The 65,279-nt window shown below is 42.0% G+C and overlaps 11 protein-coding genes across 12 annotated transcripts; 7 read left to right on the top strand and 4 right to left on the bottom strand.

Annotated features, from left to right (window-relative positions):
- Positions 1-8,182: 8,182 nt before the first annotated feature.
- On the bottom strand, positions 8,183-10,555 carry LOC308327250 (claudin-3-like). Its single transcript, XM_080780523.1, has one exon. It carries the CDS (start codon positions 10,371-10,373, stop codon positions 9,714-9,716), a length of 660 nt encoding a protein of 219 aa, XP_080636649.1. The 5' UTR covers positions 10,374-10,555; the 3' UTR covers positions 8,183-9,713.
- Positions 10,556-15,432: 4,877 nt separating this feature from the next.
- Positions 15,433-16,101, bottom strand: LOC308327249 (claudin-4-like; the record flags this gene model as incomplete). The annotated part of the gene is made up of 1 exon (XM_080780522.1): positions 15,433-16,101. One exon carries the CDS (start codon positions 16,099-16,101, stop codon positions 15,433-15,435), a length of 669 nt encoding a protein of 222 aa, XP_080636648.1.
- Positions 16,102-26,028: 9,927 nt separating this feature from the next.
- On the top strand, positions 26,029-27,316 carry LOC308327252 (claudin-4-like). Its single transcript, XM_080780525.1, has one exon. The coding sequence runs from the start codon at positions 26,249-26,251 to the stop codon at positions 26,888-26,890; it is 642 nt and encodes a 213-aa protein (XP_080636651.1). The 5' UTR covers positions 26,029-26,248; the 3' UTR covers positions 26,891-27,316.
- Positions 27,317-28,753: 1,437 nt separating this feature from the next.
- On the top strand, positions 28,754-30,474 carry LOC308327254 (claudin-4-like). Its single transcript, XM_080780530.1, has one exon. The coding sequence runs from the start codon at positions 29,117-29,119 to the stop codon at positions 29,750-29,752; it is 636 nt and encodes a 211-aa protein (XP_080636656.1). The 5' UTR covers positions 28,754-29,116; the 3' UTR covers positions 29,753-30,474.
- Positions 30,475-31,308: 834 nt separating this feature from the next.
- On the bottom strand, positions 31,309-32,378 carry LOC308327255 (claudin-4-like). Its single transcript, XM_080780531.1, has one exon. The coding sequence runs from the start codon at positions 32,362-32,364 to the stop codon at positions 31,732-31,734; it is 633 nt and encodes a 210-aa protein (XP_080636657.1). The 5' UTR covers positions 32,365-32,378; the 3' UTR covers positions 31,309-31,731.
- Positions 32,379-33,735: 1,357 nt separating this feature from the next.
- LOC308327251 (claudin-like protein ZF-A89) lies at positions 33,736-34,380 on the top strand (the record flags this gene model as incomplete). Its single annotated transcript, XM_080780524.1, has 1 exon — positions 33,736-34,380. Exon 1 carries the CDS (start codon positions 33,739-33,741, stop codon positions 34,378-34,380), a length of 642 nt encoding a protein of 213 aa, XP_080636650.1. The 5' UTR covers positions 33,736-33,738.
- An 846-nt stretch (positions 34,381-35,226) lies between these two features.
- LOC308327256 (claudin-4-like) lies at positions 35,227-35,969 on the top strand. Its single transcript, XM_080780532.1, has one exon. The coding sequence runs from the start codon at positions 35,410-35,412 to the stop codon at positions 35,965-35,967; it is 558 nt and encodes a 185-aa protein (XP_080636658.1). The 5' UTR covers positions 35,227-35,409; the 3' UTR covers positions 35,968-35,969.
- Positions 35,970-36,837: 868 nt separating this feature from the next.
- On the top strand, positions 36,838-43,231 carry LOC308327518 (claudin-4-like; the record flags this gene model as incomplete). The annotated part of the gene is made up of 4 exons (XM_080781039.1): positions 36,838-36,986; positions 37,722-37,949; positions 39,287-39,601; positions 43,127-43,231. Exons 1-4 carry the CDS (start codon positions 36,852-36,854, stop codon positions 43,229-43,231), a joined length of 783 nt encoding a protein of 260 aa, XP_080637165.1. The 5' UTR covers positions 36,838-36,851.
- A 41-nt stretch (positions 43,232-43,272) lies between these two features.
- On the top strand, positions 43,273-45,289 carry LOC308327248 (claudin-4-like). The gene has a single exon (XM_080780521.1). It carries the CDS (start codon positions 43,677-43,679, stop codon positions 44,670-44,672), a length of 996 nt encoding a protein of 331 aa, XP_080636647.1. The 5' UTR covers positions 43,273-43,676; the 3' UTR covers positions 44,673-45,289.
- Positions 45,290-46,960: 1,671 nt separating this feature from the next.
- On the bottom strand, positions 46,961-50,007 carry mettl27 (methyltransferase like 27). 2 transcript variants are annotated; one of them, XM_080779412.1, is made up of 6 exons: positions 49,911-50,007; positions 49,160-49,291; positions 48,644-48,772; positions 47,985-48,120; positions 47,303-47,395; positions 46,961-47,207 (listed from the first exon to the last, which is right to left on the bottom strand). In XM_080779412.1, the coding sequence occupies exons 1-6, from the start codon at positions 49,950-49,952 to the stop codon at positions 46,999-47,001; spliced, it is 741 nt and encodes a 246-aa protein (XP_080635538.1). In that variant the 5' UTR covers positions 49,953-50,007; the 3' UTR covers positions 46,961-46,998. The 2 variants fall into 2 exon arrangements, with proteins under 2 accessions (XP_080635538.1, XP_080635539.1); XM_080779413.1 differs by lacking the exon at positions 49,911-50,007 and adding an exon at positions 49,638-49,707.
- Positions 50,008-50,200: 193 nt separating this feature from the next.
- On the top strand, positions 50,201-62,479 carry nf2b (NF2, moesin-ezrin-radixin like (MERLIN) tumor suppressor b). Its single transcript, XM_080779411.1, has 17 exons — positions 50,201-50,515; positions 50,949-51,049; positions 52,754-52,879; positions 53,389-53,511; positions 53,608-53,691; positions 53,859-53,927; positions 54,109-54,191; positions 55,195-55,270; positions 55,434-55,571; positions 55,727-55,801; positions 55,899-56,012; positions 56,954-57,076; positions 58,439-58,656; positions 59,316-59,418; positions 59,871-60,001; positions 60,356-60,527; positions 61,242-62,479. Exons 2-17 carry the CDS (start codon positions 50,960-50,962, stop codon positions 61,287-61,289), a joined length of 1,773 nt encoding a protein of 590 aa, XP_080635537.1. The 5' UTR covers positions 50,201-50,515; positions 50,949-50,959; the 3' UTR covers positions 61,290-62,479.
- The last annotated feature ends 2,800 nt before the right edge of the window (positions 62,480-65,279 follow it).

Genomic DNA, 65,279 nt, shown 5'->3' with positions numbered 1-65,279 from the left:
GCATGAGGAGTCCCAGCCGCTTCTTTTCACCTGACAGGGGGAGTTTCCCCGGTTGGACCTAGCACTTGGAACGTTATTCCAACCAGTTCCTTTTCCCTCCATCAGGCGTGTGCTACACAACCTCTGCCAACCTGGGGAGAGCAACGGACTGACCTCAGTTCCTTTCCCCTCCATCAGGTGCAGACCAGGATTACTGGTCTGCGCCAGTACCTACCCTAGGGTACCAAACCTAGGGGACACGGGAGAACCTGCAAACTCCACACAGAAAGGCCCTTTTGCCAACCCCACCCGGCCCCACCTAGGTTATGGCCCATGGGCACTGATGACACCTACCCTACCCTAGATAGCACTTCTGTAGACTTAGATAGCATTTGAAACAGACTTATAGCATGTTATGTAGACAGCACTAGAATTGCATTGTATATAGTCATAGCACGCCATAGTACATATGTATAGCATAGTAGTATATATGTAAAGTTTATACGTATAAATTTCATTATATAGATATTCCACTGTTACTTTCTTAGCTTACGCATGTTTCATGATGAATGTTTTTATGTGATGTATTCCCATGCTTTTGTTCTTGCTTAATGTAAGTCGCTCTGGATTAAGAGCGTCTGCTAAATGCCTAAATTGTAAATTGTGAGGAGAGAACACGCCCCCAACAGCGTCCCCAGTGAGAATCGAACCCAGGACCTATAGCTGTGAGGCGACAGCACTACCGACTGCAGCACTGTACCCCTGTCACATATTTATACAGTACGTAAATTGGTCTTTATTAATCCCCTATTCCAGCTGTCCTTTCTTTATTAAATTTGACATGTTGTGGAATTTGGAGACATATTCATCTAGATATAATAACATCACTGAGTTATGTGTTGAAAGTGATTATAGTTTCAAGTAGGTGATTCATACGACTCAACAAAATTCTCCTTTCCAATCTGGCATTTAAGCAGCAAGGTAGTTATAAAATCTATACCTTGTACGTAACTTTTTAGGACCAGTTTCAGCTGAGACCCAGGCCCCCGGGTTTTTATTTATGCATTATTCTGATTTATGCATTATTATTGGAAATCTTTTGAAAATAAATAAATAAAAATGTATAGGTAAAAAGGGGATATTTACTCTCGACCCACCAAAATGGGCCATCCAAGAATAGTTCCATTCTTGGATGGAAACTGATATTTACATATGCAGCCATTAATGAAAATCAAATCAAACCCGTACAACAGTGCAGTATAAAGCCTATAATTTATGTTGCTTGACACCATCTTACAACAAAATGTAAATGATAGGCTTAACTGTGTGTCTGTAAGTCACTGAGCCTGTTCTCTCCTAAATCTCTCAATCCTTTATTAACTCATGATCCAGGCATTTGATTCATAGGCTACTCATTGTTTGGTTATATCTGTGAGTCCACCTGCAGTGCTGAGCGACATTTATAATCTACGGAATAGGAAACAATGCTTCTTCCTCCTCTTTGTTTCTTTGTTTATTTTACCCTCTCACCCCCCTCTCTCTCTTCATTACCATGGGAGACATGTCTTCTGGGATGAGGCCCTACAAACACACTGTCACCATAGCGATGGCATGGCACAGAGGCCCATGGGGAAGCCAAGCACAGTGCCAACTGTATTAGAGGTTCAAAGAGTGAGCGGAAATAAGTGGGTTGGGCTGTTCTTTTAATTTGTACTTATTTTCTTAATACAATTATTATTGTTTTGTTTTGTTTTGTAAAGTGACTAAGTATATAGAAAAAATAGTCTTTATTTCTTTCCCTTAATAGCAGAAGAGTGTGCATGACACCCCAAACATGTAAAGAAGATATAGGAATCTGAATCTGAATTTTCAAGCATATCTTTCTGAGAAGCTGAGAAATAATATATTCTTCATTTGAAAGATGTTATTCACTCAGTCCCTCAGACATATGCTAAATCAAATTTCAAATGTCTGTGTTATGTACTGCAAGGTTTTATTGTAGATCATAAACACTTTACTGCATTCTGTTACATACTTTATACTTACCATAACATTAGTATGTCGTGCATTATTGAACATCATCACAACATTACCTTCAATATGTTTTTCTGCTGAGGCATTAAAACACTGTTAAACGATAAAGAATGTATATAATGTATGTGTATGCCAAGGAAACCCTTACCCTAGGATGGCACAGTGAACTTAATGGCACACTAACCAACTGTATGTATGCCTCCACTGATAAAAATCTGTGACAGTCTGTCACATGTGGGTTTATTACATGCATTTACAACATGATGCTTGTTTTCTTGTCATTCTAAATGAGCTGTCAGATCCCTATATGGTGATAATTCATTTGAATTGTGTGACTCAGTACAAGTTGCAGGTCAAATGTCTACATAATATAACACCACACGTGTATTTCATGATTTATGTGTGGCAGTTGGATACCTTGACTGGCTGGCTGGCCTGCCCCCATGCAGGGTTGAAAATGGCTCACTCTTTCAGTAAATTATGCTATAGGCCTATGCATTCCCCCCCCTATGCATTTTTGTTACAGTTGTTTGTTCAGTGCTGACTGTTTAATGCAGAGGTTCCCAATCATGGTACTACTACTAGTACCACCCTCATAAGGGAAAAAAAGACAAAAGTGGAATGAAATATAGCTACAGGTAGCTATCCAGCCGTGCTGAAATGAGCACATCTAGCCGTTAATAGAAGATTTGAGAATGGATTAATCACATTAGAAATATAATCAGTTGTGCTGATTAGTGATTAGAGAGAGTTTTGTCAGAGCAGCAGCATTAAATTGGCGTAGGAATGGAACAAAAAGGACAGGTACTGTATACGGTATACGCTCCTGTATTTTCCAGTACTTAGAGTTAACAGTCAGTATAAAAAGGTTGGGAACCAATGGTTTAATGCATGTTGTTAACCTTTTTATACCAAGTACCACAACAGAATATATCTGGCTCTCCAAGTACCACCATAATAACTGATGTTAAAATATAGGAGCGATGGAGCGTAGACCTGCCCCATCCTATTCAGCTATTAACACAGGAGTAAAATGTATTTTATTATTTGAATTGTTTTGTTTTTGTTCCATTCCTAAGCCAATTTTGCTGATGCTCTGATGAAACTCTGTCTAATCAGCACAACTGATACGGTACTCAAATCCTGTATTAATATCAATATTTAATTCCACTTTTGTCTTTTTTTCGTCATTTTTAGGCGACTCCTCTGAGTACCACCAGATGGGGGCTCAAGTACCAGTGGTTGGGAACCTCTGGTGTAAAGTCACAATAGTTTTGTGACCTTTGTTTCATCCATTTGCGGTTTTATTTTAAAACTCATTGCACTACTGTACTAGTAGTGTCAATAAGAAATTGAGCAGGATCGAGTGCTCTAATCACAACACTTTACAGCAGGTGCAGAACCCAGACCAAAAAAGTGATATTAGGAGCATTTAGTAGAATGTATTGTGTTTAACTTCTTCAATGCATATTGACTTGTCATGGTATCAGTCACATGATTCAGGTTTCTATACCTATAGAGAGCGGAGAGTCTAACTTCTGCTTTTTTCCACTGTGGACAGAGGCTTGTGTCAACTACTACCCATCTATAAACCTTTGACCGGGCTTTTTGTTGTGGTTTCATCTTCAGTTTTAAAGGCTGTTGGAAATGTTTTAAAACCATCTCAGGTTGTTTTACGGCATCCATTACCTAGAACGTATTTTGCAACATGTTATATAACAGGTGACAAATTAAACCAAAAACCTGAAAATACTGTGTAGAAATATAATGAATGCAGATACTGCACTACAGGCACTACATGTCATGATACAATTTAGCAATTAACATCATGCTCTGTGGTAAGAATACAAAAAAGTTTTCGAGATGTTTGCCATTCACATTATTATATAACTTTGTAATGGTAGGCCTACTGACGTTTGAGACTTGTGTTGTTGTTGAAATATGTTGTAATGTGTTTTCTTGATCTGTAACTTTCTTGCTGCTATCTTAGCCAATATCAACATGGTTAAATAAATACAAACGATACAATACAAACGCTTAAAAAATAGATAATAGATAAAACAAGACGCAGTGCAAACAAAGCTGTTTGAATAGAATAACTCCATCTGACACATCTGGGGAAATAAAACAAATCATACTTTTTTCTTTCTGAATTAAATGTATTGTCGCACTGACTCATCTATTTACAAAGGAAGTGGATTTAAACTTCACCATCCCAAACACCCAGAGTTCCAGACCCACCAACTGTTCGTTATAGGCAGGCACACCTCAAAATAACCAAAGAGAGCCATAGTGATGAATCGAAGTGAGTATTCTGTGAACACCATTTAAATGGCTTTCTGTATGACTATTGACTAGTATTGATAGGCTGACGCTTCATTCTCTAATTCAAACTTTTCCACAGCTTTAAATGCCCAGTGATATTTGGATGGGTTACATTTACTGTATGCGAACAATAGAGCGAATAGTGCATGCTTTTGTCCTTTTGGCCGCTCCACATAATAAGCACCTTTTTTTTCAGCCTTTCAATACTTTAAAGTAACCCTTACAGTAGTCCATTCCAGACACATTCTCCCCCAGGCAGAATATTATTTTAATTATCCTGATATGACACCAGACAGAAACGGACCAAAATGAACTTCTTCTGTCTTCCAGCATAAAGTAACATTCCAAAACATGTCCAACTAATTAAATCGCTTTTCGTAGTATTTCACAAGACAGAGCAATTATCTTTGTTTACAGATAAAAATAGTTTGATGACTCATCGAGCCATAAAACCATAGCTCAACATAGCTCAGGGTTGGGGGGGGGGGGTGAGGTATCCATGATAAGAACTGTTTTGCTGTGGAGTTATCAGAGATGCAACGTGGGAAAGGAAAAAGGAATGTTCACGTTTCCAGGGAGATAAATCTCGAGCAGATGAGAGCATGCACAACAGCAGCCTCCTAGCTGGCACAGCTCAACTCCTATACTGCTGATGGTGTTGTTGTCTACTGTCTGTGTTTCTGACCAGAGACATTTCTGATTTGGCTTTTTTAAGAGGGATGTGTGCTTTATAGCACAGAGGCAATGGATTCCAAAACCAGAAATTCGAAACGGGTTTACGCTTGATGGTAGCTGTTGTAGTATACAAAGTATACTACAACAGTAGCCACAAGGAAACAACAAAGACACAAGACTAGTATGATGCTATGGTTGCATCGATTAGCTCAAACAGGTGTATATGATCAGTTAATCACATGTTTTTGTACAAAAGCCTTCATATCACACAAGCAAAAGCCTTCACACTAGCCACAATCTTTGTTTATTTTTGTGGAGATAAAATGAGCTGATTGCTTTAGTTCATTGTCTGAGCCTCCTTGACCTCCCAGTCCCATGTGTCATTGACCACAGGTGCTCAAAAACCGGATATTGTCTGTCCTTCACTTGCAGCAGATTGTGAGCTCTTCCTCCACTCAACAGTGGCACTTGGTTGTGAAAACCAACCAAGCGCTATTTTCGTGCTCGGACAGACCCAGCCAGTAATGAAGTGGTTGCACCACTTAAAAAATAGTGCTCTATGTCAATGCTGGGCATTGGAGTGGCTGCACTCTATGGTTGCACCAAATAGCTACAATTTCAGATCAGATAAGATATCTACAGCTATTTTGGCCAATTGTCGTACAAAGAGTTAGCCTAAATAGGGCTTAATTATGTGGTTAACAATGTCCCCCCATTTGCTTAGTGATTTTCTTCTTCTTTTACTCTACTCTATGGACTGGCTTCAGATAAAGCTATCTGCATTATGACAAGGGTTAAAAAAATCAACGATAACCCAGGATTATTAGATGAGTGTCCCTATCGGTTTTCTGTTGGACTTTGCTGTCTGAACAAAAGCATGTTTGTAAGGAATCTGCTACTGGTGGAAGGAAGTTATTATTCAACTGCCAATCACTGACATTTACGGGCTTAAGAGAACAATAGCCTCTCGTTCTGTTCAGTTCGGGCAAACATATTTATTTTGTCATGCCATGATCTCTGTCTTTTAATTGCTCCACATTAGTGCTTTTTTATAATCATCCACCAATGTGGATTAGACACAAAAACGCCAAAGCTTGTTTCCATTGTGGTCCACACCGTATACAACAGACTACAATCAACCATAAAACACACAAATAAATTCTAATATACAGAATAATATACACAAGCGACTTAAAGGCACACGAGATAGTGACGAAGGAATGTTCCACACTGTTTCTTAGCTCCCGTCCTAATGTGAAGCCATGTTATTCTCTCTGTTTTTAAATAAAAGTAGCAATACCATAATATAAAAATAGTCTGTTACAAATAGAAAGCCTGTATTCAAAATGTTAAAATACAAAGATTATATCGCTTGAGGAGCCGAATAGAACAGGGTGCCAGTGGCAGTGCCACTTCTCCATTGAAATGAATGGACAGTGGACACATACGGCTGCCCTAGCTGTCCTTTTCTGTTGCTCTATTACTTTGAATGGTGTCCTCAAGCTCAATACATACAATACCAAAGTTAGTATTCACATTTTGCGAGTATGTTAAGTGCTTAATGTACAGTTTTGTTGTTATCTAAATCTGCAAAGTAAGTGGTACAGCTGTCAAATAACCTCAACATTTTACTTACCGTAAGTACAGTAGTTGAGCAAAAGCATTTAGTTAATTTCCGCCACTGGTTATTGGATGGTGCATGGTGGTCACATGCATGCACACTTGACATTCTTCTCCTACATTCTGGCCTTGGTACTCATCTGGCTGTATCTTTACTGCCAACTGCCAATGGTATAACAAGCAGCTTCAAAACTTTGTGAGCCATGTCTGTTCCCTGGCAAACATTCCATTAACGGCACTTTAACTCTGAAAATTGCTCAATCAAATTAGCATTTTAATTGTTTGCAAAAAGCTTAAGCCAGGTAATGTTCCAGATGTTTGCTCACCTATCTGAAAAACCTAGGTTCCATCCTGGAGGCAAATCTTTCCTGTGATAAAATGGCTAACAAAGTCAAAGTGTGTGTGTGTGTGTGTGTGTGTGTGTGTGTGTGTGTGTGTGTGTGTGTGTGTGTGTGTGTGTGTGTGTGTGTGTGTGTGTGCGTGCGTGCGTGCGTGCGTGTGTGCGTGTGTGTGTGTGTGTGTGTGTGTGTGTGTGTGTGTGTGTGTGTGTGTGCCATGCGTTGTGTGTAAAGTCACGAGATAAACCTGTGTACTGTGTGCTGTCTTGTTTGTTAACTGTTTGTCAGGTGTTGTGAGTCACGAGATAAACCTGTATACTATATGTGTACTGTTTACATGTGTTGTGTGTAGAGTCATGGGACAGACCTGTGTACTTTAATTGTGTGCTTCTTATTAGTCAACGTGGCTAGGCCTTCCATTGATAGACCTTAGGAGTTAGCCTGGATCCTGAACTGCATGACCTACTGTATATGACCTATATAACCGTTGTGTATCTTAGTATCAAACTATTTATGGCACTATTGGCATGGAGTATGTGAACAGTATTGCAATATGATGTGGGTGCGATGCGTGTGTTCTGCAATATGTGTATTTATGATTGGTTGTGAGCAGAAAACATCTTAGATACATTGTATTGAACTCATTGTATTGGCTCTTGGGCTACTGCTCACATAATTTGAACATCTATAATAAGTGGGGGACAATTTACTACACCCTCATAGAAGGTTTCTTCAACTATGCATGCGCCTCATGGTACCTCAAAGGCCAACAAGGCTCCAAACATCCCAAAACAAACTGGTCAAACGTGGCCTTACTCCCAGAACCCACCTCACCCCTGCTCATTTTGATAGGTTGGAATGGCTTAGGGTTGATGTCCCGAGTACAGCAACTTCGAATGGGCCTGGTCTAAAAGTTTCACTACACCACTAAGATAACCACCTGTCAAAGTACTTCCTTGATGTCAACTAAGTCCACATTCACTGTCACAACACCAGAGGGAGTTCCACAAACGATGTTCAACCCAGATTCAGCTCATTTATACCTACAGTATACTCCATTCGGGTCGAGTGGCCCCTAGGAAACAGAAGGTTGCCGGTTCGATCCCTGGCTCCACCTGAGTTAGTGTCCTTATATTAGCATGTGTTTCATGAAGTTTCCTTAACATTTTAGCGTTGTAAATAAATAACTTGCACAGTCATAATAGGGCAGATGAACACAAGGTCATGACTTTTAATGAACTCAACTACAGCACGGTTAAAATGTGAGCAAATACAAAATTATTATTCCGAACTGTTGTTATATCCATGTGAATATATGTAGCTCTTAAAATACAAACAATTTAAGGTAAAAGTGGAGTTACAATTTGACAGTTTAGTATCAGAATAGAGAGAAGTTGCATGGGGAATATCGCAGTTATATACAGTACATATTTGACCTTTTCGGTTAGAGGTAAATTCTGCTATCTGACCTTATTCTGTCTCTCACTGTCAATGCATCGCATTTTAACAGGGAGTGAAAATCATATCTGACCATATTCCACGCACGCACGCACGCATGCACGCACGTACGCACGCACACAGACACACACACAGCCTTCACTAAAACTACTTTGGCTTTATGTTCAACAAATAGAAAACTATACGCTAAAGTTTTACATTCTGAATTTTAACAAATATTTCCATTATATTATTCACACCACTGACCTGGCTGTGAGTCTATCACGATACAAAAACACAAAAATATACAAATCACAAGGCACATTTTACACAATTTACATTATGATCAGTTACGATAAACATGACACGCACGCACACACACACACACACACACACACACACACACACACGCACACACGCACACGCACACACATACCAACGGATTAATCCTACTTCCTGCTATCGACGTCAGAGAACAGTGAAGGTGCACATCATGACCTGTCCCGAGGCCATATCATGGATCCATCTTCGGTTTCAGTCTCAGCAGAAACTCTCTTAACCAAATACATGCAAAACACACACACACAGGCACACACACAATAGAATCGCCTAACCAAATCCATGTAAAATGAGAGCTGGCTCTCACTGTCAATGCATCACATTTTAACAGGCAGTTTCAGCAGTGAAACGCAACACCGCCAAGCTGAGAGCAAACAGTAGCTCTCTGCACACAAAGGAAGGTACCTGATAATCAAGTCTTAATGAGTGCATGTTTGACTGTACAGTACATAAAATATACATTTCAAACACAAAGCGTAGCATTTTGTACATGTCAGGTAAACAAAATGATGGGGATGATATGTCTGAAAGGCAATAATATCTGTTTTCTGCAAAAAACAAAAAAACTAAACTAAACAATCTAATTCTATCATACCAAGTCTAAATCAGCTGCATGAAAAATATACACAATACAATCCTCAGTTATCCATTTGAAACTCAGAGAGCGTACCAATGTAAATGTTGGTTGCATGTGTACTCTCAGACATGCTGCTTAATATTTCACTGAAATGAACACAGGATTTTACTGATACTTTTCAACAGTGTAAAAGCAACAGTAAGGAAAAGCATAGCAGTAAATGTACTGTAACATTACTAAACACAGCCCTTCATTGCGGAGTCTTCTCAGAGGATTCTCCTCCATTATTTCTTTGTTACAAGCAAAAATAACAACCCTGATCAAAAAACAATGTGCAAGACATAAAACATCCTTATTCGTCACATGCTCTTCCTGAAAAAGCCTCTTTTTCAGACATAGTCCTTCCTGTCATAGCCAGCTCCGCCGGCGGCGCTGGCGCTGCGCGGGGCAGAGTAGGCCATACGGGGGGGCTTGTACCTCTTCTCCTCGCTGGGGGGGCAGGAAGAGCACAGCATGGCTCCACCAATCAAGAGCAGGGCCGCGGCGGCCCAGCCGAGGTAGAGGGAGGCCCCCAGCTCTCGCCGCTGGGCATTGGTCAGGACGGGGTTGTAGAAGTCTCTGATGATGGTGCTGGCTGACCAGGAGACGGGGATGAGGACCAGGAGTCCGGCGAGGAGGAAGAAGATCCCAGCGATGATCATCACTTTAGTCTTGGACGCCTCGTCCTCGATGCAGTTGGTGCACTTGGCTCCGACGATGGAGATCATGACGCTCAGCACTCCGAGGATGATGGAGATGATGGTCATGGCCCTGGCAGCCTGCAGGTCCTGGGGCAAGGCCAGGAGGGAGTCGTACACCTTGCATTGCATCTGGCCAGTGCTCTGGACGACACAGTTCATCCACAAACCCTCCCAGATGGTCTGCGCGGTGATGATGTTGGCTCCTATGAAGGCGGTCACCTTCCACATCGGCATTGCACACACAATGATGGAGAGGAGGAAGCCAATGAATCCAAGGGCAATGCCCACGATCTCCATGCCCATAGACATCTGGCTTCTCCGGCGGCGTCTCCTTGGTGACGATGAAGATGAAGATGGATGTCGGTTTTTAGGATTGGCAAATCTTCTTCACCTCAGGAAATGCCAATAAGGCTAGTTCTTCTTTGCGGCCTCCTTTGTCGTGTACTGTGCCCTCTCTAGCACTGTGAGTTTAACTGATCGACACAGCGCTAGGTGATGCATAGAAAGATGCTGCCACGGAAACACAAAGTCCTTTATACCTCTGGGGAGACTAGGTGAGCAGGGGAGGAGTCCCCAAGGTGCATGATGTCACGGGCAGGATGTGCAAGGGCTCTTAGCAAAAAACAACATGCACCTGCACACGTTCAGGAGGCTGCCCAGGGGGAGGGGTTTTGGGCGGGAGAGGAGTAGTGAGGGGGAAGGGTATGGACCAGTAAGATGACTCCTGATTGTTATACTAGGAAGAGAAACCAAACCAATGTCCTGGTACTGTACCTTGGTTTAGCTTGATTTAAGGTGGGACATTTTTTTTCTCTGGTTGTTCATAATGTGTATCAGAAGTGTATTTGTTTGTACACTCCTCAACAGACTTTAAACTATAGACTATAGACATGATTGGATCTTACGAACAAGATAAGTCAATCGTTGGTTTGAAAACAAACACCATGAAGTCAATTACAGAATTGTTAACCCCCTCTCTTCAAACTACCCTCAGGTGAAATGGAGAGTTGGTCATAGTGGACAATAGATGACCATTGTGCTTCACTTTGTTGTGTCTTGTCACAGATTCGGCCTACGCTACTTAGAAACCTTGTTGTGAGTAAGCATGGAAACACACACACACACACAAACACGCACGCACTCACGCACGCACACGCACACGCACACGCACACGCACACACACACACACACGCACACGCACACGCACACGCACACGCACACGCACACACACACACACACACACACACACACACACACACACACACACACACACACACACACACACACACTCACACACACGGTCACAGTCACACACACACATACATTATACATAAACCCTCGGGCAGTGAGAAGAATGGTCCTCTCCTGGCCGTTATTTCCTGGTTCCAGCACTGGTGGGCTGCCAGAAGTCTGTGTAGGGAACACAATCCCAAAGCCATAGAAACCGGAATAACTGCACCCAGAGCAAATATGAGTGGAAAGCGTACATAATGGACTAGCCCTCAGACACCCTTAGTACACAGACAATGTGATCATCTCAGTATCGGTTATACAATTACGTCTACGGAGACCACAACATCCATCCAAGGGAGAAGCATCTTCATGACTGCACAATCAGGAGGAAATAAAAGTAATCCAATTATCCCAAAGCACTGCAGTGTATGTAGCCTATTAACCAATTAACGATTAGCAGGCTTGGTAAAGAAAACTAGAAAAGCTTTGTAAATCATCTGTAAATAATTACAGTACTGCAGTGCACTGTTTATTAATTTGAATTTCAATAAAACCAAAGGAACCCCAACCCTAACCCAGAACTAATGAATTACACTGGTAAAAACAACAGGACCATGATCAAAACAAAATGTCTAGTAAGTGTCTTTGTATCACACACACACACACACACACACACACACACACACACACACACACACACACACACACACACACACACACACACACACACACACACACACACACACACACACACACACACACACACACACACGAAACATAAACATAAACAAAGGACTTGGGTGGACAACTGTATAATTGATGTATCAGTCCTAAGGCAATGTGGGGGCATATGGTTAACATATCACTTCAACATGTAATCTCATCTCAGTTCACCTTGTGACAACATTTTTAGCACTGTGTCATCAACATATTTATTCACACTGTATTCACAAGTAGCGCAAACTATTTTTTGTCCCTATCTTACCTTGTAGTTAATTTTTGTCTCCTTGCCCTCTGGTTGGCATATAAGATTGAACTGGTGGCTCTATAAAGACCCCATTTAAAGGTTTACATGAAGGTTTATTTGAGCTTATCTTATCTATATGACTCCTGTAAAATAGCTGCATTCATCCAATCTCGTTGACTGTCAGGTACGTACGTGTCATCCGTGGTTGAACTACAGTATTTTATGAGGTCCAAATGTCTCATCAAGAACAGAAAACCTAGAAACGTATTTGACTTGACTGCTGATGATTTCTGTGTTTTAGCATGTATAACTTAGTATAATCCAGTCTGTCCCCTAAAACATAATAGAGCAATGCCAGCTCACACCACTACATACTGTAGCCACTGTAGGATATCATGAAACAGAATCCTGTCTGGCAATAAAAGCACACTACAGTATACTAGACTGTTTGAACAAGCAGGAAACGCCTTTTGAAGTGAAACTGAAACAATTTAGAAAATATCTAGAAAAACTGCAATTTCCAAAGAGACATATATGATCACCACACTGGTCCCCATGCCCACAAGCAGCCAGTTTGTCAATGTGCCCTCCTGATCTACGCACTTAACACCATATTGTGAGATGTGCAGCTTCATTCACAAACCACACACACAGAAAATTACTACAGTATAGCTAATTGAACAGATCTGGGAGGCCATGCCATATATTAGATTCTTGTTTGAAACAAATCGGACGATGGTTTTGTGAACAGCAACCTGGTGAGGTCACGTGCGGAAATGAACAGGTTTCCCTGTTGAGCCCTTTGCCACAGCACACCTGCCCAAACACAAGGGGAACAATTTGATTATTCAAAAGGGGAAGCTGTGAGTATCTCGGCCACAGCTCATTGAGCTATAGGTGCAGAGTTTCGATTGAAATGAGCCTGGTACTCTCCACGGACTTCCTCTCTTTGTTGTGTTATTGTATATGTCTATTATTATTGACAGAAAGTCAGCTGTCAGATAGTACTGTACGGACATGTGGAAATGCTGGGCAAGACTGATATTAGCGTATTAGTTCATTCAATTTAACAATCAAATAATTCACTTTTGGGGAGATGACAAAAAGAGTGTTGAGAACAGGACCCTATTTTCGCCGAAGCCTTAACCCTTATCCCTAAACTTCTTTGCCTTTTTAACTATTTTGAAAAATAGTTAAATAGTTCAAATAGCCGATCTACGGGTGAATATTTAGGGATAAGGGATTATCCCTAAATATTTATGGATAAAATATTCATAATATAAAATATTATAAGGCTTCGGCGAAAATAGAGCCCTGTGCCCAACACTCTTTTTGTCATCTCCCCAAAAGTGAATTATTTGATTGACTTGATTTGTCATCCTTAGGAGGTTTTAAACTCTGTGTATAGTACTTGCCCATGCCTTCAGTTCATGCTTTTTGCATTAACTGTACAGGAATTGTAAAACATATTTCATCACCCTTCGGTTACTTCCTTAAACTATAGGTCATTAACTACAGTACTTATGTTGCAATGGCTGTATTTACCTCAAATATCTCACCTTTATCCTATTTTCTATAGGGTGAAACTAAAACCTATTAATTGTGTGTGCTTTCAGTACAGTTCTATCTTCTATTACCAAGCATTCATGTCCAACATTTTTATGGCCCTTTCAATCACCCTTATCCCAAAGCATACAGTAGTCCATACGTTGGGTGAGTTGGTTACTGTAGGCTACACTCCACGAATCTTTATTGTACTGTACAGTATATGCTCATTTTGATCATCTATAAACATAGGTTTGCATGTTTATTAAACATTTGCACTGAAAATACAAGACCGACGTACAGTACACTGTTAACAACAAAAACAGTACTGTATGCCTAAACAGTGAAATATTCAGTCTTATATTAAAGGACCACTTTTCAACGTATCTTCATATAATAGGTCCTCACTAATAGGCATGATAAAATGGCACGATATTTTTCTACTCAGTCTGTGTCTCATAGGAGGGCTGTGGGCAGTTTAGAAACCATCTTCCAGTGACATCATCATTAGGCAGATTATTTTTTTTACAAAAATGTTTAGATTTTCATTATCGTGAGAACGATATGGCTTCCATTTTCACATTGCAACTTTTCAGGACTAGAAAGCCTTCATTTTTTATTAGCTTGTATTCCCCATCGATGATGCTGCCCACAGCCCTCCTATGAGACACAGACCGAGTAGAAAGAAATTGCGCCATTATTTCATTATTATTAGTGAGGACCTATTATATGAAGATAGGTTGAAAAGTGGTGAAGTGGTCCTTTAACTCTGAGACGGCAGGATACACAACAATTGACATATTGGATTTGGGTAATTTTTTACAGCACAACATGCTGTCACATTTCATATTGTACAAACAGTATAGGCCTACCACCATTTTGACCTTTCTATGATGGGCCATTGTAGCTCTGAACAATGTTATGTAGGCTAATGCTGTGCCTTTATCCTACAACATAAAGTACATTTGTAGCATGAAAGCGGTGTACTGGTTAACCTGAAAAATAAATGTTACAAGAGCTTTGACAATCACTACAGTGACTTCTACTTAAACAGTGGCAAGACAATAGCATAACATATATGAAAATGTTTGATATACACATACAGCAAAAATAAAGTTATAATTACAAAATAAAACAATAAATATATGAACTTTTACTTTGGCCTACACAAATCTCATGGATGAATATTTTTCTATTTCTCTTGCTGACATATTCCCCATTTGTAGTATTACTTACATTACTGTGACTGTAGACCAAAAATAAACTGTAAACAGTGTTAAAACCCCCAAAGACAAACAAATACGGTAATGGTAAAAGTGATTCAGTCCTTTCCTCTCAAAATGTGATGTTCATATTGTATTTGTTCATGTGTTGTACCCTACCATCATATTCATATTACTGGTATATACATTTCTGATTTAACAGACATACAGGACAACTCTTGGGTTCTCTTTCTTTTACTCTCCTCTAGTTAGAGGATGTAAATGTAAATTGTTTCTACTTTCTACACATTACAATCTCTCCAGAATCCAACCATATTTATAGACGAATGCATGCAGGAGCAATGGCATTTTCTAATCTATATCCTTCCTCAAATGGCAGCTGGCTTCCATTATCCTTTCCTCACACATAGTCTCTCCTGTTGTAGGAGCTCGGTGCTATTGACCTTGGAGCAGCAGAGTACGCCATGTGGCTCTGGACGGGCAAGGGGTACCTGGTTTTCTCCTCCTGGGGAGGACAGCTACAGCAAAGAATGGACCCCCCTACCAGGAGCAGGAATGCCGCGGCCCAGCCCAGGTAGAGTGCCGCCCCGATCTCCATCTTCTGTCCGGCGGGGACTATTGGGCTGTAGAACTCGATGACGATGGTGTGTGCCGACCAGGAAACAGGAACCAGCTGGGCCAAGGCGGCTGCAATGAACGCCCCGCCGGAGGAGGCCATCACCCTGGCTTTCACTCCTTCCTGCTCAATGCAGTTAGTGCACTTGGCGCCCACCACAGAGATGAGGAGTGCCACGACCCCTACCAAGATGGCCACCACTGAGAGAGCCCTGGCAGCCTGCAGGTCCTGGGGCAAGGCCAGCATGGAGTCGTAGACCTTGCACTGCATCTGGCCTGTACTCTGCACCACACAGCTCATCCACAGGCCCTCCCAGTACACCTGAGCCGTGACAATGTTGGCCCCGATGAAAGCGGAGACCCTCCACATTGGCAGGGCGCAGCTGACCACGCTCAGCACCCATCCCAGCACCGAAAGACACACACCGACCAATTCTAGTCCGAACGATGCCATTGCACGCCCAAACAGGCGTCTCCCTGTAGATTGACTCCTGTTTGAAGGCTGTCCTCACTGAATGTTTCTTTCAAGCTGTTGTTCTGTTTTCCTTGTTGTCCTCTCATGTATTGATATCTTGAGTGTTTCTCTTTATATACTGTACAGTAGCCTTTGTATGAAGTACAATTGTAGTAGAGTCACTCCCGTCCCGGCAGCCTGACCCTCTCAACCTTATCCACAAGCTTTCTTTACCTCCAATCTCTCCTCCTGTTGCTACATCCAAGAAAGGATTTGTCACAGCATGCTCTTTCTCTAGACATGCACTCTCTCTCTCCCTCTCTAGTGTGTTGGTGCTTCTGCAGTTGATGCCCAGTATAGAATGGCTTATGCTTATCTTGGTATCGTTTATTACCCAGTGGTCAGGCACACCCAATGACGTGGCTCACCAAATCAAGCCAATCAAGCGTGTTCTAGGCTGTGTTTAGACCCGAGGAGTGTGTGTGTGTGTGTGTGTGTGTGTGTGTGTGTGTGTGTGTGTGTGTGTGCTTAGCCAATAAAGAGTAGGTTTTATGGCATACACCTTTGACCATAGTACCACCGTGCAGGCGTGCGTCCTCTTTATTGCTGTTGATGTGTAATGAGTGGCCAAGGTAGCTATTTTAATGTGGTTGATAGGTAACCAGAAGGGGCAATCAGAGAGACCACCACTTTACTACACTTTAGGCAAGGACGTTTATTCATGTACACACATTTCAACAACAAGGCAATTGCTTTACACAAAACATAAAGAGCATTACTGTAAGCAACGGCCTAGCTGTGGGCCAGAACGGGCCTGCCAGTGATAATATCTGTCCCGACAAATTATTTTGTAAATCATTTACAATACAGTCCAGTAGGATTAAAATGATAAATGGTTTCTCTCCATTCTAAGAGACCTTGAACCATGAAAGAGCAAGAGCTCTTGCAGTATATGACTGATCTCCGATAAAATGTTCATTTGAAACTTAAATAATTGAATGCCACATTCAAGGATGAGGCATGCACAAAAATAATTACATAAGCATTTCTGTCAAATGCTGTGTGCACCTGTAACATTTGATTCCACATGCTGTCAGATTACTTTGGAGGCAGCGGTCCGGGCCGCTCAGGTATACTTCAACTGTTCAACACACATATTGGGCAGACTATAGTCCAGTTCCTGACAGCCTTCACTGCATGTCATTCCACATCTCCCTCCCCATTTCCTGTCAACCTACTATCCTATCAATATCAATAAAGGTATAAAAAGGCAAAAAGAAAATCAAAAGGAAGAAGACACTTAACTCCCAGGATTCATGACCACCTGAGCAACCATCAGCTGTCTGAAGCTGTCCCCTGCAGGATTAAAGGACCTATAACATAAAATTCAACTTTCTCAATTTTGTTTGTGGTTTTGGGGCTCCCATATGTGTTTTCTATCCCCACAAATAACCAATTTTGAACAATCAGGCTTTCATATTATATGGGTTCTTTAAAACTGCTTTCAAAGTCCAGAAAGAAATGACAAGGACTGGTCATATCAGAGTGGTGATTGAAGCTCAAACCATTAGAAATAAGTTTGAGGGACATAGACAATATGCATGATATTAAATATTAAACACAGTTTTAAAATGCATGTTATTTCTGCTTTACCTTACCTTATACGTGCATGTTCGTTTATTGATATTAACTCTATAAGGCTTATAGAGTTTATATCAATAAACGAACATGCACCTGACCTCATAAACAACCATTTGAGTTGTTCACTTCAAAGCCATGAACATGCTGTTGGGCAGTAATGCCAGCAATTCTGTAGTCCGTCAGTTAAATATGGTTACACAACTACTAGACCTAAGAGTATATGTAACATATAAAATCATAATTTCTGGTTAATGGCAAACTGGACACAGAATTATGGGTAGTAGCGAAAGGTTATTGAATACCAACAGTCCTAGTCTTATTAGCAAAATACTTTTGTCTCAATAAATGTGGGCCGAATTCAAACTTGTAGGCCTACTAGTAGGAGGCATTTTTCAGCAACACAATTGTGGCGAATGTCTTCAAAGTTCAAACATTGAATCCTATATGTACCACTATATGGTGAAGCCAAATAAAATGTGTTATCAACAGAGAACTATAGTTGCCCACAGGCACAGACACATTCAGGATGATCCTCTTTGATGAAGCTATACTTTATTATTCGGTTCAAACCATATTCCAAGGACAGCATGCCTGCATGTGCATCAGTGCATGCATGTGCGGAATACAAGAACGTTCATCCCAAACACGCTCGCCCAGGGTCAAATCCAGTGACCTCTGAGCGGTCACTAGGCCGGTATTCCTAAATATTCAAACTTAAGTAAAACTATATGCCTAAACCTAACTTTATTCCTAAAACGAATCGTAGTATAAACTATCTAACTATGCTTTAAATCCTAAACTTATTCCTAACCTAAACCTCAGTAAAACAATTGAGGTTGTTTTGGGGCAAGCGTTACAGTTACGCATGTCATGCGTAACTGTAACGCTTGCCCCATGTGTGTGTGTGTGTGTGTGTGTGTGTGTGTTTGTGTGTGTTTGTGTGTGTGTGTGTGTGTGTGTGTGTGTGTGTGTGTGTGTGTGTGTGTGTGTGTGTGTGTGTGTGTGTGAGAGTGAGTGTGCGTGCGTGCGTGTGTGTGTGTGTGAGAGAGTGAGTGTGCGTGCGTGCGTGCGTGTGTGTGTGTGAGAGTGAGTGTGCGTGCGTGCGTGCATGCGTGCGTGCGTGTGCATCTCCTATATTCTGTTCTGATTGTGACTGCAACAATGTTGCTGCGCCACTATCAAACATAAACAAAGACTTTTAATCTTGTGTACTGTGCACCCCTTATCAAACTTCAATATTAGTCTAGACTCTAACACATCTGCCCTATGGCTAACCTGCTTGAAAATGTAACCGCGATAAGATAACACATAATAAATAGTGATACATTTACATTAATTTGACTTTAGGGAAGTAAACACTCAAGCCAATAGCACAAACCATATCGGATGGCCAATATAATCAAATCCATGGCTGATGCAGTCCAATAACAAAGACATTTATATTTGAGAGAATGGTAACACTAAGATGGATTAGTTTGCAGGACAAACAATACCATGATGGTAGAAACATGTTGCTTGGCATTAGTTGAGAGATAGTTAAGCTGGGGTGGGTTTGGCTTGGTTAGGATTAGGGTAAAGACCTGGGAGGGGGGTTAGTTAAATGAGATTGTGCTTCATTCGTCTCCACTCAATGCATATAATTGTGGTTGGTCTGGTTGGTCAACTAAATTCACAGCATTCATAACTATAATCAGTCATGCCCGTACTCTGCAATATCACCAACACTGCCCTTTCGTGTCAGGACAACTAGGAAACTGCATAGATTGCGAGCGTGTTGTATCAACTGAACACAGTAAAATCCTCAATGTTCATTTAACCTTTGAGAGTGTACGAATGTAAATGAACACTGAGGATTTTACTGTGAAGGTTCACCTGACCCGGCTCTCTCACAGCGTTTGATTAACAAGTTTCAGTTAGCAAAAGGATTATCTCTACTCTCTTCTTGTTTGCCTTTGTGCTAGCAGGGGAAGAGATGACAGGTGACTGAACACCCTACCATTATAGGTGCATTGTGACACTGGGAAATGTGACACTGGACACTGTTAAAAAGGAGTCCACCCAAGGTTTTAAAGTATGTCTCCCTATCAATGCATTTTTGTTCCAGCTAGAAACAAACTATACTATCAAAATAAAAAATCTATTCTGTCTTGCCTAATAGGTAAGCAATGGTGTCACTCTTAATTCTTTTCCCTGGAATTTCAGCCACTCTGTTAGTGTACTGTATGTGCCTAATCATTGTAGCCAAAGGTACACAAAGGTTCCACAGTCTTTGAATGAGAAAACGTTTGTGTGGTAATATTATGGTGAGACAATTGCTCACTTGAACCAGATATTGCATTATAGTACAGTACTTGCTCCTACATCACTGCCAATCATACCACTTATCGATTTATCAACAACTCTGTGAAATTAGAAATGACTTTGCAGTTTGATGAATAGTTTTTAAGATAACTTCCGACTGCCAATTCCTTTTATTTTTTATTCCAATCAATCTAGTGATCTAGGGATTTATGCTAAATCATTTCCCAATAAACTACGCCTGATTAAAAGAAAATACTTGGGATAAAAACCCGTTACAGACTTCCATGTAGATATTGTGCCACATGAGAAGAGTGTTTATTCATATTGAACCAAACAAAAGAAAGTTATTTCACCTACATAACCCCAGATAACTTAAATGCTCTCCTTTATGTGCGCTTGCTCTTTGGTTTGAAATGGAAAATGCATACACAGTAATTACCTGTCAAAATGGCCACATAGAATAACCCGGATCACAGTGGACAGGATGTTTGACAAAAGCAGTCATGTTGAGTCAATGTTTCCAAATTTGTCACACAATTTATAGCATCTATCATCATGTCTTTGATTGAAAACATGTGTTTAGATATTGGCTGAACTCCTCAACTGATTAAATGCCATGCCGATGCCAGCTAACATACAGTACGTGCAGTGACTGGGTGCTGCCTCACAGCTGGTGTGTGTGTGTGTGTGTGTGTGTGTGTGTGTGTGTGTGTGTGTGTGTGTGTGTGTGTGTGTGTGTGTGTGTGTGTTTGTGTGTGTGTGTGTGTGTGTGTGTGTGTGTGCATTGACCTGTACTGTACATCGAGCTAAACACACGTACACCAGTGAACCAGACTTATACCCCGCCCAGCTTCCGTTAACATTTGTCATGGTCTCTCCCAGCCAGTCACACACCAAGTTTGTCTTGAGGTGCTCGTTTCAAGTAATACTCATGGTTACTAGGAGCAACCTCAGTAGGTCACAGGGTCCTGGCACTGTCCATGTTGTAAATAGATTCCTTAGATGCTTGGCTGTAGGCCTTTTCAGGGGCCCATGGATTTTGGCAGCCCCCAAAAAGATTTATGGACCATTAAAAGAGCATTTAAAATGTCTTTGAACACTGACAGATCAAACAATGTCAGAACAACCACTATCTGTTTCCCTTTGTGAAAAGGCTTCCTTGGAAGAACCAAATGCACCATGCTACTTTCCAAGTTGTGTGTTATGTAATGCGGCATTGACCGGCGTCCTGATAAACTCTATTGTGCTTGTGAGGTCAGTATGTGAACTGCACAAATCTGTGTAAGAGTTTAAAAATATTAAATTAAATTCAGATCAATACATCTTTATTGTCCTTGGAGAGTGATTCCGGTGCAGCATAAAACATTATAGACAAGAAGAACTGTAAAAGAAAAAATAATAATTTATACAAAGTGCAATTAATACATAACTGCAGTAGAATATACGACATTCAACAATAAAAGGTGGACTGTTACAGTTGATGGTTGATGAAAGGAATTAGGAGTCTGGTCCTCCACCCAGAGGGCATGCGTAACTCCTGGTGCAAGGGATTCCCATCCCCTGGGGCTAGGATTTGAGGTGGAGTTCCTGCCCGGGTGTCTGTAGTAGCTACAGAGCAGAGCAGAGAGCTCGAGACAGAGTATGTGTTGGGAATTAAAGTTGAGAAGTAGGCTATCATTTCCACTGAATCTGTAGCCTACTTCAAAAGAGTGAAAGAATGATCTATATGCACACAACATGTCTCTTCTCACGGAATATCACAAAACCATGGAGCGAGCGAAATAAATAATTTCACCCACTTTGCACAATGTGACAAGTAAAACTGAAACACACACACACACACACACACACACACACACACACACACACACACACACACACACACACACACACACACACACACACACACACACACACACACACAACACACACACACACACACACACACACACACACACACACACACACACACACAAGCAAGCCTTTTTTTTATAAGGAAACTCTGCTGCCTCCCTTGGGGCATACTGGAGAACTGCAGAGATGTTCGGGTATGTGAAAGAGTTTGATGTTTCTTTCATGTCTGTATGTGTGGGAGTGCAGGAGGTTAAGCTTTGTGACACACAGACCTGTCAGATATGCTATATATCATCCTTGCTTTTCCTTACACTGACCCCTATTTGTCTGCTCTCTCAGCTGCCATTACTGCTATATCAAAGCCTTCGGGTCAACTTTCCAGGACAACAACCAAGTGTGTTCTGCATCACAGTCAGTCTTCTGTCTGTCTGCAGCCTGAGAACACACACAGGCTTAACTATCGGGCAGAGAATTGATTCAATGGAACTGTTCATTAGGTTAGGTTGCCTACACAGGATAATCGTTAGGTTATATGACTCTTTATTACTCTCTTCTTATGGTGCCTTTACTCTTCTGTGACGTATCGTTCAAATGTGAAGGGCTTTTTCACACTCTAGGCTAGTTGGTAGGCAATAATACATTTATTTCCAGCATACAGGATGGAAACTGACTTTGGATTCCTTATTTCCTTCACATAACTTTTGGAAATAATACAGATATATTTACATATTATTTGTAAATTAAATGACTATAAATCATCATTGTGTTGTGAGCATGTAGATAAGATATTTTTGTAATATTTATACACATAATATATATATATATTATACACACACACACACACACACACACACACACGCACACACACACGCACGCATGAATGCACAGGATATTTTGCCTGGGAAACTGTTTCTAGGAAACACGAACCAACGTCCCTGGGTTCATGAATCATGGCTGAGAACATTTAGTTTGTATTTAGTTTTGACATTTGGCATTGTGTTCTCTGATAGCTAACATTCCTTTGGGAGCTGTGATAATGAAGATTTTCCAAATTATTTTATACCCTTTAGTACCTCTAGTGCTTCATTTTGAAGTATTTTAAATAATGTTTTCAGTATTTTTTTTTACAATCTCGTTCCCTCGAATTAGGTTAACTAGACCTGTACGTGCCCGTCGACCACCGGCCTACTTGAGAACGATGCAACTTTGGAACCTAATAATGTTGTCAACTTCTCATAGCGCCCATTTTAACTGTCTGTGTCCCTAATGGAGATGTATGTTGTATCTGCCTGTCTGCCTGTGTCTGAAGAGGGCAAACTGACTGACTGTGAAAAGTGGACTGGTTAAGTAATCAATTGTCAGGTGTGGGATTGCCATGGCAATCAATTGGGGCAGAGGCTGGAAATTGCACAGGTGAGGGGATTTAGGCTGATTAGGCCCACTGGCAGAGCCTGAGCAGAGCCTTTTGGAGAACCGTGGGTCCAACCGACTCGATACCGGGCACTGCACTCCCTGCGGGGGTGTGGAACGCGTGTGTCAAATTAGAAGTCGGTGGGGCAAACGGTTATCGAGTTATGTGCATTACAACCGTACACACGCACGCACGCATGCCACACACAGACACAGCAGATAGACAGCTCCACAAGATCTGTTCTGTTTCAAAGAAAAACACACCATATTCATATGCCACTGTAATGTGGAATGCCCTGACATCATCCATTAAAGCAGTGGTTCTCAAAGTTGGGTCCTTGGAGGGTTCCAGGGGGTCTCCAGCGAAAGTAGTTAACATAGCATCAAATATCGTTAACATTTTGAATGCCCCCAAATGCATAGCAATTTGGGGGACCTGTGCCTATGACAAGCCATTCCAATCAAAATGGGCAGGGGTGAAGTGGGTTCTGGGAGTAAGGCCAAGTAGCACAAGTTTGTTTTGGGATGTCTGGAGCCTTTGTTTTAAGCCGGGTCTTTGAGATGATGTGGTACCATGAGGTGCATAGTCGAAGAAACCTTGTATGAGGGCTCCTGGGTCTTCAAGGTATTTTTGTTGTCATGAGATCAGTGTACACTGTACAGGATTGTTCTTTGGTTGATTTTTTTTTTTACATTGGTGGCCATTTTATCACAGGAAAGATTTGCCTTCAGAATGGAACCTATAGGAAAGTACTATTGTCACCAACTTTAACTGAGAAGCTGTCGGCCTCGCTGAAATTACTATTTGATCCCAAAGAGAATGGATTCAGTTTTTCCCAGGTTTAATGAAAGTTTATTATCAGCGAGTCAGGTGCAGATTCTACCAAGTTCAGAGCTGAGGGCTTTTTCAAACTTTTTTGTTGAGACCAGCAGTGCTCAATCATCCGCGAACAGGAACAAATTGCAGTCACAAGCTGATGTAATGTAGGTTACATATATTAGGAATAATAACGGATAATGCTTCCTTGTGGAACGCCACGTACAGCGGGAGGGGGTGGGTCAGTGTTCCGTTCACCTCCACCACCATCAGTTTCCTCCCCTCCAGGTAGGATTGCATCCAGCTCACTGATGTGCTATCAAAACTAATCAGTATGGAGTGGTTTACAGTGTCGAAAGAGGTCCAGTATGACCATGCCACAGTTTTTGCCAGCATCCACCTCGTGTTTGATGTGATCTGTCAAATAGAGGAGGCATGTGTCAGTGGAATGGGATGTTCTGAAGCCAGATTGTAATTCATACTAATTATATTATATTAATTAATAATATATTATTATTATTATTATTATTATTTTCAAGATACTTTTCAACCTTTTCATAGACTATTTTTCGAGATGGATCTAAGAATAAAAATAGGGCGGTTCACATTCACTGGCAACTGGGGGCAAAGAACACATTAGAGCAGCACATTTCACTTGTGTGCGTGCGTGCGTGCGTGCGTGCGCGCGTGTGTGTGTGTGTGAGTGCAGTCTTGAATTTTAGATCTCAACTCTACATTCCTCACCATTGTCTGAGTTAATCTGTATGCGATGAAGTCAACACACTGTAGATACCTCCAACCCTCCCTGCTGTACCCTCTGGGCTTTGTTGTTGCCTGGTTTCACTTACTGAAAAACATCATCACGTTTCGCCGAATGAAAAGGACCATAAGTAAGCTCCCAAGAGCATCATTTCTTGCATAATAGAGTAAATCACCATTCCATCCATAGTTGGTGACACTGTCACAGCATGACATATAGCATATGACCATATTTGGTCACTCATACGTTTTTCGGTGGAAGGCATTTGCATGAGAATGAGTGAGTCATGTCTGTTTTGCCCTACCCCACAACCTGAGCTGAAACTCGAGAGGCGGCGGGGGTGGTTGATGTTTGAGGGGTGGATAGACAAGAGACATTGTCTATCCACCTGACCATATGATTTATGTTGTTGCATCCTTTATGACATGAATCATGGTCATACCAAGGTTATAGTTTTGCATTTTCCATTAGATTTTTTTCCCCCAATTTCAGTTTAGTTTTGATTCCCTTTTAAAGTGGGTTTGCTAGTTTAGTTTTTGAAAATGCGTAGTTTAACTTTTTTTTATTAGTAAAGGTGATTTTTTAAAATTCTAATATGGATTAGTCAAGGGCGAGATTCAACAAGGTCAGAACAAAATAGCTACTGTAAACTAGCAGTTTCAGTTGTTTCACTAGTTTTAGTTAACTATAATAATAACCTTGGCTCACATACACAGTACACCCATACACTGATGAATAAATTGTACTGTATATTTGTTGTGTTGTTCAACACTGTCTTACTGTATGTTACAAACTAGGAAACACACTTCCATGATTATGTTAAACAATGACAAACTGACAATGGGGTTGGGGGGAGGGAAACAATGTAACTGAGATCCACCATTCAACAGAACCTAGCAAGTTCACATGCGTGTGTGCGTGTGTGTGTGTGTGTGTGTGTGTGTGTGTGTGTGTGTGTGTGTGTGTGTGTGTGTGTGTGTGTGTGTGTGTGTGTGTGTGTGTGTGTGGTATGTGTGTGGGTGTGTGTGTGAGGTGGGTGGATCTGAAGAGCAGGTTGCTGGTGATGGTTAGGTGTTTTCCTCAATGGCTCCTCCCCATCTGCAGATAAGATCATTATGTACCTGCTCTCCTCCGAACCCTCCACCATTCTGCTGGCTGACTGTGACACACAACCTCTACCTCCCATTGTTACACAGAAAGAGACAAAGAAACATCTGTCCTACGTCACTCCGAGTGGACGACAACAAACATCCGAGATTCGGCCAGAACAACATACAGAGACCCTCTCAGGTCAAGCTTGACAGACAAGGAAGAACCAGTTTTTTAAAACAAAGCGAGGAAAGAGCAACAACAGATTTACCAAGATGGTGTCAGCTGGATTGCAAATGGTGGGCATGGCCCTGGGGTTCCTGGGCTGGATTGGGTCCATTGTGGTGTGCGCCATCCCCATGTGGAAGGTCTCTGCCTTCATAGGCAGCAACATTGTCACCGCGCAGACCACCTGGGAGGGCATCTGGATGAACTGTGTGCACCAGAGCACGGGCCAGATGCAGTGCAAGGTCTACGACTCTTTGCTGGCCCTCAGCTCTGATCTGCAGGCCGCCCGAGCCCTCACCATCATCTCCATCATCGTGGGCGTCTTTGCCATCCTGCTCGCCGTGGCCGGGGGGAAGTGCACCAACTGTGTTGGGGAGGAAAGGGCCAAGGCCAAGGTGGGCGTAGCAGCTGGCGTCGCGTTCATCGTGTGTGGTATCCTGGTCCTGATCCCTGTGTGCTGGACAGCTTCCACCATCGTCCGAAACTTCTACAGCGCGCTCACGATCGGTGCTCAGAAGAGAGAGTTGGGTGCCGCCCTCTACATTGGCTGGGGGGCTGCTGCACTTTTGCTGATCGGAGGGGGCCTGCTCTGCGCCAACTGCCCTAAAGGTGACGAGTCCCCTGCAGTCCGGTACAAGCAGGCTAGGTCTGATGCCTCAGCACCTGCATCTAGTAAAGACTACGTCTAAGACTGCATGGAGAATCAGGGAGTAAAAAGATTTATCTTTTTACATGGCTGAGATACAGCACTGTTTATTGGGACAGACTACTGGGTTTGAGTGTATATGATAAGATGATATGTGAAACATCTCAGGATGTCTCGATGCTGTTGCGCAAAGTATTCTACTGCTCATGCAGGGAGTGGGTTTTGAAAACAGAAGGGGCAAGATATGAACCACACCCAAAGAAGGAATTGAATTCCTAAATGTTTAAGCAGTTTAAGCTGTGTTATGTTTTTATTCTTGTACTATACCTATATATTCTCCAGCATTTATAATGAAAACCTTTTCACATTCATTTTGGAATTACGATACCTTTTTACAATGTCTGTTTAGGCTGTTTAATTAATCATGAGTGTCATCATGTCTATAAATAAATATTTTGTTTAAAAATCATCATCTCTGCATTTTTATTTAAACCTGAAAATGTTACTGTATTTTCTCACAGCTTTAAAAAAAATCTTCCAATCTAAAAACGCAGGATTATAATTTTGTATAACTATTTCCTATATATATATATATTTTTTTTAAACATCAGTTTACTTAAAACATTTACAGTTTACAGTGCATTATGTACGATATCAAAGCATCATGCACCTGTTACCCTGCAATGTGGACAAACGGCAGCGGTAGACATTTCGAGTAAAACAGCTTTTGATTGTGTGTATTTCTAGTAGAGCAGGTCTAGGTGTGGCAGAGCAAAGCAGCATCACTGGTGGTTTGAAACCTGCCCTTGTTCAAACGGGGACTGGGAGACCAATCTCATTTCATTTGTTTAGAGAGCAAATATTTCAATTCCATGCAAATGAGGCAATGTTCACATTGCTTTTCTTTGACCCTTTACTTGTACAGTAATAGTTATGTGGTGAGCACCACATTATTATGCCAAAAGGAAATAAATCACACCCGTGTGAACTGAGTGGTGCAACTCCCCTCTCCCCCCGCCCCTCCTCTCCTCTTTCTTTCTCTCTCTCATTAGCAGGCAACAGTGCAGCAATAATACTATCTCTCTCTCTCTCTCTCTCTGTTTCTGGCACAACAGCGCCCCTACTGGTAGTCATAGTCATACTGGTGCTCATGAACCAACACATAGGTATGTGAACCAACACATAGGTGAACACGGACATTGCTGTTCCTTGGAGTGGTTGCACCACTCAAAAATAAATGGCATTATGGCAATTCAACTTGTTCTTTTGGAATTTGCATGTGTAACACCATGTGAAATGGACAGGTGCAAAACAGAGTGCATTGTGGCGCCATCTGTTGTACTACTGTGGCACTGTTTTTTAAAAGTAGCTGAAATGAGTTCTATCACAACCAGGATAAGGTTTAATTTTCAAATGCATGTAATGTAAACTGAATTTGACCATTGCATGCTGCTTTAGACCTTTTTCTTTTTTTTACCTCTACAAGTAAACAAAAGGAAAATGAAAAACATCTAAAACAAATGTGTGAATTTAAAGCAAATTAATTAAGTATTTATGTATAGCTTTTTCTTTTCTTGTGTGCACAAATGTTCTTGTGTCTATGTGTGTATGTGATATGTCTTACTGACTCACATTCAGAAACGCCCATGCGCACGCACGCACGCACGCACGCACGCACGCACGCACGCACGCACGCACGCACGCACGCACGCACGCACGCACGCACACACACACACACACACACACACACACACACACACACACACACACACACACACACACACACACACAGGTGGAGGAGACAGGTGCTGGGCATATTGTTCCCAGGACCGAGAGTATAGCTTGTGGTACCAAGGCTTAAATGTGTGTGAACAATGAAGACATGGGGGATAGACTGGCCTTGGGATATCCAGTGTCAGCTTTCCCCTTTTGTTCGGCAGCATAGAAACCCCACCCTGAAAGTTTGAACTATAGCAGGATTCTGTTATCCTCTTATCCTCTTACAGCCAGAGCTCCACAGCATCACAACTTTGAGTATCACTGCTAAGCAAACAGTCCCTCTGTTAGGTCCGAAGGTGGAACTGGAGAAACGCTTCCATAATAACTGAGCACAAACTGCCAGCTTTGACCTGTCAGAGGTGCATTTGACTTATTCAAATCTCTATAGAGCTGGACCTGTGTGCACTGTGCAGGACCAATTATTTCCTCTCCTTCTAGCAGCAGCGACGTTCAAGCAACAGACGCAGCAGCAACCGCAGGTCAACGGACCATGGCTTCTCAGGGCCTCCAGATCATGGGCGTGCTCATGGCTTTTATCGGCTGGATGGGCACCATCATCACCTGCGCCATGCCCATGTGGAGGGTCACTGCCTTCGTCGGAGCCAACATCGTCACGGCCCAAGTCATCTGGGAGGGCCTGTGGATGAACTGTGTGGTCCAGAGCACAGGTCAGATGCAGTGCAAGGTCTATGACTCCATGTTGGCCTTACCGCAGGACCTGCAGGCCGCCAGGGCCATGGTCATCATCGCCGTGATCGTGGGGGTGTTCGGAGTCCTGATGGCCGTGGTCGGAGGGAAGTGCACCAACTGCATGGAGGACGAGACGGCCAAGGCCAAAGCCTGCATCGTGGCCGGGGTGATCTTCATCATCGCCGCCCTCCTCATCATGATCCCTGTGTCATGGTCGGCCCACGCCGTCATCAGGGATTTCTACAACCCCCTGGTGGTCGCAGCTCAGAGGAGGGAGCTCGGGGCTGCGCTGTACATCGGCTGGGGGTCCTCTGGACTGCTGCTGCTCGGAGGAGGGCTGCTCTGCAACAACTGTCCTCCCAAGGACAACAGGCCCTACGTCGCTGCTAAGTTTGCACCGGTCAGGTCGGTGTCTGCAGCTATGGACTATGTGTGAGTGTTTCCACCATAGGGCTTCTGACGAGCAGCAGCATATATATGAAGCCTTTAAATGTGACTTAAGAGTCTGCTTCAATCATGATTTTAAGATTCAAGGTGTTTGGTTTAACGACTTTAACCATGGTGTTCCTATTTTTGGGCATCTCAAATACGGAATGGAAATAGAAGAGCTACAATCTTACGACATGTCACGATGTGAGTTTGAAGATCTGCTAACTGTACTTTCTATATTTGTTGTATGACAAAGTATAGAGGGCTTAAGTGGTTACAATCTATTGTTGAAGAATGCTGATCATTCATATGCCATTTTCAGAATTAGAATGAATGAATCACATTACCAATACAAGCTTTACTGACACATTTGCAATTAAAAAAATACAGTAAAGCTGAATATTTACTTAACATGAAAAGCATATGGATACTTCTTCTGCTCATCTTACATTCGATTATTGACACTGGTTGTCAGTACACTCCACAGTTCAATGTGGAGAGAACTCAAAGTATTACTTTAAATATTCTCCCCTCTTAGACTGGCTCCCAGAGTGGAAAAGCCTTATGAAATATTGTGAAACACATTTTTATAGTTAAGGTAATAATAAAATGGACGATATTTTGAGTCATAATTTTCAGTAAATGGCCACTGGTGAACAAAGTTGAAACTAAAACGGTTTCATACATCTATAATTTCCAAGCTGCATAGGACAGTGTGTACAGACAACTATTCCACATTTCTTTGTCTAAGATCGTATGTTTTTTAATCATTTTCCAACATTGTTACTGTAGAAATATTAGCCTATGTGAAAAGCCAACTTCGGACTAAATCCAATACCTTTTTTTAAGTCCTCATTTTGCATTTGTTTATATATATATATTTTTTGTTCATATCCACAATGATATACTATGAACTTATTATTCACTTTGCTCTTATGCGAGTAAGCTCTTTATATTATCTTTTATGCAGTAAAATACAGTATAATTCTGTTGTTTGATTTGCATGTTGTAATAAAAGTGAAAACATATAAAGCTGTATTCCTTTAATGCACTCTGACTCCTCTCTGCCCCTCTGACCATCATGATAAGGCATTCTGGAATTCAGGGGAGTAACTTGAGTCTCAAGAGAAATTTTCAGGCCAAGTGAGGTTGGGATGTTTGCCATGGTGTAATCAACAGCCCCCGTGTAAAGACATTCATTTACAGTTTACTTTCTTGAGCGAGACAGAGACAATGGTATGATGTGCACTTTTGTGCAGGCATGGATACATGTTGCCGAGGAACGCGTGTACATGTCCAAAACCTCAGACTGCCCTGTGCACATCTGCCAAGTCTGTCAGGTTGATGTAAGCCTCCAATTGTGTCCATGGGCATCCCTTTGAGACCAGTTGGACAAGCAAATGAATAGGTTAAGCCTGATTTATACTCTGTAGGTTGCTGAGAAGATAAGTTCATGTGAATATATATAGGCTTCTTTCTCACTTTTAAGTCATCTTGCTTCTTGGCTCTTCAATTATTGTAACGAGAGAGCAGGCCTACTGAATAAAACAGGCCTTCTGACAAAAATACTGTTTATTTCCTGTGACAAATAGAACATTAAATCATACAACACTGTACTTAGACAGCTTCAAATTACTTTTGTGGTACAATGAACACGGAAACATTAGGCTAAATACTGACCATAGTACTTGAAACACATCAAAATTGTAACACAATGTCAAATAGACAAGTCAAAGATGAATTTGAGTATAATCCTGCATCCTCACATATCACAAACCTCAACTCACGTTGTTTATGTAAAACAACAATAGGCTACATAGCCTACCATACACTGTTAGTCAACTAAGTTATTTACTAAAATAACTCAAACACAGTTCAATAAACAACAGATTTCTACCTACAGAATTGTAAAAGATATTTCCTTAAAAACAGAAGGAAAGAAAGTCTTTGTTTATCACAGCAAATGTCAATGACCAAAACACAAAGTCAAACAAATTCCTTCCCTGGTGTGGTGGATTTTGGCGCAGAGTATTTTGCTCCATTGTAACGGTCCCCCCTTGATGGGCATTGACAGCAGAGCAGAGCACCACCCACCAGCAGCAGTCCAGACGCGCCCCATCCGATGTACAAGCAGGCGCCCAGCTCCCTTCTCTGTGCGTCATTAACCATGGGGTTGTAGAAGTCTTTTATGATAGTATTAGCGGGCAGAGACACCGTAACCAGACACAGTGCTCCACTCAGCAGAAAGAAAACACCTGCTGAAATGGCCACCCTGGCCTTCGCTGATCGGTCGTCGATGCACGTGGTGCATTTCCCTCCGACCACTGAAAGGAGAAGGCCGAACAGTGAGAACAGGATGGCGATGACGACCATGGCACGGCCGGCTTGGAGATCCGGGGGTAACGCCAGCAGAGAGTCGTAGACCTTACACTGCATCTGGCCTGTACTCTGCACCACACATGTCATCCAAAGTCCTTCCCAGATGGTCTGAGCAACCACGATGTTGTTGCCAATGAACGCAGACACTTTCCACATAGGCAGAATGCAGATGGTGATGTTCCCCACCCATCCCAGCACTGCCAGACCGACTCCCAGAATCTGAAGTCCCAAAGATGCCATGTCGCTATACTCGCTTGCCTTTTCTCCTCTCCCGCTGCGTGCGCTCTTCTGAAAGTCACCAACTAAACTCTCACAAAGTGGGGAACTTATAAACACAGATCCCCACCCCCCCTGGCCCCCTCCGTCATCTGGGTGGGCTTTGGCTCAGCTACACATCCATCAATTTGACCTTGAGATCACAGATGGTACGCCCTCCCTTTCACAGGGCCCTCAACCATTATAACTCTGTTTCATCTGTTTCATTCGCATATAAAAGTTTTGAACTTTGACAGAGTAAAAAAAGTTAGGAGAAAAAAAAAGTTCTGCCAGTCATGGGCTAAGCTTTCAGTCAGCAGACATTTATCAGGGTAAACAGCCTACACAATGAACAGGAATATTATAAAACTGGGAGAAAATATAAAGCTGAAATTTCTTTTTTTCCCCAGAACCTCCACCCCCCACAGTCTGAACCTATTCTGAATTAAAATAGCTCTTCAAAATATACAGAGGTGCAGCAAAATCCCGAGCGTTCATTTCACTAAAGTCAAATAATGATTATAGACCCATCTTACACCATCAGAGTTAAATGAACACAACACAGGATTTAGCTGTGTGGGTTATTATGGATTTTCACATTATATGACCTGTGTCTGATTGGCTCCCTGGCAGGCATATATAGTTTTACTGAGGTCAGGGTTAGGGTTAAGGTTAGGTTTAGGCATAGTTTTACTTTATTTTGTGGAAAACCTAGCTGATCTACGCATTATGACCTTTTGGATAAGCTATTTTCAGTTAAGATGATTTAATGCAGAGTGAAAATGCACTATAACCCTGAGGAACTCCGAACTAGTAACTATGGTCAACCAAGTTTAGGGTTTAAGTTAAAGTCAGATTTTAAATAATTGAATCTGTGATGTAAACGTCAACCACTTGACATAATGTACAGTAGTCACACCATTAACACATACACCCCTACCATATCTATGTTCCAGACAGCCACACATAACACCATGGAATTGTTATCATTACACTATATTAATATTATTATTTCTTAAACATATTTTCAAACTAAGGAGTGCCAATTCCTTTACTACAGAGAACCCCTTCCCAGTGTGTGTGCGTGCGTGTGTGTGTGCATTCGTGCATGTGTGTCTGCACGTGACTGTGCAGTGTGTTTGTGTGTGTGTTTGTGGGTGTGCTAAATGGAACTGGCCTGTTAAGTCACACACAGGTGCTGTCAATTAATCAATTTCAAAACAGCCAATCAGGATCAGCCACAGTTTCAGGAAGTGGGTATAAAGGCCCCAGGGAAGCTGTTTGGTGCATCAGTGTGTTCTTTGAGTTTTGTTCCTGCCACCAACTTTGCAGTCATTTTGATCCTGTCCAGTCAACATCATGCCGTCTGCTGGTCTTGAGATGTGCGGCACACTCCTGGCAATCATTGGGTTCCTTGGTGATATCATCGTGTGTGCACTGCCCATGTGGAAGGTCTCCGCTTTCATCGGGAGCAACATAGTGACTGCACAGACCTACTGGGAGGGCCTGTGGATGACGTGCGTCAAGCAGAGCACAGGCCAGATGCAGTGTAAGGTCTACGACTCCATGCTGGCCCTGAGCCGGGATCTCCAAGCATCCCGGGCTCTGATTGTCATCTCCATCCTCGTGGCGTTGATGGGACTCCTTCTGGCCGTCGCTGGGGGAAAGTGCACCAACTGCATTGAGGACGAGTCCGACAAGAGCAAGGTAGCCATCACTGCCGGGGTGTTTCTCATCGTCGCCGGTGTCCTGGTCCTGATCCCTGTGTCGTGGTCTGCCAACACCGTCATCAGGGACTTCTACAACCCCATCATGGTAAATGCACAGCGGCGAGAGCTGGGTGCTGCCCTCTTCATCGGCTGGGGATGTGCAGGTCTCCTCTTGATCGGTGGCGCACTGCTCTGTTGCCACTGCTCAAAGAAGAACAAGGAAGAGAGGGGATATGCTGTGAAATATTCTGCCCCACGTTCAGCAGCAGGTAGTGGAGGAGCCTATGTCTAAACTCTAGGTCTTGAGTCAGTCTGGAAAGCTGAAGACAAAGGGTGGCTCGATCAGCCAAAATGGACACTGACTTTCAAAAGGAACACTTGACTTTGTTTGTTCTCTCCATGATTTTGTTTTTCTCCATGAATTTTAAGCTGTGTTGCAATTATTGCATGTTTTAATTTCTTGTGATTTTGCCTATTTTTAAATTGCTTGTCATTGCTTTATTCAATAAAAGTCATTTAACTTTGATCATGTTTCCTTTCCCTTTGTGAATCATGGTGTCTATGACAATGACTGTTATGGGTTCACACGGTAGAATCTTTTCCCTGGTGTGAGCATACAATAGAGTAGGATTGGAACATTTTACTTCCTGGTTGGCAGAAAGTATATACACTCTTGGTCAAATTACTTGAAAATGTTAGTTTAAAAATACTATTTGCTTATGCCAAATTACTGCGCATGTCTCATCCAGTTTCTTCTTTTGACTGTTTCTCACTGATTTACTATGGCACATTAGGAGTCCACTAGTGGTTCTCAAACATTCATTTCATTCAGGGCTCTCTGTTTCTGGTAATGTCTAATTTTGTATCTGTGGAAAATTGAATTTTGACAAATATCCACAAGCCATCTGTCCATTCACTGCTGGTTAGCCATAGCATTTTCCCTCCAGAGAAGGCATGTGATCTTGGCACTGTCTGACGGTTTTGGTTTAACAAAGTGGCTCCTCAGTCCTCACACATCTCCTTGGTTACCAGTGTTCCCTCCCACTCCTGTCTACTCTACAATGTAGGAATCAGGCCCAGCAGGAAACATGATCAACAACCTTTTCAATCCCCTCCCTGTTCTCATTGTCATGCCTGCTACGCTAAACCCACCCAGTTTCAGACTGCATGTAATTGTTTTCACTTTGACCAGCGGCTTTTGGACTTCATGTACCTGTAGTTATTGGGAGGATAATGTTGTGCCACAGATCAGGCGAGGCTTTTCACACGGATAACTTTTGAACCAAGTGTTGGACTTGAGAACTTTCTACTTTGAGGAAATATGGGCAGGCAAATACTTGGTTTGTGTCTAGCACTCCTGGGCTTCCTCGGCACCATCACGATCTGTGGCCTGCCTGCATGGAAGGTAACAGCCTTTATAGGGGCAAACATAATCACTGCCCAGGTATTCTGGCAAGGCATATGGATGAACTGTGTGATTCAGAGCACTGGCCACTCGCAATGCAAGGCCTATGATTCTATGCTGGCCTTACCCCAGGACCTGCAGGCTGCCAGGGCCCTCGTCTGTGTCTCTATTGCGGTGAGTGTGGTGGCCATCGGGCTCACCGTGGTTGGGGCGCACTGCACAAACTTCCTTCGTCATGACGGGCTGAGGAAGAACAATGTTGGCATTGCGGGAGGTGTGGTGTTCTTACTGGCGGGTGTCTTGTGTATAATTCCTGTCAGCTGGTCAGCACACAGCACCATCACAGGCTTCTACAACCCCATGGCCTCTCAGGAGAGGAGGGGCGAGCTCGGGGCGTCCATCTACGTGGGTTGGGCGTCGGGAGCCCTGCTGATCATCGGAGGAGGGATACTGAGTGCTGCGTACAGATGCTGAGGCATAGAAGACATGGGACAGTTACAATGCTATATTATTTCTCATATGAGCGGCCAGTGCTCAGCTTTGAATTCAAAAATGTCTTTAAAAGATCCTATTCAATGATTTAGATAATATTGCATTGCACTAGAGATTTTATGTTTGATTTTATATTTTGTTTAAACTGGATGAAGTTGTACGAATGTACGTACAGTATATATACAATATGCCTGCATTTGATGCTAGTTTTAGTTTTTTAACTAGACAAACGCACACAATGGGCATTCATTGTATAGGGTTATTTGTAGTGAAGATAGACGTAATGAAGATTATATATATAGATCTATATTGATATTTTTTATATACTTAGAAACAAAATAATGTAAATGTAATAGACTTTGTAGATTCTTAATGGCATTTCTGTCCCTGGAAACATTGGAAACATATTGCTTCACCATTGTAAATGTGAGACATCACATTATTTTGAGTGGCCGTGGCCAAGATATTGTCCGGAGAATTAAAATGCATGTATAGAAGGGCTCTTAATTACTACTGCATGTGTTGTGGAGTTTAACAATCAGCATGAACCAGCTCTGTGTATAGCCTACCTGACAGCCAGAATAACTAGATTTGGATCTAGGCCAAATGAGGTCTGAATTACCCTGTGTAAATTTACAGAGTGCACAAGAGTACCTGCCTTGATCAGTTGATCAATACATCTTCTGAAGACTTTCAACAAACTGATGCTGTATAGCTTGCTCTCCTCTTGAAGAGAAAGGTTTTAAGAGTGTGACCAAGAGAGCATTTGGAGAAGGAAAAAAAAGTATATATATATTTTCTTTCTGGAGCCTGAGAGGATTGTTTTCATGGGACTGGACTGACATTCTGCATTACAGACGTTCCCTATGGAAGGACAGGGCAGGCAGATCGGGGGCCTGGCGCTGTGCTTCATTGGGATTATACTGGTGTGTGTGACATGTGGTCTGCCCATGTGGCGTGAGACAAATAATGTGGGAGCAAATATTGTGACCGCCCAATCGGTGAGTTGAAATAATGCAGATGCATCAATAAATTATTTCACTTCAAATACTGTGTATTTAATCTCCCATATGGACATGGGCCATATCACACTTCAGTCACTGTCACTGCGATGGCTTACAGTATTTATTATCTATTTTGACAACAAAGGTCGGTGTGAGTTAGACATACAGATAACTTAGCCTAGTATATAATGTAAAAGAAAGTGTTTTCTTTCCTTTTTAAACTGAAATGTTTTTATAAATGTTTGTATAAAATAAGCAAAAATAACCTCACAGTAAAGAAAATCTAAATAAACAAATATTAAATAATTTAAGCATTATGTATAGTACATTCAATTTCACCCTTTGCATGTTTATTGTCGATTATTTGGTAAGAGATGAGAGCTTGTATGAGTGAGATGAGTGTGATTTTACACCACCAACAATAATTTAACACAATACTGTATCTACGCTGTCCTACTTCATTTAGAGTTTAGTTCGGTATAGGATTAACAAAAGACTAAAATGTGATCCAAAGCCTTACTGCAACATTCGGCATTAAAAAGTAGATAATCATAAGACAGTAAGACACATCCTGTTGGCATTCATTGAAAACAGGAGATAGGTTCCGGTTCATCTTGAAATTCCCTCTTCTCTCATACCTTATTTGTTCGTGTCTCTATGTATACCTTCTCCAGAAAAATACATACACACTTACATATTTGCATAAAATGGATTTGATACCCCTATTTTCAGGTGTGGGATGGTCTGTGGTTGCACTGTGTGATCCAGGCCACTGGTCAGATGCAGTGCAAGAGGCAGCCATCGCTGACCTCTGACATCCAGGCCGGACGTGCCCTCACACTCCTGTCCATTATCCTTGGCCTACTGGGCTTCATTATCGCCCTCATGGGAGGAGGGGTGGCCAACTGCAGCGGAGCACCACGCGACCAATCTCAGTCTGCTTCAAACTCCAGGAAGAAGGTGATGAGTAGTAATTAATTCTCGACACACAACGTGCTCTTTGTAGCGAGTAGCTATACCACACAAATGTTTATAGATGCAAATGTCAGCTGTATTTGGGGTGTCCGTGGCTCAGTCACGAGTAGAAAGGCCATCTGGTAATGAGGTCAGCGGTTCACCCCCCAGGACTTCCACCATATGTGATACGGACTCCCTTGAAAACGAGATGATACATCTCAAAGGGTTATCCTTTCAATAAAGGTACTATATGTATACACGTCAAAGTGTCCCTGAGTAAGTTGCCCCTAACAGCCCCCTCAAGTGCTCATCATGAACATTTGAGCAGCCATTAGCTGGATGAAGCTGAAACTGAATCTTCCCCATGGGATAAATAAAGGTCTACATTTTTCTTTAGACTCCCTGAAGAAAGACTCATGCATGATTGAAAGCATAACATTTAACCACTTAACCCCCTATTCAAACATTTTCTATATATATTTTTTTAAATAACCCATCTGCAAGCACTACAAGCTTGATCTGCTCAGTCAGCGTTCACTAGTCGGAAGAAACACACCATTGAGAAAGTTTAAGAGATTTATTGACAATAAATGAATGAATGAATGAATGAATGAATGAATGAATGAAATGGGGTGTGTATTCCAGGGGGGGTCACCGACCCTGAAGTCTTTGGGGAGGAGGTCGTATGGCGTTCGTCTTACATGGACGGTCACGCCTGGCAGGAACCTGAGAAATGGGAGAAGGGGAGAAAGTGGGAGAGAAGAGAGTTTTGTTTTAATCGTTTATTCGTTTGTTCCACTTTAGCAATGTGAATGTAGGATTTCTAGTGCCGTGATAAAGCTCCTTTGAGGGGAGCAGGGGAAGGAACTACTATGGAGGTGAATGGGGTGGAGGTGGGATGCAAAAGCCCGTAGGAAAGTGGCTTGTGTGCGACGCAGCGAGGCGGGTGAAACATGGAGGTTTCTGGGTGGTATTAGGTGGGTATAAATAGGGACAGGTAGATTGGTGTGGATGGTGGAGACTAGTGGCGTGAAGGGCAGGGTCAATGTGTGTTTCTCCACCTCCTGAACATCTGTTGTTCCAACTCCATTTAAAGTGATTACTAAGTGTACTTAGTAACTTAATCCTGTGGTTAACAAAACGATACCATTAGCTATAGTGCATGCCCTATATTTTAGAGATATACCGGTATATTAACTTTTGGAGAGTTTATTTTTCTTTCACATTCAAATAGGATACAGGCATTTCGGAATACATTTTTCACACAGAGAGAGTGCCTTAAAAACGAAATACAGTCTACAAGTCTAATATATTTTTCTTCAATACCGTTTGCTCTCCAGGCATCTCTGCTGGGTGGAGTCCTGTGTGTGCTGTCGGGTATCATGTGCGTGGTGTCAGTCAGCTGGTCTGCAGGTTTCACCAGCTACTTCTACAACGACCCCCTGATAGTGCAGTCCTTGAGAAGGGAGGTGGGCTCCTCCATCTACGTGGGCTGGGTTGCCTCCGTTCTGCTCCTTCTCGGAGGAGCCCTCCTCTGCCTCGTCTGCGGGGGTAAGCGGGCCGCCAGCCCATCCTACCAAACCTACACGCCATACAGCTACTTCTCCGCCCACACCCCCCACCCCAGCCATCCGCCCACCTATGCTACAGGCACCGCGAGCACAGCTATTTTCAATAAGAGTTATCATGGTCAAGCATCGGCCAGGGGACCAGCCAGTAGAAGGGCGGAGCATGTGCATGACCATAACTCACTGGTCGGGCCATATGATCTGAACCCGGTGCCTAGACCTCAGTCTATTGACCGCAGCACGAGAGGGTCGATTGTGCGTGGTAGTCCCAGCAGGCCTTTTACAGTAGGCCCACCTGTACAAAATTACTACAACATGCCAGTTATGGACAATATGCCTGGGATACTTTTTTAATAATTGGTCTGACTGGGTTAAGCATTGGTGGATGACCACACGGCTATGACTTCCTGTAATAGGGTCTTGGGGGCCTAATGCCCACAGGTCAGTCCCATCTCATCACCCTCTCCTACAGTATATGTGTCTCTCTCCTCTGTACTATGTGAATAAAGCAGAGATGCCTTCAAACAGAATGACTACACTGTACACACATACAGTAAACGCCTCAATCCACTGCGAGAGCATACTTCTTTATTTACATTCGGTTAAATGAACACTGGGGATTTTACCGTGCAGGAATTATGTACTTGTTTTGATGAATGCCATTTCATGAGTCACATTGTATTACTGATATAGATGGAATAAAGATGAATCTATGTGTGCACATTTATCTACACATCAATACATCAACTACTCTCTCTCTATGGTTTAACTTTTGGAGTTAGAAACTACCATGAACTTGTTGCTATGGTACTGTTTTCCAGATGGTATTGCAGAGTAGTCCTTGCCCTGGGTTGGCTCCCATAGGGTCAATTTACTTGCCTCAAGTTCTAGGTGGCTGACGCAGTGCCCTGCCTGCAGTCTCATCCTTCTCTCTCTGACTTTGTCTGTGACCCGTGGTAGGTCCCCATTTCTGATGCGGTCTGTCCATGTGACACCTAGTGCCATTCGTAGCATTCTTGTGTAGACTCCATCCAGGGCTTTTTCCTGTTGTACTGTGAGGGTCCGTATGTCTCGGCCCCATACAGCAGTACTGACTCCACAATACATATGAACAGCCGCCTCTTAAGGTCTTCTCCCATATCTGATTTCCACACTCTCTTCCTCCCGTGCAAGGCTTTCCAGGCAAGTGCTCTCCGAACCTTCAGATCCTGTTCAGTTGAGGCAGTCCAGGCCCCAAGGTACACCGCCCAAGTTATTGGGTCAGGAGAAAGCAGATGGCAACAACCCTCATTTATGTTCTCTCACAACAAAACCTTTGATAAGGCTGGATAGCAGCAGATTCCACCCCTTGCTTCCCTTCGCTCTCTCTCTGTCTCTCTCTTTAAAGGGACCTACAGAGCTGGGGCATGGTGTCAACTGTCAAGAGGCACACATCTGCCCGGCTTCTTTGCGAGCATCATCATCTGTGCTATTCCCAGCTGGAAGGTGACAGCCTTCATTGGGGTCAACATAATTTTTCATGTCATTTCTTTCAGCATATTACTGCAGTTTTTCCGTCCTCAGACTTGGCTTAAACAAAATAAAATGCAAAACTTATAATATAAATATTTATAAGACCAAAAGTCTGGTCTAATTTATATTCTAAACTCAACACAACAGATTTTTCACAGGGTTTCTCGTGAACTACTGTGCCGAATAATGCTGCAGGCAGACAGGCTGTTCTTCTGGTCTTGCAAGTATTTTTTACACAAAATTATCTTTGTAAACATGTTGCGTTACAAGTCATGTAAAAATGTAGCTTTCCTCAACATAAATTATGCTACAGAAATAAAGCTAGGGCTTTTGGGCATTTTTGTATTTGTTTGTGTGTGTGTGTGTGTGTGTGTGTGTGTGTGTGTGTGTGCACACACATGTGTGCGTGTGGGTGCGTTCACATGCGTGTGTGTGCCATACTTAAACCCATTTTATCCCTCATCTACACACCAAATCGTCATGTGGTTAAGGGAACTATTACTTGCTTCCCCAAATCAGGCTGGAGGATTAAGCCTTTGCCACTTGTATTCAAAATGTTTAGGGAATTAAAAAAAGAAAACTAAATTGTTCTAGTTTTTTTTTTAATTTTTCTACCTACAACTTTTTCTACCTACTACCTTATTACTGAATGTTTGTTGGTTAAACAGAGGTGGAGTAACAATTAAACTCATGGAAGAAACTGGTTACTCTGTCAGTGCCCAGCAGAGGCGGTTTACAGTGTAAACAACAAAAAGGTTCTTATCAGATCATGTTTCTGTGTTTATGTATTTTGACACATCGCCCTCTGATGTTTAGAGGGATGTTGAGTGTGTGGGAGGGAGATTAGATAGGATGTTTTTTTTCCTGAACAATATCCTATTTCTAACCAAGCCTTACCTCCCAGGAGATCGTGTTACAATTCACTGTCTCTCACTGCAGCATATCAATATTCTTCTTTTGTCTTTGTTTTAATTCATGCCTAGATATTACATAAAATACAGACAATAGGGATTCCTTCAAACCCACTTTTATTTCTGTTGCATGAAGATAACAACACAAATCTGCTTGCCATGCAAATCAGTATAATTAATCCAATTGAATAAATCAGATTAAACATCCTGTCAGAGGCGTTCTCTTGAGTGTGTGTGGGGATGAATGATTTATCACGAAAGAATATTCCATGTGACGGACCCCTGAATTGTATTTGGCAACGGACGGATTTTTCAAACAATGTAGCCAATCAAACAATAGCCAATCTACAAGCTCACAATGCATCGTGACAGCATCAAAATCAGTTGAACCACAGGGGTCCCCAACTAAATTAGTTAGTATAACTAATTTAGTTGTGGACCCCCTGGAATCCTTTTGAGGACCCCTAGGTGTACCCAGACCCCACTTTGAGAACCACTGATCCACTGTTGTGTAGCTTACCTGTGTGCAAATCAGGTGTGTAGTCACACCCAGCTCAGTCTAATTAGTTTGATTCAGGTCAAGTGTGACTGCTCATATCACCCTGCACCAGGTAGGCTGCACACAAGAGAAGATATTTAAAAACATATTTCAGTTCACTCAGTTTTAATTGAGCAGCGCTCAATAAAACATGTTTATTTGCCTACTCCTTAATACATTACTTTCATTAGATTAGATTAGTTAGAATTAAACTGGAGAAGATGTGCCTAGTTGTTTAATATTGCCTTTTGAATTACATGCCATCAATATGCTATCCTAATGTTTTATTCTTATTGTCAATGAAATATCATTATGAGATGAAGTGACAAGTGACCATATTCTCAAGGTGATGGTGGCCATTTTGGTCTTATATCATACTCTAGAATGAATAAAGATCATACTCAGCCCAGCCCTGAGTAGGACGTAAATGTAAAATGGCCGCTGTGTGAATTATGGTCAATGTTGTGCTCTGAAAGTTTTATTTTATTAACCATGAACTGCTGCCCAGTGTTTGCTGTGTTTTAAGTTAGCACTTACTGTTTTTAAACTAAAGAGGCAACAAAGACACTGACAATATGATGTCATGTCACCGCTACCTTTCTCGCTCACTCCCCCCATTGTGTTAAACCGCCTCCTCCTCTCTGTCCCCAGAGCGTGGGTGTGGTCTTCACCTTACTGCATGCAGGTGGATACTCTCCAGGTGTCACAGAACAGGGGACGGTGTGCAGTATCAACAGAAAGGGGGAAGGGAATTAGATAGAAGAGAGAAATAACAGAGGGAAGGGTAGTAGAATAAAGAAGCAGGCTGTGGGGTTTAAAGGGGGAAGAGTGATACAGTAGGAGAGAAGTGTGAGCCGGAAAATAGAGGTGCTGTGGCAGAACTGGCAGACAGATACGCCTGGGAGTCAGGCACTACTAGGAGCTACTGGAGGCTGGACATAGAACTGGATTAGCCGGACAGGCAGAGGAAGTAGCTCGGCACGCCTACCATTCAGGACAACAACACCTGCTTTAGTGAGAAGAAATGCTGAGCATAAGCTTTCGTAAGTAACGGCAACAAATGCGAGAGGCCGCAGGGAGAAAGCAGTGACTTGTTGTTAGACACCCTGTGGGAGACGACGGAGCAGTGTGCTGGTCACAGAGGCCATTGAACTGTGAGGACTGCTAGAGGGGCAGCCGTGTCTCTCTTCTCCTCGTCGGCATGGCCTCTATGGGGATGCAGATGCTGGGCAGTGCCCTCTGTCTACTAGGCTGGGTAGGGGTCATCATCAGCTGCATTATGCCCCTGTGGCGGGTCACAGCCTTCGTGGGCAGCACCATCGTCACGTCACAGACCATGTGGGAGGGCATCTGGATGAGCTGCGTGGTTCAGAGCACGGGCCAGATCCAGTGCAAGCCGTACGACTCCCTCCTGGCGCTGTCCTCTGACCTGCAGGCTGCCAGGGCTCTCATGGTGATGAGTAGTGTCGTAGGCGGTATGGGGCTTCTACTGGCCTTCGTCGGGGGGAAGTGCACTCGCTTTCTGGACGAGGAAGGAGGAGGAAGTAAAGGCCGCGTTGCTGTGGCGGCGGGGGTGGTGCTGGTCGCCACAGGGGTGTTGTGTTTGATCCCCACGTCCTGGACGGCTGCGTCGGTGGTGCGCAAATTCTACAGTGCCGAAATCGATGCTCAGCGCAGGGAGATTGGTGCATGCCTGTACATCGGTTGGGGCTCGTCCATACTGCTCATCCTCGGCGGGGGTTTGTTCATCAATTCGGCTCGGTCCTTCAACGGCCATAATGCAGACAAGAGCCCCTCTGTGCGCTACCTGGTGGTGCGTTCCTCCAACGGCTCAGGCTCTCGGTACACCGGCCCGCCATCAATGAGGTCTCAGCCCAGCGGGCGAGTGTTGCTGAGGTCACAGAGCTACGACGGAGTGTCGACAAAGCCAAAAGAGCCACTGCACGTGAGGCCTCCCACCCAGGGCGAACCGGACGTGAGGTCGGGGTCAGAGTTGTCCGGCAGCATGGCACCATCCACAAAGTCTCAGATGAAGAGATTTAATCGAGATTTAATCGAGCTGGGCTCGATTAAATCGGAGCAAAGCCAAGCACCATCTACCAAGTCTCAGCTGAAACGACTCCAATCACAGGAGAGTTTAGTAGAGTCTGAGGCTACCGAGGACGATTCCTCTAACCCAGCCAGGACATATATATGAACATGCCACCTTCACATTTTGGGACACATTGTTTGCACACAGTATTCACACTGTATGCTACAAGTTTTATGTTATAAGTTTACACAGATGTACATCACATTGTATGCAGGAAAAGTCCACAAGGGTTCGAAACACATGATGCTCACTACCCACAACTGATATATGTGCACAACAGCAAAGCGTTACAAAACACATGTTTGAATGTTTTAGTCAAACATTGCAATTTGTGTTTAGATGATGGATATAATATTGCACTGCTGTTTCATTCCATAAAGCCTTACACAGGGAGGGAGATTTGTCATATTGACACACAATGCTATTTAAACCCTATTTTATACTTTGTTGTACGATTGTGTGCATGCCTACAATAGCAGATCTACAGCTTTAGCAATTTTTGTATTTTGTTTTAACTTTGTTTTTTTAATGATTCTTTTGTGCCTAAAATGCCAGCGTTTTAAAGTTGCTAATTCTAACATGTTTATGGGGATTCACCAGTAAAAGGTTTTGAAATCTACCTGTAATATATTATGTAAACCTTCAATACCTCTGAATTTGTATTTAGCACATTGTGCTGTTTTTTCCCTGTACCTTTTTAGTAAAAAATGATTTGAATCAAACCCAACTGAAGGACAATGCTTTTTCATTTCATGTAGAAGCATGTTCAAATTCCATGAAGTACTCAAATACATATTTAAAGGGGGTGTAATGTAAGTGTTAAATAACTCCATATTTCATTGCTATAGTTTGTTCAGAAACATTGATCTCCCCATTTCTTTAATAAAGAAATTAAGAGAACAAAAATGTTCAGGTTGGGATATAATTTCATCCAATCAGGAGAGAGAACTCATGTTTACAGGACACAGGAAAAGTGAAAATGAAGTGGTTGTCCCACATGAAAATGTTATTTAAATTATGTTGACTTGAGCTGGAGATATGGGAGACCCATACTGAACAAATGCTAAGGATATAAGCTTTATATATCATTTATTTTTAAGTAGAAGCATGGCCTTTCTCACTTCAGCAATCTAATGTGCTTTTTCCAAATAGCTTTAACACAGTGACTGAAAATAGCCTGTTCTTTGAATTCCTTTGAATAATTTCCCTGGGCATCCGGTCTCCATGCCCCAGCTATGGAAATCCACAGGACAAACTGGTTTGACAGAGACTGAGATGACATAGGTTTACCAGAGGACAAATGTGATGTGTTTGTCAGGGATTCAAATTTAGTTTCAATGATTGATGCATGCAATACACACATCGTAGCGCACTTGAGTCCAGGTCAAGCTTGAATTTGATAGTTTCTAATATTGCTTATTCATTCAAAAAGATGTTACACTCTGCATGATGCTGATACATGTAACAGGGTTTCTGCACTGCAGGCTTAGGCAAGTCAGATTAAACTTTAATACCTTTATATTTAATATTCTGAGCTTGTAGATCTGTTCAAGCTGTTACTTTGGGCTTGTTTATCTGTAAAGACAGACCGATTTGAACCGATGCCGATTCATCTAAAAACAACTAAAATATGTTTGCCGATTAATCTCCCATCACTACTGTATGCTGGATATATTTTCCTCATACAGTATCTTAATATAATAAACGTAAAAGGTTTGTTTAATCCATAGTGGAAAAGGAAAATACATGTTTCTGGTTTTGCTCTAATGTCCTTGACATACTTTCACTGCAATTGAATGTCATTTTCAACTCAAATGAAAGGATAATTTTACCTCAGAGGACTGTCACATGGAAGCCATCGGCTAGTTTTCATATCAAATATGGCATACAAAAGTTAATCAGATTCGTTTCCATTGCAACACAATTGCAACAATTCTCAGAATAAATGAATGAATAAGAATAGTTTACATTGGGAGTTATAAACTGCATTCTAAATTATAATACACAAACATTCATCTGGAATTTCCCATTGTCTCAGAATCCATTTTCATATCTTCGAACTCTGAGCGATACTTTGTGAGACACTAAATATCATTAACTAAATGGGCTTACTAGGCTGTAGGAGCTACAGTAACAAGCTTTATGAAAAGCCACTGGACTGGACTTTGTCAATATGCTCAAAGGGTTTAATTTTAACCTTCATGTTATGATACTCTCCATCCCGGGCGTACAATTACACCACTAGTTAATTTGTGTGCACATGAAGCCATTGATGAGAGTTGTTGTAATATTGCTTGAATTATTTAATAAAAAATACAAACAGACTAAATAACATCAGAGTGCAAATGGACAACTTGTATGACTCTAAAAAGAGAATAGTTATCCATGTGCACTGTACTGTAGCTGCCTACAAGAATTCTTATGTAGGCAGCTACAGAGGTGAGGTCTTGTACAGGTAGACATGACCAGGTATGTATCCCTCCTCGTGCTCCGACACTGCTCTTTCCCACTCCCGTTCCTCTGTGACCTCCACTGCGCTCCACAGCTCCTCTTTCTCCATCAGCCTCAGCTCACGCTCCAGTGCAGCTTTGTACTCCACATTGTCTGTGTTAGCCCTGGTCGTCATGCACACATAGCCACCTTGTGGGGGACAGGTGCCACTGCACTGAGTGCACAGACTTCAGGAAGTGAGGAACATAAACATTATAGACAGTGAAAAGAGAAGTAGAGCTCACCTGGTTTGGCTGCCCTACAAAGATCTCTGACCACACTAACGGGAACTTGGCCAAAACTCAGTGCTCCAACAATCACAACCACATCAAATGAACCTGCAGGAGGAAGACAGTGGACAGAGAGAGAGAGAGAGAGAGAGAGAGAGAGAATGGTACATTTATATAGCGCCTTTATCCAAGGTGCTTTACATAGATTGTGCATTACATTCACCCATTCACACACACATTCATACACCGATGGTGGCGGAAACCATGCAAGGCACCACCAGCACATCAGGAGCAATTAGGGGTTCAGTATCTTGCTCGAAGACACTACGACACTAGCCTGGGATCCACTCATAGCGCGCCAGCTTGTAGGTCTGCTATTTTTGAAAAATCGAAGAAAACTGTCAGGATGTAGAAGACATTTTGTGTGTGTGTGTGTGTGTGTGTGTGTGTGTACGTGTGTGTGTCAATTTAACAAATATGCAGACGATAAGAAATCAGCAGAGAGTGATCGACGTTTGCGCTACTCTATGCCGAATTGAAGTGGACTCGGCCACAGACTTTCTTTTTTCTCCCTGGAAATAAAAACGTCTGGGTTTCCGAGGCTTCTTCAGAGAGAGAGAGAGAGAGAGAGAGAGAGAGAGAGAGAGGAGAAGACATTGATATACAGTTAAATATCAGCAGTATAGCACTGAATTACCCCACTGAATAGGTAGTGGCTCTGTTCCCAGCATGCATTCTTTGAGGTCCTGGTAAAGGCCAGTGTGTTTGGCCATCTCCAGCATAGACCTGCTGCCATCAACGCCCACGAAATATCTGAACCCATGGCTTTTCATCTGGACAACAGAGACACAACAAGTTATGTGCAAGTTAAACCCTCCTAAATAGAGGATTAGGGACAGCCATAATAGGTAGATGGTCACCGTAGGCTGTAAGGTCACCGGTTTGCCCCTGGTCTGCAGGTTAATGCAGTTTTGTATTTAAATTGAAATCTGAGAAATGACAGGACAATAATAATGGAAATACTGATTTAAATTAAGATAAGCCTACATAAGCAGATCGAATCTGAAGACCATCACAGTAATACGGATGTGTCAGCATAATCATGCAGTAGAAAAACAACCAGCAGAAATATATGTCAACAAAAATAAGCATAGAATAATTGTGGATTTATTTTAATGCATACAGTATGAAGTGAGCCAGTGTTATGTCCTTAAAGGTATTCCATTCTCAGTCACCAGGCAAAGATATTTTGTGTATTTCTGCATTATAGAAATCATTCACTGCATCATTGCTATGGATGTGTGGTGGACTTCTTCTCATTCAAATTCTCTCTCTCTCTGTGTCTTGTGACTGTACCTGGATGGCCACCAGCCCAGTACCACAGGCCACATCCAATACCACTGCTGCCTCGCGGTCACCATGGAAATGGGAAGAGATGTTGTTGGCTGCTAGACTTGGTGCCCGGTATTCTATGAGACCAACGTCCTGTACAGAGCAGTCACAACAAAGCACAAGTGTTTAATATACTGTACGTCACTATGCAGCGGCAGCGTGTACGGAGGTCATGCAGCTGATGGTGCAGACGAAAACCATTGTACGAATACGTTTTTATTATGCTTAAGCCTGGCTTCTTACTTTAGCATGTTAATTAAAAAAAAGAAAACATGACATGACATGAATAATGTGGGTAGTTACACAGTTATGTCTACAGAGGGGGGATAGCACATTTTACAATACATCTTAGAAGTCAACAGAATGGCATGTCTGTTTTTATCAGCTCTGCATCTGTCCAATGTCCAACTGTGAAGCTATTAAATGCTGTGGTGAAGTGTGGTATTTCTTATCAGCAACCCCCTATTTCTACTGCATTACCTGATCATAGTTCTGGGCCCAACTGTTGTAGAAGCCCATCTTATCTTCCGTCCCCGTGTTCTTGTGAGCCGACAAAATCACATCCTTTACGATCTCAAATGTTCTGCTGCAATCTGACATTTTTAAATCCACCTGTATAATGACATAGAGTAGCAGTGAGTTACTCAGTAACTCACTGCTACTCTATGTCAAACACTGGTTTAGGTAATCAAAACGTATACAGTAACTGTTACTGTATACGTTTTGATTACCTAAACCAGTGTTTTCAATGAATCATTTTCTATGACACAAGACACTTTATATGACCTATTCACACACACACACACACACACACACACACACACACACACACACACTCACACACACACACACACACACACACACACACACAAACAAACATGTTCCACTTCCAGGCAGATAACCCCCATTCATGCACTATGAAATATATACAAATCTCTTTCAATACTCTCCCTCTCACCTGGCCAGACAATCATTGAGTGTAGGAAGCAAGTTCAAGGGAAACAACGTGGTTTTAGACGCCACTGCTCATTACATTTATATGCTGTTGGTAGTTTATTTCCTTGATTTACTGCCAGGTAGCTCATAAGCGAATAAATATGCGACTGTGAAATGTATTTCAAGTTCGAAACAATAGCTGCAAATGGCACATTCAAAGTGGCAAAGCCGTCGGATTCGTACATCCAGACAGACTCATAAAAGCTTTAAATAAAAATACAAGACCAATAACTACCTTATGCACAGGTCCTTGAAGTTGTTTTGGATTCCGTGACATGCGCAGTTGCGCACTCAGTAGTTTGACCTGTCTTGTTGGTCTGTTTTATGTTTTATTTTGAATGGCTAATTTCCATCAGGGTATTGTTGCAAAAGTACTGCTTTAAAACAGTGTCCGTAAATAACAATCCAAACAATAACATCACAATCAGTAGATGATGAACAAAAATAAATAATAAAAGTGTGCTGCTGCTGTTCATGTTGCCACCTGTAGAGTCAAAACAAAAGCTTCTGGAAAGTCCTGAAGGCTAACAGCTAGGCTAACTTTAACGCTGCCACATAGCCATTGATTATTCAGTGTTTCTGAAACCAGGGACAGACGTTTTACAAATCTACAAAGACGGGGGGAAACGCTATTTGGATCCGAAACGTAAACCATGGAGATGCATTCAAAGTGTCGCTCTTCCTACAAATGGTTTTGGTGTGTCTTCGTGGCATAATTGGGTAGTTAACGTTAGCTATAGCTTAGCATTGGTGTCCCAACAATAAGAAAACACCCCCAGCTCGGCACATTGACTCACGGGGACGAGGCCTTGTCTTCCCTATTGTTGGTGACTCGTCCAGGTAATGCTATTGTGGACTGGAGGTTGTTGTTGCTTTTGATAGGTATAGAGTTATAGTAGGAACAAGTCAAACACAGGCTTCTCACAGACAGAGACACTTAGTGTCAGACAACAACACATCAATTACAACATCCAAGCTAACATCACATCAAACAGTAACACCACAGCAACATCACATAATTACACCCAAGCTAATAAGCATCAACAATAACATTCTCAGCGAACACACATCAACAATAACATCTCAGCTAACGTTGGTGAGTGCTGCTGCTGATGTCCAAATCTGAATACAGTGAAACTACAGTGTGATGATTACAGAGGGATGGCCATATCCACCATAGCAACAGGAACATGTTGTTATATGACCCTTTCTCTGGCTGAAGTTTATTTTGACCGGTTAGAACACTTTCTTTCTTTCTTTCTTTCTTTCACAGATTCATTCAACATGTCCATATTAGGATTAAAGAAGAAACAGCCAAAGACTTTCAAAGTCAAAGTGATCACCATGGATGCTGAAATGGAATTCAGCTGTGAGGTAGGCTACACTTTGTGCATGCTATTGTACTGTAACTACTGGTTGGGTATGGTAAATGAAATTGACCAAATACCTCAATATAGATATTGTAAAGATGACTATTTTTAACTAATTGCAGCGGGTTTCCTTTCCCCCCAGGTTTACTGTTTTTTTTTGGGGGGGGGGGGGGGTGTTTACCTGAGCTGGCTGGATGCAGATGGGCTGCGTGTGATAGGATATATCATATTCACTACTTGGTTAACCTGTTAATTCTGCTTGCTTTGTGAAATATCACATCATAAGTGCCTTTAGGTAACCTCTAGCCTCTCTCGGGACCCCCTGTGAAATATCACATCATAAGTGCCTTTAGGTAACCTCTAGCCCCTCTCGGGACCCCCTGTGAAATATCACATCATAAGTGCCTTTAGGTAACCTCTAGCCTCTCTCGGGACCCCCTGTGAAATATCACATCATAAGTGCCTTTAGGTAACCTCTAGCCCCTCTCGGGACCCCCTGTGAAATATCACATCATAAGTGCCTTTAGGTAACCTCTAGCCTCTCTCGGGACCCCCTGTGAAATATCACATCATAAGTGCCTTTAGGTAACCTCTAGCCCCTCTCGGGACCCGGGACCCCCTGGGTCAGCTCATTCTATCGTGGCGACCCATGGAGTCCCTCGTCAGAAGTTTGTTTTCTTATGCAAATGATGGAACGCAGACATAAATATCGTCGGAAACGTCATCTCTGCGGCTTTTGAGTGATTCTGATCACAATTCAAATGAGTCAAACGACGCATATAAGAGCTATAGGATACAACGAAAACCGCTGAGAAGTTTCCTGTGCCGCAGAAGCCGTTAAGTATTTTTAATGTGTTTGACCGATTTGGTAGCTTTGATTCCTCTCTTCCTTCCTTGTTTATTGACATCCCATTGTACCGCCTATCTGGCTAGCTAGTGGCTAGCTATGACAGAGTAGATCAGAGGCAGGAACGTAGGGACGCACAGCTAGCCAACCGCAGCTGGAGGCGGTACAATGGGATGTCAATAAACAAGGAAGGAAGAGAGGAATCAAAGCTACCAAATCGGTCAAACACAGATTAAAAATAAAATTCGCAGCCGTTTCCGTTGTCTCTTATAGCTCTTATATGCTTATTTTGGACCATCGGACCCGCGTGACGAAACCGCAGCAAAGTCGTTTCCGAAGTTATTTATGTTTGTGTACCAGGTAGCAGGTTAGCGCTGGGACAGGACCCCATGGTTAAAGTCTTAAAAATGTCAGAAACTTTACTACCATTGGGTTCTGACTCGTGGGGCTAGGTAACCTCTAATGTGATTTGGTAGTTGGTACTGAATGAAAACTGTCTGGACGTGACTTTTGGGGGGAGGGAGTAAAGGCAAGTGGGTAAAGGCAAACAATAGAACAGCTAGTGAGTTCAGAAAATCACATCACTTTACTGTAATGCTGACTTTAAAACCAGGAAAGGACAACGCTTATGCCATGATATCACCATATTACATATCCTTAGATTTTATATAAATTTGTCCTTTCTTTATCGCAACTATATTAGATATCTAGGCTATTTCTGGATACATGATATACTTAAATATCTTTGTCTGATGTTGAAAACGTTTTAGATGTTTGCCTAGAACGGCTGAGGACTGGTACCAGCTACTAGCAAAAAACCATGACCTCACCAACTTACTGCTCATTCTCCATTCCTCTCAGGTGAAATGGAAAGGGAAAGATTTGTTTGATCTAGTGTGTCGCACCGTTGGTTTGAGGGAGACCTGGTTCTTTGGCCTGAGATACACAGTAAAAGACACTTATGCTTGGCTGAAGCCAGAGAAACGGGTGAGTGAAATGGATGGAATGTATTACCTTTTTCCCTGAAAAACATTATTACAGCTAATTATGGCAGACTTCACTGGAATGCCATTTCCATTGTTAGCACATTGTTATGTATTGGAACTGGGCATTGATTCACTGCACTGAGACATATTGTCTTCCAAAACATTTGGCTAGACAGTGAAAATTGAGTTAAAGCAATCGTAGTTTTAAAACAAAATTGAGCCTTTTGTTCTCCGTCCGTGAAGTGAATGGAAATTACTCAAATGAGTGATGACGAGGAATTAAAGGTTAAACCTGTCGTGTAGTCTCCCACATTAAAAAAGAAAAAAAAGAGAAAAACTTAGAAAATCCTCTGTTGTGCATCCAGCATAACAAGCTCTGTGGCTGTCTGCAGTGCTCTGACCTCCACATTAGAGCATGGTCTGTGAAGAGAAACTCCCCACAGGGAATTAATTGAAAAGAAAATCAATGTGCTCTCGTCTGATGTTGTTTTCTTCTATTTGTTCATTAAGGTCTTGGATCAAGAGGTTCCAAAGGACTCACCCATAACATTTCATTTCCTCGCAAAGTTCTTCCCCGAGAAAGTCGAAGAGGAATTGGTCCAGGAAATAACTCAGCACCTCTTTTTCCTTCAGGTGAATTAGCTTCGGTATCCCACCACCAGTCTGAATTCCATATGGGACCATACATTAGTCGAACACCTATTCATGTGTCCTTTCAACACTTTTTAGGTGAAGAAGCAGATACTAGATGAAGAGATATTCTGTTCACCTGAAGCCTCTGTTCTACTTGCATCGTATGCTGTTCAAGCGAAGGTAATAAAGTTCGATATCAATTTCAGCTTGATTCAGACTTTGTCAGTACAGCATATCAATAATGCATGTGTCTACTTGGTGCCATATGATATTTTATGCATAGCATATATTGAATTTAGAAGTTTGATGATTTTTGCTTTCAATTCTCATCTGGCATTCTGACATAGTATGGGGACTATGACCCGAACTTCCACAAGCGAGGCTTTTTGGCTCAAGATGAGCTACTACCAAAAAGCGTAAGTATAACCAACCTTTTTCTTTTTTTCCAATCCTTTCTATATTAAAATATACATTTGTGCTGTCGTATACTAATTATTTGACTTTATAATTATGATAAAAACACCACACACACGGTCCTCTGTACAACACAAATTTGTGTCTTCTGTTACATTCTGTTCTTCTGCGTTTGTACTTCAGGTTCTGATGCAGTATCAAATGACAGCCGACATGTGGGAGGAGAAGATCACAGCATGGTATGCTGAGCACAGAGGCATCGCCAGGTAAGACAGGTGCAGACAGTACAGTAACCACTTAAAACCTATGTACTTACTACTTAGTTGGCCGAGGTATCTGTTGTAAACTCCAAGTACTGGACCCTCGTCAGGTTTGTCAGACAGGTAGTGTCACTGTGTGATAATCCGGTTGAAGTATTAATTTGGTACGGCGACTACGGCGGCGGGCCCGGGAGAACAATAACGCGACACGAGACAGTATCACGCTAAAGGTTCACAAAGTTTATTACACAAACAGGAACATATATAGTGCTGGATCATAATGACGTGACAACAAGATATCAGACATAATAAAGTGCCTACTGCAGCAAGGCTGACCTTGCTGTCACCGAGATGTCTCTCGTAGCCTAACTATAAAGTATGCTACAGTTCAGGCAGTACACAATACATATCAAGTACACTGTGTCTCACGTTCAAGTACACAGACATGGGCGATCATGATTATAACAGTATCCCACAGGTCTTCTTTTCCCTCTACACACCAAATCTCTTCACCGAAAACAAGGCATCTGCTATTTTTCTGCTATTTTTTACTGAATGCTCGCCTATTATAACACGCCCAGCATAGGGATGCTAGGGTTCAAGTGGTCAAATCAGGATGAGGGATGGCGGCTGTAACTGAGTTAGGAAGATAGAGAGGCCATCAGCGAATCAAGAGGTTGCCAGTTGGACACTCATCTCATTCAGTGTACAGTACGTGTCAAAGTGTACTTGAGCAAGACCCACAACTACTGCTCCTAATTGTTAGGCCAGGTAAATACAAATACGCCAACAACAACAACTAAGGGGACACCATTTTCCTTTATTTCAATCAGCAAGGACCGAGAGTGCTTATGATTCTGGGAACATAAAATGATAAAAAAAGGCATAACAATCAGTGGGTTGAACTCTTTTTGGCTGATGTGCTATTATGTCTGATTGGTGTTGTGAGTGTCTGAGTGTGTGCACTGTGCAATATATCTTTGATCACTGCCCCTCCCCCCCAATAAAGGGACGAGGCAGAGATGGATTACCTGAAGATTGCCCAGGACCTGGAGATGTATGGGGTCAGCTACTTTGCCATCACTGTGAGTGAACTGAAGAAGTGGCATGACCACTTAAGCCCTATATAATTTACCCTAAAATGTACCTTTGCCAATAATGACATGCCCAAAACGGGGTCACCTGACCAGGGTGAAAGTGACTATGCTTCTGATGGTCATTCTGTGTTTGTTTGATTCATTACATCAGCAAAACAAGAGGGATACAGACTTATTACTGGGAGTGGATGCCCAGGGTCTCCACATCTACAGCCCCAACAACAAACTCAGCTCAACAAAGTCATTTCCGTGGAGCGGCATTCGCAATATCTCGTACAGCGAGAAGGAGGTAAGTGCAGGCCAGGCTATAGGTAACCCACAGTGGTTGCATGATTGCTTGAAGGACGCAAAAAAACCAAGTATACTCAAAAAGGGTACCTGGGGTCTCAGCCTGGTGCACAGACTATATTTGCTACTGTTAACAGAATTATTCCCACCTTGCAGTTCACAATAAAACCTCTGGACAAGAAGAAAGATGTCTTCAAATTCTACTCATCCCAACTACGGGTCAACAAACTGGTAAGTCCTTCACGCATCCTGCGTAACGTTGAGTTATATGCGGCTACCAAAGAAACGAATTTATCTCAAAATGCACTCATGTGCTCATGTCTACTAGATTCTGCAGCTGTGCATCGGCAACCATGACCTGTTCATGAGGAGGAGGAAGGTGGACTCCATTGAGGTGCAACAAATGAAGGCTCAGGCCAAGGAAGAGAAAGCCCGTAAAAAGGTCAGATTGTTTTAAAACATTTGTGCTCTTATCTTTCATTTTTTTCCCAAAGTAAAATGCTATAGTTAGATAACATCCACCAGTAGATGAATGGATCAACCACATACAGTGCACGTGCAGAAATGGCAATGTCCCATGTTCAATTCTGACTAGAAAGATGTCTTTCCATCTCTCCACTCAACTGAAATGTATTTGTATATGGACCTTTATCACTGTTGCAGTCTTAAATGGCTTTACAGGCACACATTTAACAAACGCAACAAACAATATCCCCTGTCATAACACCCTCTGTCAGACAAGGATAATTTAAAATCTTAAATCTAATATTATGTGGATATGTGTTTGTATAATCTGTCTATTATATTGTTTTGAAAAATGTTGAAAATCTTTGAATAAGGGGCACCTGCTGGCCTAGCGGTCCAGGTGCATCCACGTATGGGCTCTGGCCTGGCGTCGCGTGTTCGAGACCTGTTCATGACGTCGGGGTTAATGTTGTTTAATTCAGTTCTGTATCAAGTTTTGGGAGCTTTCCCTACTTTTCCATTCTTTTGAGAGTGTATATACTGTAGGTGGGCAGCGGGCGCCCGCTGGCCAAGTGGTCCAGGCGCATGCCACATATAGGCTCTGGCCTGACAGTGCGTCACGTGTTCGAGTCCCATTCATGACCTTTGCTGCATGATGTCTCTCCCCAACTCTCTCTCTCCCCTTTTCCTATCTATCTTGATACTATCAATAAAGGCAGAAAAGCCAAAAGAACTGGTCTTTAACCCATTTTGGGCGGGAACCCCTTTTGGTGTTAGCATCATCAAGAACGACTGACATAGAAACATAGCTTTTTCAGAAAACTGTCATTTTCAAACAGACATTTTTAGAATCTGATCACAGGTCAGAATGGGTTAGGTAAATACCGCCGTTGATGAGTGTGTTGATGCCCCGTCTAGGTGGAGCGGCAGATCCTGGCGAGGGAGAAGCAGATGAGGGAAGAAGCAGAACGAGCCAAGGAGGAGATGGAGAGAAGGCTCTTCCAGTTGCAGGACGAGGCACGACTGTCCAACGAGGCGCTGGTGAGGACGACGAGTACCCCTTTCACACCACGCAGCGAACAGACGATGTCATACAAATAAATTACCAAACTAAATGCAAGTCGAAATTGGGATAATCTGTATTATTTACACCACTAGTGTGTAGTAGTGATTCTCAATCTTTAGTTCAAGGACCCTCTGTTTGATATGCATTAGACCAGTAACCACAAGTTCCTACTTATAAAAACATGTACAGATCAGGGTTGTTTTCTTTCAGCTCAAAGGGCTACTCTTATAATGGTCCTGAACATTAAGCAAAAACAGTAAACCACACATCACAATACATGAAAATCACACTTGCCAAAACATTCCAGCCTTTTGCAGCTGGCTGATTTGAACGCTATCCTGCATCTATATCCTCAACTGCCACAATATAGTGTCTCTAGTTATGTCTGTTTAACTCCCAACACGTTTCACTCAATTAAATTAACTTGTGTCTGCTCTTATAGAAGAATGTGTAATTACTAGTGCATCTGTGGTCAGCGCATTGCTTGATTGAAAATGTTATTTCACAGTATGTAGACTGGGTACATTTCAAGAGAAAGCACAAGTCAATACAACAATACCAGAACCATGATATAGCATTTACACTTGTTTACAACAGGGTCCACCATTTTCAATTCATCAGAACATTTAGAGACGTACAAATATACAGTACACAAATCAGGAAATCATCATATAAAGAAAGTAAAAAAGGGTAAAAAACATACAGCATGGGGAAAAGGGGGGGGGGGACGGGACGGGACACTCAGACTTTATTCATGGGGGCTAGTTTCGAATTGTAGCCGTCCGTAGGCGGTTTTGAAGGAGCCAAGGGATTCACATGTCTTAATGGCTGTTCGTAGGGCGTTCCACATTTTGGTGGGATATGAGTGAAATGAATACTCAAAGGGCAGTCTATGATGTCATTTATGTATGTAAAATGTACATCACATGTAAATGTGAGACACATACAGATGTGTAAATTTATAGCTGGACAGTAGAAAATAGATACACCTATGGGGATAAAATGCCAGGAGTGTGGCTGGCACATACTACGTGTACCGGTAGATTATATTTCATTTACTGACATTTATGGGTGTGGTTTTTGCTGATGTGAATTCTAACTCCTAATCTTGACATTCACAAAGGTTAGCTCCTGCAGTTGGTTTTTATTAGGCATGGTATGTCAAGATAACATAACATGTATTGCCCTGTACTTTCCTTGAACTGTACCCATTCTACAAACTGTTAATATAATTTTCAATCAATCAATCTTATCTCGGGGGGGGGGGGGGGGGGGGGAGAAGTAAGAGAACTATAGTGTGGAATTATAATTGAACGTTCCGATGTCTCCTGTGTTAGCTGCGGTCGGAGGAGACGGCTGACCTCCTGGCGGAGAAGGCCCAGATTGCAGAGGAGGAGGCTAAGCTGCTGGCCCACAAAGCCGCCGATGCCGAACAGGAAAGACAGAGGCTGGAGGTCACGGCCATGAAAACCAAGGAGGAGAAGAGGCTGATGGAGCAGAAGATGAGGGAGGCAGAGCAGCTGGCCGTCAAGCTGGTGGAGCAGTCTGAGAGGAGGTGGGCTCGGCTCCAGAGAACAAATAGATCTGTTTGCACAGTGACTGTATGCGAAGCACTTTGAGCTGCATCTCACGTTATGAAAGCTGAATCTTTTGCCTATAGCTTACAGATGTAAGGTATAGGAAAAAAGATGTATGATGGGAGCGAGACGGGAGATCTTCTACATCATGCTGTCTTGTGTTTAATATTCCCTTTCCCATGTCCCTTGGGGTTGTTTGAATCATTACATTACAATAGTGTGGTTAATCATTAGAACCCTAACCCGAAACTTCAAAAGGACATTAGCCAATCAAAATGCCTTTGCATAACGCCTGTGTATAACCCCTTATTGCTGGTCTTATTACTGAAGACCATAGTACGGCTTGGTGTTTGTATAGAACATGTTGTGCCTGTTAATAATAATACATTTTATTTATATTATAATGTACTTTACATTTGAAACAAACTGTTGTAGAAACTGGGCCAAAATACAAATCTTGTAGCCAGGGCCGTCACACAAAGGGCTACTGTATTTGCACATGTATCTTTACAACGTGATGATAAAAACAAAATGGAGAAAAAAAAACTATACTTTTATAGGGAAAGGAACAAAAATTGTGCCGGAATTTGTGCCTGTAGTTAACCATTCAATGGCTGTTCTCTCTTTATGGCTCCAGGACCAAGGAGGCAGACCACCTGAAGCAGGACCTCACCGAGGCCAAGGATGCAGAGCGTAGAGCCAAACAGAAGCTACTGGAGATCACCAAGACCACATATCCGGTACTCTTGACTGCTGGATGCTCCCATTTCACGAAAACCAAATCTTGCGCTGTCGTAGATGTTGTAGATATATTTGTGTGTGATCAGACTAGCATTATTGTGTTGATGATTCTCACAGCACTTCCTTTTTGTGGTTATAAGCCAGTGTTGGAGTATTTTAAAGCTCCTCCTACTCTTTTATTTGTCTAACACATTTCATACCAGATAAACTAAATATGCTTCACATAAATAAAAAAAATGCAAATATTGTACAAAGTGTAGCCACCCACACACGCCTTATATAACACACACCTATTCACAATGCAAATGATCAAACATTTAGGTCTCCTATCCCTCATTTCTCTTGTCTCCCCCTGCAAGGATCATCGTGACTAAATACACCATCATAGCTGGATGTAATGACACATGTAACCCACCAGCTGACTTATACTTCTACTTGGGCTGTGTTACAGCTCATAGCGGCCTACTCCTCGCCTCCTCCTCCCCCCGATGCGGGAGACTTTGCCTATGAGTCTGCGTCCATGCGCATGGACTTCAAGGACTCTGACATGAAGAGACTGTCCATGGAGATAGAGAGAGAGAGGTTAGACCAGACCTCATTCTCTATGTCTTTACTTCTGTATCACATCACATTGCATTACCCATTGTCATCACGCATATATCTCCTTTCATACGTCTCTCTTTTCTCTCTGCTCAAAAATGTCTATGTTCATCGTTGTTTCCCTCACCTCCCCTTCTCCAAATCCCTCATTGCTTTTAATTCAAATATTTCTCTCTTTTCGCTTTCACCTTAAAATTCCATTCCTCCCCTGTCGCTGCATTTGCTCCCATTTTCTTTCTTTTGCTTTCCTATGTTCCTTCCCACCTTTCTTCCTTACATCCTTCTTTCCGTCATTGCTTCCCTCCCTCCCTCCCTTCCTTGCCTTGGCTGTCCTAGACTGGAGTACATGGAGAAGAGTAAACATCTGCAGGACCAGTTGAAGGAGCTGAAAACCGAGATAGAGTCTCTGAAGTTGGAGGAGCAGCAGCAGCAGCAGGCCTCGCTCTACAGTCTCCGGGGAGAGGCCAGGGGATATGTCCCTGAGCCCCTCTATGTGCCTCACAGCAATGTAAGTACACCCCACACTCATGTCTGGAGACTGTTAACGGTTTTATATTTATTCTTATTTTATTCTTATTTATTTTTAAATGTGTTGAGCCCCAAAGTCAGCAGGAGCTTTTCACAGTTTTTACCTTGTCCACACAATCCTTTTAAAGTGGAAATATTGGCTGTTTGACCTGTTTGTTTACTTCTATAACTTATAAGTGGAAATCCTTTTAAAGTGGAAATATTGGCAGTTTGACCTGTTTGTTTACTTCTATAACTTAGGCCTAATCTTTGAGGATTTTACACAATATCGTTCATGTACACAATGGAATGTGCTGACATTTAGCTTTATGACAAACCATATGATGCTATAGCGTACAGTATGTTTTGTAATGATTTTATATTTCATTCTGCACAGCAGTTATTTGTTTTCAGATCGTCTAGTGTGGTAAAGAAATATAATGGATATTAATATAAACAATATTTTGTATTTATTATACTGATTTTCTAAATCTAACACAACATGGTAGTACAGATTGAATGCACTGCACTGCCTTTGTAATCTCTGTTGGTTTTGTGCTCGCCTATGCTTTCATCCCCGTCGGTTAGCTATGTTGGGATTTCTCAGACCAGTGATCTTCCATTCAGTTTAGCTTCAGTCTCTGCAGCTCTTTCCACTGTGTTGTCCTCATTCATATAGATAATCCACTGATACTGTCTTCTGTTTTGTTTACAGCGGAACTCTGCATACATGTCTCAGATGGCCTTCTTTGAAGAAGTTTGAGCCAGCCCCCACTCCACAGAGTGAAACGGAGAGACTCTGGCTGTTGTGACTTATTGCTTTTTGCCATCAAGACAGGCATCCACATATGCTTGACACTTTAATTATTATTTTTTATATCTGCTGAAAAGAAACGCATGATACACACGAATACATATGTTTATGGTGTGCTGTGGAAAGACTTCTCATCCATCCTTAATGACACCATGCCTCAAACAACCATAAAGTTAGGTTGTTCAGTTCACAACGGCTAATACACCAGGTTGCACTTCCTGCTACACGACAGGTTTTCTCCTCAAGACTTTTTATTTTATTTTGTATTATGTGTTATGAACACAATGTATATGTGCCAGGCATCTAACACTAATTCAGGACTTAGTGCTGAAAATGGGCGTGTGAATGAATTTTGAATTTTATGCCAGTGTTTTTGTAGTTTTGTTTTTAAGGGATATTGAGTCATTAGTTGAGTACAATTACTTCTCACTGGTGCCTTGGGAGATGCATTCATTCTCTTGGGTACAGGCGTCATGTCTTATATCTGTCACAATCTGCCCTAGACACAGTTTCTGCAAGTATATAGGGCTTAAGTGGTATTGCAGATCTGCACAACGTATTATTTAAAGTCACATATCCATAGTACAGAAACTGACAGTGTTGTTGAATTTCCATGATTTTCTTTATGCTTACCTTGAAAAGTAAATCCCCAAATTTAACCTAATCAGATTACCGGAGTAATTTACTGATGTTCTGCTTTTCAAGATTGTCACTTGTCAAAACAAAACCCTCAAGATTTAAATCATCCATTCATTGGCAAAGTTATTCAAACAGATGTGCAGAAATCCTATAGGTCATACATGTGTGAAAATCAGTATTCCATTTTATTTTTGATCTTTAGTTTAAATTAACTTGTCTTTGTGAATGCTTGGTAGCCTACACAGGACTACTTTTACTGAGAGACAAGCATGTTCCGCCACCATTTCCTATGCTTCATAATGCATGACAGATGCAGTAAGTTACTCCAAGGCCATATCAAGTGTTCTCTGTTTTCTTTTGTTCTGTATTATAGACTGATGACGTGCCTTAAATGTACATTTGTGTTCTTTTTTGTATCAATACGTTTCATGTTACTGATATTGAATATGATATTTGTGCTCCTGTGCCTTATAAAAAAATCTCTGGAGTTTGTGAATGTGGGTAGATGTACCAGCTGTTTGTCATTTGCCGAAGCAATGGTTGCAAACAAATATGAGACGATCAGAATAGCTGTTTTGTAGTATCAAACCGTCTATACTATAGTCTCTTTTTTACTCACCCTCATGGCCTTCTCAGGGTTAGTATTGGAAGTTATGAGATCAGGTAGATTCTACTAAATAGTCACACAATATTCTTCATATTGCCTCCAGCATACTATAACAGTGTGTGGGAACCCCATGCAATTATTAACAAACTAGCTCATGTGTGCATTGCTGCTTTATTTCAGTTGAAGGCATGGTTACCTGCAGTGTGAATGCAGTGGTCGGGTCACACACAAATATTTAAATGAACCATAAATGTTCCTTTTATTGGAACTGTCCAAAACTTTAACTTACTATGTGTCAGCATGGACACACCTACCTACTGTAGATGAAACACACCCACGTTTTAACATTACTACCTTCAGCTGTTCACCTATCAAAACTCAAAAAGGTCTTGAATTGATCAAAAGGTGGCTTATTGATTTGTACCCTGCACCATATTCCTCATATCTTTGACAAAGGGATGAGTTTGAGGCAAAGTTTTCGTATTACAGTAGAAAGTTGCCAAGACTATGGTAAAGTGTTAAGTTACTTTGCAGTGACCTAGACATGTGATTGAACTAATGAAGAGCTGACAATGACAAGTAATTGGGGTCAACAATTCAATTTCATGTCTGTCATTGTAACTCCATCGTGGTCTGGTTCTGTGATTGATGAGACCTGCTGTATGAAAGAGATTGTGGGCTAGATACTGTCTGATGAAGTACAATTCAGGCTAGTCATGTTGGCACTTCAATTCATGGCTTCAGTGGGTATGTATAGCCATGCAAACACGATCTCGTGCAGTAATTCGTCTGACAAATATAAATAATCTCTACTCAACATGAATACAGAGAAGGATCTCTCCAAGAATATATTTTTATTTTTTACAAAGTGCATGGTGTTGTCGTCGTCCCCCCCCGCCAGTTTTCTTTGTCCAATAACCCTAATTTATTCCACCGTAATATTTCAGGCGTGATTTGAAATAATCAGAAATGCACAAACTATCAATGCTGTTGTAACACAAAGGTAATTTTGTGTCTACACTAGGTTCAGTAGAACACTGACTGTGTAATGTCAGTGGGGTCTTTGATCTGTACTGAGATGAAACAGGGAGTTGCATCTTCCCTCGTTTATGGAAAAGAATATAGTTGTCTTAATAAACAAATAACAGTATTTTAAAAGGAACCAAAGCTTGTGATATTTTAATGAATGACTCCAAAAGTTCAGATCCCCGACTTGACCTGGCACACTACAGAACCACCGGACATGATGAGGTGGGAGCCTACTACTATTTCATCTTCATGTGCCTCCGTCTTCACTCAAGTATGAACAATGAATGAAATGGCGGTGGTGGGAGGAGGTGGGAGTAACACTATTCAAGTAACCGAGGGATCATATAAGAGTTCCATCAAAGGGTCCTGTACGTTCATGCACATGTTTATGTTTCTCTGTGTGAATGTGTGCATGTCTCAAGTCATTTTTGGCTGAGTCTCTGCTTGTGCTACTGTACGTACAGTATGTACACAGTATCTACTCGGATCATGAGTGATATAGGAAATGGGAATGCTAAAAGCTGGTGTCGTGGCAAAAGTGATTTATTGCCCAGTTTACAAAGCCTGTCTACAGGCAGGTTAGATACAATCTGGATCAAACATAACGGGCAAATATGTGTCCATGGGGATAGCACAGATTTTTGGAAACCTTTATGTATCTTGTAAATGATTAATGATTGTGGGTGCAATGAAGCGTTTTCCATTTTATTTCAGTTTCCAAATATAAAGCCAAAACAAGGATAGATATGCGGTTTACCAGACATTTACAGCATCAAATGTCATGCCTGCATAATTATAAACTAAAGTTCAAGCAGGCATGATGTGATTTTAGGAATTAATAGTATTGTTTCTGATGTGTTTGCTATTTCATATCCAATCCAATTTATTTATAGAGCACATTTAAAACAAGTGTTGAACCAAATACAGTAACAGTACACTGTACAGTACAGGTACAGTAATAGTGTACACTGTACAGTACAGTACAGTAACAGAACAGTAATAGTGTACAGTACTGTACAGTACAGTACAGTAACAGAACAGTAATAGTGTACAGTATAGTACAGTAATAGTATACAGTACGGTACAGTTTACTACAGTACAGTAAATACTGTACAGTACGGTACATATACAGTTACTACAGTACAGAACAGTACATGTACTGTACAGTACAGTACAGTACAGTTATGTGGCTGTAACTCATTATGGGGGTGAGTTCTAAAGCAGAAATCCCCATGATAGTGACTCCATTGACTTCGATGTGTTTTGGGTCACCAAGGGCCTATTTTATAAATTACTTTGCCCATGATATTTACATGGTATCATCTAAATCTGTATTTTATGTCCTACTTAAGGATGCCAAAAATAGAGGGTAGAAAATATATATTTTTACCCACCCTTCTATGTTTAAATTAATTGCATTACTAAAATCTGAAAAACTAAAAGTAATCTATAAATTGGGTGCTTTTCTGAAAAGAAAATAGGGAAAGCCTTCCGATATATGTCTATGTATATTGTGTAATGTATTGTATACTTTTGATTGTATACTTTTATGAATCTGTGGAACAGAGCATCGCATCGCCATTCCGACCATTGACTTCTATTGATCGGAATGGCGGGGTTTCTCCACTTTGGTAAAGACCCCACCACTCCAGCAGCCATGGATG

Source organism: Protomyctophum bolini (assembly GCF_963924005.1).
Source record: "Protomyctophum bolini genome assembly, chromosome: 13".
NCBI classification, from domain to species: domain Eukaryota; kingdom Metazoa; phylum Chordata; class Actinopteri; order Myctophiformes; family Myctophidae; genus Protomyctophum; species Protomyctophum bolini.
This window is presented reverse-complemented; position numbering and strand designations above follow the sequence as displayed.

What these genes read in the sequence shown, in the direction of transcription:
- LOC308327256 (XM_080780532.1), top strand. Translation starts at nt 35,410, where the DNA reads ATGGGCAGGCAAATACTTGGTTTGTGTCTAGCACTCCTGGGCTTCCTC.
- LOC308327252 (XM_080780525.1), top strand. Translation starts at nt 26,249, where the DNA reads ATGGTGTCAGCTGGATTGCAAATGGTGGGCATGGCCCTGGGGTTCCTG.
- LOC308327248 (XM_080780521.1), top strand. Translation starts at nt 43,677, where the DNA reads ATGGCCTCTATGGGGATGCAGATGCTGGGCAGTGCCCTCTGTCTACTA.
- nf2b (XM_080779411.1), top strand. Translation starts at nt 50,960, where the DNA reads ATGTCCATATTAGGATTAAAGAAGAAACAGCCAAAGACTTTCAAAGTC. An exon ending in CGTATGCTGTTCAAGCGAAG is followed by an intron (nt 53,692 to 53,858) that starts GTAATAAAGTTC and finishes ATTCTGACATAG; the next exon opens with TATGGGGACTATGACCCGAA. An exon ending in GTGGAGCAGTCTGAGAGGAG is followed by an intron (nt 58,657 to 59,315) that starts GTGGGCTCGGCT and finishes TTATGGCTCCAG; the next exon opens with GACCAAGGAGGCAGACCACC.
- LOC308327254 (XM_080780530.1), top strand. Translation starts at nt 29,117, where the DNA reads ATGGCTTCTCAGGGCCTCCAGATCATGGGCGTGCTCATGGCTTTTATC.
- LOC308327250 (XM_080780523.1), bottom strand. Translation starts at nt 10,373, where the DNA reads ATGTCTATGGGCATGGAGATCGTGGGCATTGCCCTTGGATTCATTGGC.
- mettl27 (XM_080779412.1), bottom strand. Translation starts at nt 49,952, where the DNA reads ATGTCACGGAATCCAAAACAACTTCAAGGACCTGTGCATAAG. An exon ending in CTGGGCTGGTGGCCATCCAG is followed by an intron (nt 48,121 to 48,643) that starts GTACAGTCACAA and finishes TCTGTTGTCCAG; the next exon opens with ATGAAAAGCCATGGGTTCAG. An exon ending in TTGTAGGGCAGCCAAACCAG is followed by an intron (nt 47,208 to 47,302) that starts GTGAGCTCTACT and finishes GTCCCCCACAAG; the next exon opens with GTGGCTATGTGTGCATGACG.
- LOC308327255 (XM_080780531.1), bottom strand. Translation starts at nt 32,364, where the DNA reads ATGGCATCTTTGGGACTTCAGATTCTGGGAGTCGGTCTGGCAGTGCTG.